Raw genomic sequence first — 72089 nt, 5'->3', positions numbered from 1 at the left:
TGTTGGAGAAGTTTGTAGGAGTGATTTCAGTTTTCAGAAACAGCTCCCATGACTGTGCAGCTAACAGTCATATGGATAACGGTCATGACGAGCCTAGGAAAGACGAAGAGACGTGAAAAGCAATGACTATGTGGTAGCAAAAATGAGGACTCCTCTGGCCACCCTGAAGACCATGTTATTTACCCTAGGGATCCTCATTGTGGAAAGGGAAGCTTATGCATTTTCAGAAGTTATGCCGCTGTGGGGGTCAGGGATGAGGAGATGGCATTTAGTTTAACAAGAAATTATTATTGTAGCATACATCCATGTGCTTAAAATAGTTTAGGCTACTCTACATGAAATATTTAAGTTATATTGTTTACAAAGATATCAATACATAATATAATTCTATTTAATCAAAACAAGTAATAAATTTTTAAACTGATATGCCTAGAAAAATGTCATTGAAAGTACAGTGTGAAAGTGCAATACTCTTTCTCTGACTACTAGCTCTTTGAAGATAGTATTTAATAAATAAATGAACTTTTCTTATTCTTAGTAAGCCCCAGAGAGGCAAAAATTCTCTTTTCTCTCATTTCAACAACACGTGATATGAGAAGGAATGTCTTTTAACTCTCTTCTACTACAAATTTTCTACCATGAAGATAATTCTTTTTTCTTGCTTAAAAAAATTATTCTGTTCGATAAGGTCAGACTTCCATGAAGTAACATAGACATTTTTATAGGAATATTTATACAGCTGAATTACAGAAGTAATCACTTTGTTTCTTGGATTATGATACTCTAGGCATCAAAGGATCATTACATTGATCCCATTACTATCATCCAGCAACAGTTATTTATATTCTAATCTTGCTGAACACTGTATGTATCTAGCCTGGAGAATATTTTGGATACAGTTTTTAGCACCATATGCTTATCTATAGTGATAGCTTACAGTTGGAGAAAGATCTGTTTATCTGGTCTTTTCTTTATTATTGCCTTATTGCCAGTGGACTAATTCCCATTAAGAGGAATATTATCTTAGTATTCTCTTTGGCATATTGCAGAAATATCATGTCCATTGATGACCTCTCTTTGAGTGTTACTTGTACCACCCTTCTAACTATAAGTGAAACTGATTCTGTGAATAGTGAATGCAATACCTATTAGGGGAGCTATGTTTTAGTGAGATTTCTTTACCTTGGGTATATGTCTTCAAATCAGTTGTTATCAGATATGCTTCTCCTGCATTAACATTTAAGTATTGATTATCTGAACATAAATAAAAGTGTCTAGATAATTTTTTATTTGCATTTTTGCTATGGATGATGACTCATACTTCTTAATATGTGCCCTCGTATACCACCAACCCCTTAAAAAATCCCTGGCACATGGTATATGCTCAATAAATAACTTAAATGAGTGTTTCTCAGAGGTATAGTGATTTTTCTCCTGTGGGCCTATAGGGTTCTGTCTTTCTCTTTACCAGCAAGAACATGTAACTGATTCAAGTTCCTCACATTTAATTGTCTTATTTTTACTTTACAGGTGAAAAATGTTTTAAGGATTCCTTAGGCATGTTTTTTCATCACTTTGGATCTCATTTTCCTAATCTGTAATGTAGAGGATTGGATTTTATTTTCAAAGCATCCTCCTATGTGTAATTATCTATGACTCTGTGATTTTCTTTTTAATGTTACTGTATAGCAGAGGTTAGCAAGCTACAGCTAGCTCATGGGCCAAATCCAGCCCTCCTTCTAGTGTGGTCTATGGGTTAAGGCTGGTATTTACATTTGTAATTGATTTGATGATAGGAAACACTAACTTTGAACGTCAATTAAGCAAAATGTTATCCTACTTTTCTCATTAGTAGATCTATATTCCAAAAAAATATGCACAATCATTATTACTATCGACTTTTTGTCAATTAAAAATTTAAGGATGAGCTGGGCCAGTGGCATAGTGGTTAAGTTCACACACTCCACTTCAGCCGCCTGGGGTTTGTAGATTCAGATCCTGGGCATGGACCTACGCACTACTCATAAAGCCATGCTGTGGCAGTGTCTCACATACAAAATGGAGGAAGACTGGCACAGATGTTAGCTCAGGGACAATCATCCTCAAGCAAAAAGAGGAAGATTGGCAATGGGTGTTAGCTCAGAGCCAATCTTCCTCACATACAAAAAAACATTTAAGGATAATTATTTTCTCTTTTCTATTTAAATCCCTACATAATACCCTTCCTTTTGAATCTTGGCCAGCAAAGCCTGAAATATTTGCCCTTTACAGAAAACATTTGCTGACTCCTATATAGGAAGAATCAGTGAAATTTTCAGGAGCAAAATGTGGTCCCTGAAGCATCAGTCTCAGCATCACCTGAGAACTTGTTGGAAATGCAAACTCTTGGGGCTCAGACTTATTGAATCAAAAACTCTGGAGGTGGAGCCCAGTGATCTCTGTTTAACCTGCCCTCCAGTTGATTATACTGCACAGTAAAATTTGCTAACCATTGCCTAGATATGCTCTTAACTATTGAATTTTGAAGCACAATCATGGTGTTTAAATTTTTTAGTGAACTTGGACCAAACTTTTAGAGACCTCTTGACATTTCTGACAAAATACACTCAAGTAGGAGAAGAAAGATACCGAGTAACGTGTTTCTTTCTTTGGAAAGGGTATGAGCAAAGGAAAAATGTAAAAAGAAACATTTAGATAAATAAATTAGAATTCTGTCTTGCATATTAGTTTGTCAATAGTTGTTGTTTGACCTAAATTATGTAAAAATAAACTCAGTCAGTATGTCTTTTTTCTACTTCCTCAGTTGTTCCTACCTCTCATCTTGTAGTGTTCTGGAAGATGAAAGTTCCTGAAAATAACCTCATTTTAATCTCACTTGGAGAGTTATATGAAGTAAAGCTATCTATACAAGTATTTTAAAATTCTCCTTCTGTGGAAATTTTTATACAAGTAATGTCCCCCCCCCCCACGCTCCCCACTGTCTCTTAGGCATTCTAAGTTTCGAAATATTTAGAAGCAGTAAAAAGACCTGTGCTAATGACTACTTTTCTTTAACTCTAACACATACTTTTGACACAGAATATTGTAGTGCTGTATTAAAATGGAAGTTTTGATTTTCTTGTTGCTTCAAGAATGATGTAATGGTCAACTGAAGGAATATGATCAAGACTGCATTAATGGTCAAACCCTCAGCTTAGACTAAACTTCAGACTGTTTTCTTCCTGACTTTAGGCCCCTGACCTAATTTTTCTTATTGAATTTACTTTAGAAAACTTGCAATTGTAAATTCTCTCTCTGTTCCTTTGAAATATGTATAAATATTCTTCCAGTCTCTTGTCAGTTTTAGAACACAAGAAATGTCTTTCTCAAGGACCTGAGAACCATTCCTTTGAAATGTGCATTTCAAAGGGCACAACTCTCCTATTTCTCAGTCTCTGTGGGAGGCTAAAAGCCTAACATCAGTGGGTGCCAATTATCAAGCATGGATGGCCTAATCACAGAGAAAAGCATTTGCAAACTCAGGAATAACTCAGTGTGCTCAAGGTAGCACATTGCTTAACCTCCTCTCCTTAGCATCCTCCAGTGCTTTTCTTCTGCTCACACCAGAGCTTGAAAGTCCTCCCACCTTTTGTTTTCCTGAAATTGAGTTCAGTCTCTCTCCTCTATTGCAATAGTCTTGAATAAAGTCTTCCTTGCCTGTTTAACTTTGTCTAGTGCAATTTTTATTTTGACAAATAAAATGGCAAAAATTGAGATTGTGGGCCTGAAGAATCTGTTTAGGAAACATCTTCCCCAATACGGTTCTGATATCAATCAGAACTAAAGATATTGTTTAGAGAACGTCCCTTTATGGTAGAATGCTGTAAACGCATATGTGTTGCCTATATAATTGCTGTGAGAGGGCAATGGAGACTATGATAACTTTCCTAGAATGATCAGGGAAGACTTCAGATAAATGATATTTGAGGGTAGGGATTATCAGCTATCCATAAAACCTGGCACAGAGATTGACCAAGGATAGACACTTAATATATTTTTATTGAATGAGTGAATGGATAGGTGGATACATAATGAATATCCAAAGACCCTATCTTGAGGAATACTCATATTTGAGAGTATAACATGGAGAAGAAGAAGACAGGGAGTTTTCAAAGAGTTATAATTGAAGTAAGATTAGAATTAGAAAAGGCATTTTCAGGAGGAGTGGTCATACATAATGCTAAATAATATAGAGTATCTTGGAAGATGTGGTGTTTTGGATAAATTGAGCATATAGTTATATAAATTACTATAAAACTCTGCTTAAAAAGGAATTAAAATTCAATGTGAGAGAATAAATGTTAACATTCAGGAAAAAAAAAAATCTGATCTATTGGCAGAATCTTCTGACTGAAATCTAGTTTGTCTTCGCCAGACTAGTTGTCCTCTGTCACTGAGATGTATCTACAAAATGTCTCCTGAAGAAAGCTAGTAGCAGAGGTTCTTGTGGTCATTCTGCATTTCCTTAAACCTTTATGTCATATGGCTGATGCTATTGAGCTTCTTTTACTTTTTTAACTTCCATTAATGATTGTCTCATTGGACTTTTTGTATTCATGCTTTGTAATTAAATGTCTTGGTGGCAATATCTTCCCTTTATCTACACTGGAAATTTAAGTATTATTGTGTTTTTAAAATTTTTTTAACATTTATATTGAGGTATAATTGACATCAAATAAAACGCCCATGTTTAAATGATAAAATTTGATGTTTTGGTTAATTATATAGCCATGAAACCAGCATCAAACTCAAGATAGTGAACATGCCAATCACCCCTAAAGGTCACTTGGAGCCTTTGTACATTCCATCCCTCCCACTCCTTCTTATCTTCTCATCCCCTCAGGCAACCATTGATCTGTTTGCTTTGTTGTTACTGTATATTAGTTTTCATACAGTGAGTACTTTCAAAATCTGATTTCTTTTACTCAACATAGTTATTTTGAGGTTCATCTACATTGTTACGTATATAAATATTTTATTCCTTTTTATTGCTGAATAGTAATCTATTATATGAATATGCCACAATTTGTTTGTCCATTTGTCTTTTGATAAACATCTGGGTGATTTTCAGATATTGACTATTGCAAATAAAAGTACTGTGAACGTTCCTATAAAGTCCTTATGTAAACGTATGCTTTCTTATATTTCTCTTGGGTAAATATCTAGAAATAGAATGGCTGCGTCATATGGTAGATATATGTTTAACTTTTTAAAGAAACTACCAACTGTTTTCCAAAGTGTTTGTAAGGTTTTATATCCCCACCATTAGGTAAGGGAATTGCAGTTCCTCCACATCCTGGACAGCACTCAGTATGGTCCATCTTTAATTTTATACATTCTAATAGGTGTATAGTGATATCATTGTCATTTAAATTTAATAACACCAAATGAATAATAATATTGAGCATTTTTTTATGTTTTTATTTGCTATTATATGTCTTTGGTCCGGCGTCTATTCAAATATCTTACATATTTTTATGTTGGATTTTTTTTATTGAGTATAGTATGTTATTTATATACATTTCCATAAACATCTTTTATAAAATATTTTATTTACAAATATTTTCTCCTAATCTGTGACCTGCTTCACTCTTAAAAGTGAATAGAAGAGCAAAAGTTCTTCATTGTGATGAAGACTAATTTACTTTTTATTTTTTTATTTGTGAGTTGTGTTTTTAACATTGTATCTTTGCCCAAACCAAGGTCACAAAGGTTTTCTTCTAGAAGTTTTACTTAATGTAGGTTTTATACATAGTCCATTTTGAGTTCATGTGTGTGCATGGTGCGAAGTATGTCAAGTATGTAGGTGGATATCTAGTATTGTTTCAGCACCACTTATTGAAAAGACTATCCTTTCTTCCTTAAATTGCTTTAGCAACTTTGTCAAAAATCAGTTGACCACGTATGTGTAAGTTTATTGATCTATTTGTCTATCTTGATGTCAATAACATACTGTCTTGATTACTAAAGCTTTACAATAATTCTTGAAGTCAGATAGCGTAAGTCTTCCAACATTGTTTTTCTTTGTGAAAGTTGTTTTGGCTATTCTAGGTCCTCTACAATTTTCCATGAATTTAATAATCAACTGGCTAATTTCTCCAAAAATATTCTTGGGATTTTGACTGGGATTGGATGGAATCTATAAATTAATTTGGGAAAAATTGATATATTAAACTATTGAATCCTCCAGTCCGTGGACATGGTATAACTTTCCATTTATTTTGGTCTTTTAAAATTTCTCTCAGCAACATAATGTACTTTTCAGTGTATAAGTCTTAACACATCATTTATCATATTTATCCCTATTTCATATTTCTGATGCAATTTTAATGATGTTTTAAAATTTTTATTTCTGATTATTTCTAGCATGTAAAAATACAGTTTGCATATTAATCCTGCATCCTACAAACTTGATAAACTTAATTATTTGTTTTAGTAGCTTTCTTATGTATATCATAGGATTCTCTCAATATTTGATCATATAATCTGCAAATAAAGACAGTTGTACTTTTTCTGCTTCAACCTGAATGACATTTCCTTACCTTATGATCCTGACTAGAATCCTCCAGCAGAGTGGTGAATAGACGTGATGAAAGCAGACATCTCTGTCTGGTTCCTCACCTTAGGGAGAAAGCTTTAGGCTTTCACCACCCAGTATGACGTTAACTGTTGTTTTATTTTAGGAGACTATCACCAGGTAAATACTTTCTATTTGTAATTTTCTGACAGATTTTATCAGAAATGGCTTTTGGATTTTGTTAAATTTTTTTTTCATCTTTGATGAAGATGATCTTATATATTTATTTTTTATTCAGTTAATATGGTGACTATATTGACTGATTTTCAAATGGTAAACCAATCTAAATTTCTGATAAACCTCATTTGGTCATAATGTATTATTGTTTATATATATTGTATATTCTTTATATTCTGAAAGAGTTTATATTAAATTGATAGTTTTCTTCATCAAATGTCTGGTAGAATTTCCTAGTGACAATACCTGGGAATGGGGTTTACTTTACGAGAAAACTCTTAATTACAAACTCTAGAAATTTACCTAGGAATCTTAATTTCATATATTATATTCTGGGCATAAAGAAAAAGAAAGCGTAAAAAATAAAAGATTCTCTTTCTTCTAGGTGCAAAAATATGTTTAAAATATCACATATTGCTCACAACATAAATTTCTTGCTTGGTTTTGGCTTAATTAATGAAACTCAAATTTCAATGGGATTTTCTGTTCTGTTAAAAGGATAGAGTCCCTTCAATTGTAAAATTTACCTGAGGCCATTGACTTTAGTCATTTCTCATAGTACTTTCATTTTTCAGATGTATTTATTATACAATATCCATTCAACTGAGAGAACAGAAGGATAGAGGATAAGAAACATAGTCAAGAGCTAAAACTCTGAACCATTCTTTATCTTTCACACACAACTTTAACACTCAAGGATTTCTCTTTTTACTTAGTCTACATTTTATTTCTCTCCGCCTGTAAGCAAATTAGGTGAAAATGAAAGAATTCATAGGAAATTATGGAAAGTAATACAAAGGCAGGAAAAGTTTCTCATACACTGAAAGGCTCATGTGTGTCAATTTTGTATCTTTCCCTCATATGTAAAATGAGGACAATGAATCCTTCCTACTTGAGATGGACATACATTTATTTGCCTGTTATATTTATATAACAAGTTCTCTGGTACCATGTCCATGTTATACTCCTCTTTTGGGGGCAATTTCTCCCATCATTCTAGCCTCAGGATTTAATTAGGAGTTACATTTTCTTATAATTCTTGTTCTCTGACCATGGTAACATTAAAAGTTTGACTCCTGACCATTGTGGTTCAATCAGTCTTTACCTGGGATTGTTAACACCATCCTCTCTATTTACACCACCTTTATAAAGTTGGTCTGGTGCTTCTATCAACCAAATAATCCTCCCCATTCCCCAACTCTCTGATGTGTTAGAAGACCAATATGAAGCCGATATGCAAAGACATAGACATGAGAATTACTGGGAAAGAATATTGCTGGGAATGAGTCCCCATGAGTCATTCTTAGTGCAAGTCCCACATTTGGCTCTCCTCTTCTGCTTGATCAGTGTGGTTTTGTAGGAGATCCGTTCAAATCCACATTTACACGTTAACACTTAAGCTACTTTGAGTTGGATGTCTATTACACTAAAACAAAACCCATACCTTAGAGATTCCATTTGAAGGGTGTTGGAGAATCACATGAAGGTATGTAATAATTCAAAATACTTTTGAGATATTATTAATATTTTAGTCATGGTAACATGGAAAAAATGTTTGAGTTCTCTGGGCTTTAGTTTTCTCATTTTTCAAGTAAGGAAGCATTAATGATTCCTTTTTCTTTGCAATTGTAAGTTATTTTAACTAATATTTATTTGTGATTTCATTTTTTTAAAAAATAGAATTTATTTTTAGAGCAGTTTTAGATTGACAGCAAAATTAAGCAGAAAATTTTCCCCTGACCCCACACATGAACAGCCTCCTCCATCAACATCTGGCACCAAAATGATATATTTGTTACAATCTATGAACCTACATTGACACATTATCACCCAAAGTCCATAGTTTACATTAGGGGTGACTCGTGTTGGGGTGTGTTCTATAGATTTTGACAAATGTATAGTGACATTTATCCACCATTATAGTATCATACAGAATAGTTCCACTGCCCTAAAAATCCTCTGTGCTCCACTTACTCATCCCTTCCTCTCCACTAATCCCCAGCAACAACTGATCCTTTTACTGTCTCTGTAGTTTTGCCTTTTGCAGATCTGCAATTCCATTTTCAAAATCACTTCTAAGGGAAACATCTACACATTTACTTCTAAGTTACCTGGTTCAGGGATTTGGGGCATAATTTATAAAGAGTAGCAAGATAAAGAAGATGATGGATTAAGTGCTTTAAAGGATGCAGTACCAGCCTACACATTATATATATATACACACACACATATATACAATATACATATATATATTTTAGACAAAATGAGAACGTTCCTTTGTCATAAGAAAGGTGGAGGGTGATTAAAAGCACACATTTCTACCCCTCTGGTCCCTACCCCACATACATACACAGCTGTAAATACACAAGACTGCCTAGGTTCAGGGCAAATTTTGGCAATCATTAATTTTTCAAAATGTTGCAAAGTAAAAACAATATCTCTTTTTCTTCTTGGTAGCAACCCAATAGCCATGACTCTCAAAAACTTCTCTCTGTTTTTCTCTCCACTTTTCCCTTTCCCACACTTGCTTATTTTTCCTAATAATGCCCTAGAGAGGTACTAGATGATCAAAAGTGCTTCACTGCTAGAGAAGGGAAAACACGGACCAGCACTAGGTATTTTAGTAATGCTCTGCCTTTGGCTGCCAAGCTGGAGCTATTGTCATGAAGGCCTGCAGGTTGATTCCACAGAGATCTTCAAAAGCAACCATTACCTTGCACAGTTTCATAGTTCTCTCTGAACTTCTACATTACTGCAAAGTCTATTTTTTCAGTGCCATAATGTATATCAGATTTAGGATACTTGCTGGCAATTTGAGCCCACATTGTTTAAAACAAGATGCCAACTTTATAATTATAATAAGAAATTATGTTATAATTATTATTATTATTTTTGGAGAGGAAGATTGGCCCTGAGCTAACATCTGTACCCATGTTCCTCTATTTTGTATGTGGGACACCACCACAGCATGGTTTGATGAGCAGTGCATAGGCTAGAGCCCGGGATCCGAACCTGTGAACCCTATGCTGCCGAAGCAGAGTGTGCGAACTTAACCACTACGCCACCGGGCTGGCCCCAGGAAATTATATTCTTGGGCATATTAATCATTTGTGTTGGCCTGACAATTGCATATTTTCCCTGTAGGCAATTTACATGAGAAGCCAAGTTACAGGGAATTTTCCTTATGAGCAAAGAATAAGAATAGTTGCAATTAGAGGAGGAGTTTGAATGTTAAGTAGCATTAAAATGAAGGCCTGATGTTTTCATATCCAAAATAAGTTTACTGCTACCAGGTGGGAGCAATACTCACATCAACATACACATGTTCTTAGGAAGCTACTTTCTCCATAAAATTATTTGACAGGCATGCTTAACTTTTATCTCACGTGGCTTTACTTTCACCTCCAAGTATACATGTCTTGATTAACCCTGTCTTCCTATAGATGTGTTGGTATAGACAGATAATAGGCAAAGTGTTTGGAACATAAGTCTTAATGTCACACTGCCTGAAGTCAGATGGTCTGGGGTCTGGTTGAGTCTTATTCTTGTTAGTCGTGTAACCTTGAGCAAGTTACTTAACTTGTCCAAGTTTTGGTTTCCCTGTCGATAAAATGGAGGTAGTAATATTTAGTTTTCCAATTTTTAGTCTAGTGCCTGGCACATATCACTCACTCAAGCAATGTAAATAGCAATATTCACATTGAATCAGATTTTAATCACTTATTTCTCACTGGAGATAATTTTTCTTCCTTCAATGTGACTGTATATCTTTTTTGTGTGTGTGTGTGTGAGGAAGATCAGTCCTGAGCTAACATCTGTGCTAATCTTCCTCTTTTTGCTGAGGAAGACCGGCTCTGAGCTAACATCTATTGCCAATCCTCCTCCTTTTTTCCCCCAAAGCTCCGGTAGATCATTGTATGCCCTAGTTGCACATCCTTCTAGTTGCTGTATGTGGGACGCGGCCTCAGCATGGCCGGACAAGCGGTGCGTCGGTGCGCGCCTGGGATCCGAACCAAGGCCGCCAGTAGCGTAGCGCGCACACTTAACCACTAAGCCACGGGGCCGGTTTGACTATAAATCTTTTATTTGACAAAGATGAGTGATTTATACACTTTATACTTCAGTGAAAAAAGGGATATTGCCAACAGCGTTGAACATATGGGTTAAAAGTTTTGTCAAATCAGGTTAGGGATGATATGATGCTACATGTGCACTAAGAATGTAAGGGAGCTGGTTGTGAGACAGGATAACAGACCAGATGAACCGGCAGAAGACAGCAGCCAGGAAAAGAAAATAACTGAGATGATTACAAGTCCACCATACCAGCTGCCTTTTCTCAAAATCAGCTTTTGCTGAATTTACATCTGACTTTTTTTTAGCCTTAAAATAAATTCTTCTTTTTTTCTTGAGCTGTATTGAGTAGTTTACATTTTCTTGTAAATAACAATTTAGATCAGATTGGAGAAAAACTTTTGATGACATTTCTCAATGTGTATGCATGCATGTGTGTGTGTGTGTATATGTGTGTGTCTTGGCAGACAGCCTACACATATCACATGTTGCATTCAATTGCCGCCCATAGTAATCAGATCAATCAACAGCAGGCATCATATACTCAAGAGCTGACAGACACCAGTTCAAAGGCTAAGTCACATAATCTTTCAAAGTTTGGATGCAAATTTTTGAGACAATGGCATTCAGTTATTAAAAAACAGACTTGGGGGGGCCTGCCAGGTGGCGTAGTGTTTAAGCTTATGTGCTCCACTTCGGTGGCCAAGGGGTTTGCAAGTTCGGATCCCAGGCACAGACCTACACACTGCTCATCAAGCCATGCTGTGGTGGCATCCCATATACAAAATGGAGGAAGTGGCATAGATGTTAGCTTAGGGATAACCTTCCTCAAGCAAAAAGGGGAAGATGGGCAACAGATGTTAACTCAGGGCCAATCTTCCTCACCAAAAAAAATAAAAATAAAAACCAGTCTTGGGAAAGAATATTGATTATTATTGCTTTGACTTGTGGTTAATGTATTAGGTGATAAGAAAATCCTAAATTTACACCCATTTTCTCATCTCTTTCAGGACTGTTTCATGTCTATATCCTGGTTTTTAAATAGATTTCTTTTCCACATTCATGCTTGAGACTTCATATCATTGGGCAAAATCATACCTAAAAAAAAAAAGAAAAAACCTCAGAGATTTCTGATACTGGTAATGTGGCAGAGAAAGAGAGAATTCGGATCCCTTATTGCTATGAAACGCCAAAAGTTTTAGACAAAATGCAGTTTTAAAATTGTTAATTATCTAGTTGTGTTCATTAGAATGAGATAGCTTTACATACCAGACAAAAGAAGAAACCAAAATCTAAAGTGATAAAGGTAAGAGGTGAGGCAGCCCAGTGTGGGGTGGAGGTAGGGAAAATTCAACAAACCCAGCAAAAGTCTTGAGGTTTTATACCTAAGCTGTGAGAGACATAGTCATACTTCTGTGCAAGGCAGAGAATTGTAAAAAATCCTGTTTATGATAGTGACATGAAACATTATAGCAGTCTTCCCCATATAGCATAGCCTTGCACTAGGAATGTATAGAAAATTAAGAATGCATGGATATGCCATTTGGGGACCTTGATAAATGAGTCATTAAACTGGTCAGGAAAGAGGAGCCCAGACTTCAGGTGGAGCAGCAATGATAGCAACAGAAGCATAGGGGAGAAGAGACCCCTGCTATAAGAAGATGAAAAACACACTAAAATAGCCATGAAAATCAGTCACAAATAGACCACAGAGTTGTAAGTAAACTCGCATGGTGGTGAAGATTGACCAGCCACTTCAAAGGAGAACATATTGGCCATCAAGCAGAACACAGAAGCCACAGCAGGATCCTGCAGCGGACAGGAGAGGCCTGTGGGCTGCAAGTTAGAAAGTAGAATTTCTCTGGCTCAGAGACAAATTGTTCAAAACCTTTCACCCACATGGTTTTATCAAATTTCCGCAGATAACTACGGAAGCTGAGTAGGTAGTCTAAAAACAAGGGTAATAGAGATTTCTAAATGAAAACCAGAGATTCAGAGATCAAAAACTTAAAACCACTACCCAGTAAACTGCCAGGAAATCATTAACAAACTTAACATCCTTGAAAACTACTGAGCTTTGGATAAGAGCATACAGGTTCTCTTTCATTTGTTTGAGGTCTGTTGGTGAAGTTTTTCAGCTATAGTCCTGCTCAGTAAGCCACAGATTCAATGATCTTCTAAGACTCAGTAAACTGAACTTTGAGCCGCATAGGTGAACTATAAATATGGATATGTCTCTCTTCCTACTCTAGAGAGCTTCATATATATAATCTCATTGTTTCTTGCTTTAAGAAACCTCACCAGCCATGGAAACTTATTTCCAACGTGTTCCTTCTTTTTGGCACACATTTCTGCAAATAAGACCAAGATATTTGTTGGAATTTTTCCTTGAAACCTGTAGAAGGGCATTGTTGAAGTTCTGTCCACATTACTATGTATGATCCAAGTAATTATAGAGCAAGTAAAGTAGTGCTGATAACGAATCCAGGACTAATTCAGCAAGACATGACTGAATTTGTGACTAAAAACATTAGGACTGAAAGAGTTCAGAAGGAGTGATTGCTAGATTATGGGCAGAACAATAATCATTTATCTTTTAATACCTTTAACTCTAATCTGAAATACACACCTAAATTGAAATCATTGTTTTATTTTTATTGGTAATGTCTCTTCCTAATACATATTTTTGTTAAATGTTTCCTTTTGTATTGGGAAAAAGCTGAAGTGATCTGTACCTTTCTCTAATTGATTTTTTTTTTCCTTTGAACTGTTACTCACCTCACTGAAAGACTAACTGGAAAAGAGTCTAACTGGAGAATTCCATTTTCCTGAAAACTGTGTAACCAAAATCCAATTTTATATTCCTGCTCTTTATTCCAACTTCCACCACAACAAAAACATACATTTGTATGGATGAAAGAATAATTGTCACTGCAACAATGCATCTCTAATCTATTGTTATCACCACCCCTGGGGTTGGGGGGGGTCTCTTTTTCATATGATGACATGGATGAGATGACCAATAGCACAATTCTGATGGGGTAAGTGCCTGCTTAGATGATGTGCTCTAGGGCTTTGACATTCGAAAGTGTGCTCCACAGATCAAGAGCATTTATAGCACAAGAGAACGTGTAAGAAATGTCCCACACCTACTGAACTAGAACCTGCATTTTATCAAGAATCCAGGGGATTCACATGCACATTACAGTTCAAGAGACACTGTTAGCAACACATCAGAGCTGTATCCATATGCTAATGACTCTCCATATTCTTCCCTCCCTCCCTCATCCTCTCTTTCTTTTCCCTCTCTTTCCTCTCTCAAGCATTTATTCTCATCTCTCAACTAATCTAAATTTTCTCTGTGGGAGTTTCTGTTTTTTTCTGTGTGTTAGATGGCAACATTGTTGGGGGATGTGAATGTCCCTAAAGTGTACATGTGTCATGAGATAAAAGGAAAAACCTCTGCTCTAAACTCCCACATGGCTCACTATATCATACTATTGGATTGTTCTTTAAGAAAGTACAGAGAGTTCAACCCAAGGCTGACTGGAAGTGGGGAGGAGAGGACAGATATATATCAATGATCAATGGTCTGACAATAGGTCAGAACCTCAGGGACAAGTTCTCCTTATCTGCGGTCAGACCTAAGAGGTAGGAGTTTAGCTAGGTTCAAAGTGAGGAGAACTGAGCGAAACCATGAGGAGAGTCAAGAACAAGAAGAACCATGAATAGGCAGCCCAGATAGACACCTTATCTAAGCCACCATCTTTTCCCTCATAGACCACTGCAGTATTCTCCAAAATTACCTCCCTCCCTGACTGCTCACACTCCCAAACAGTTCTCCCACCCGGAACCAGAGTGAATTCACAAACTCTTAAATGGCTTCCATCAAACATATAATGAAATCCACCACTTCACCAGGGCCTAAAAAGCCGGATGAGACGGAGCCCTGCTACCCGCTGACCTCCCCGCTACCGCTTGCCTCATTGCTCACTAAGCGTCAGCTCGCTCGCCCGCTTTTTCTTCCTCACACACACTATACTCTCAGGAATATTTAACTGTGTCTCTCTGCACCAGGCATCCTTTGCTGGCCACCCCCTTCTCAGGATGGTGGAAGTCATCCTGGATCACTTATTAGGATGCCTCTCTTGAAAGTCACTCTCTCTCCTAGTACTCTACTGAATTTTATGAAGAGCAATACATATCTGAAAATTAAGCTCCAAGCGTGGCTGTGACCATGCTCATCTTGCTGACTGCTTTATTCTAGAGTCTTGAGTTGGGCCAACACGTAGTAAGAACTCAGTAATTTTTAAGGTTATTGCTGAGTGCCTTCTTTGTCAACAGTACAACCCAATAAGTTTGATATTAAAATCACCATTTTATAGATAAGGAAACTGGACCTCAAAAAGATTACTTAGATAGTAAAAGCAAGCCTGAGGTTCAACTCCAGGTTTTTCTAATGTCAAAGAATAGGCTCATTCTATATCCCAAAATCAGTCAGTCTAGTCAAAGGGTACCAGATGGAGGTGATTTGTCAAGAGTATGAACACTCTGAACTAGGGAACTGTATTAAATGAACTTTGGAAATACTTTATAAATCTTGCTTATTCATTTCTGAGAGTCTATGGACCACTTTCAAAGGGACATGAGCATGATGTTAACAGTTTTCTGTATTCTTTAGTTTGGTTTCACCTCCTAAAATAAATTATTACTGGTGTGACCTTATATTAGAAGCTATTTTCTCAGATGTATTATGAATTGTGTTAATTTTTTAACAAAATAGAGGTTTGCAGTATGGCTTTTGCATGGTGGAGAAGTGAAGAAAAATTGGGCTTTACCTGTGACATCAATGAGGGACGTACTTCTATGGACTGTGGAAAATATAGATAAATATTCTCAGATTTAATTATTTAACTTTTTGAGTTTTTTATTCCTACTCTTTTTTCTTTATAAGTACAGTATGTATGTCTATATATATATACACATATACATATACTCACACACAAATATATATATAATAAATGTATATATAAATATATATATTTTTTCCTTCATAGGTCATCTCCTGACTGAAAACATTAAAGTCAGATCAAGTACCCATCATGCATTATTTAATCTTTACATCATCTATGCAAGGTGACTAATTTTATTCCCAGTGCCCCTAAGAAAGCTGAGACTCGGGATGGAAACACATTTTGCCCAAGGCCTGCATGGCCAGAAAGTAGTAAAGTCATATTTATACAAGTCAGTCTGTCCACACTGCTACTCTGCCTTAATAGAAGGCTTACATATACTCATCCAGGGGCATTCAGGTTCTCCTGGGATATGTGGAGAGAAAAATATGCTTCATTCTGCATTCCAAGCATCACTTAATTAGACCAATGGAAGAGATGAGCATGATTGTACAAATGGAAGAAATTATATAGAGGAGTTCATGCCTGACAAAAGCAGAGAACGTGACTAAATTGGTGGTATCACACCTGGGTAAGCATCAGAAAGATTTGAGGGTGTATTTAAAAGTGCAAGTTTCTGTACCACACCCCTGAATAATAGTCTTCTTCTATTAGGAGTTCCCAGGAGTGTGTATGTTATTAATCATCCCAACTGATTTTTAAAATTGTGAAGTTCAGAGAACCACTGATACAACTAACCCTCTGCTGCTTCTGAGCGTGAATTCACCATTTACTTTTCGAGTCAGTCAGTTACGTGCCATTTACTAAAGCTTCAATAGCTTTAGTGTTATGCTATAAACAGAGATATAAAGAAATTAGAGAAACTCATTATTGCCTTTCAGAAATGTGTTCATTCACAAATGCATTGATTCCGGTGTAGTGGATAAGAATATGGGTTCAAGAGTCAGACCACTTTGGGGTCTAATGTCAGCAACGGTAATTACTAGTACAGTGACTTTAAATAAGTTGTTAAATGAATGCCTCTAAGCCTCATCTACCTCACTGTGCAATGATGCCAGTAAAAATAGTATCTATTTCATAAGGTTGGTGTGTTTAATTGAGAAAATAAATGTAAAGTGTTCAGGTAGTAATTGATATTTAGTAAAAGTTCGATAAATATTCACTATTGTTTCAGGCATCTAGTAAGAACTAAGCCTTTTGCTAAATATAAAAAATAAAAATAGAAAGTGGAGTTGTAAAGAATACCTATGTGTGCAGTCTATATACTCTTTCAGGACATTTCTGTCATCACTCTCTTTTATACAAGCCATCTTTAGAGGGGTAAATCATAATTACTCTATTAAGCTTAGGAAGACAGAGCATTTGTTCCCCCAATCATCTTCCATACCCCAAAAAGGGAAAGAAACGGATAATAACTCTTTATGAATTGGTCTCTGATCCCTTAGGATTAGGAACTGAGTTATGTATTCTGATATTCACTTTCTCAGAAGTGCCACTTTCTAAATTTTTCTAGATAGATAAACGATGGATACTACAATTACTACTGTAACTTTCTTTCAATCTCCACTCAGTAAGTGTGTGTTAAATGTCTATTCTGTTCTAGGCTTCATTGTAAAACTGTCAACATCCCTGCCCTCATGCGGTTTACATTCTAGTGAGATGTGGCAGTAATAATAATAACAATAGTAGTTAAGAGTAGTAATAATTATACCAAACTATATGAATAAATAATAAAACAAACAAGCCAGTAATGAGCCAAGCTAATTTCAAATAAAGACAATTGAGGAATGCCAAAAAAAATTTGAATGAAGCAAGGGTCACTATTATTATTAGAATAGTCACCAGGAAAGGTTCAAAATCTTCTCTGATAAGGTGACATGTGAGTGGCAGAGACCAGAATAACAAGAAAAAAACAACTGTGATTCTGGGTAAAAGAGTGTGGGACTGCAACTTGAAAGAACTGATGTGATTGAAATGCTTGATAATGAGGCCTAAATATTGCATATCACACACCAACACGAGCACGCACACAGCCAAAATCCTTCTGAAGAAAAGGTTAGATTACAGTTGGGTGAGGTTAAAGTAACATGTGTTTAGTGAGGAAATGAGTCTTCAACTGAGTAAAATTTGAATTGATGATCCACACAGAAGTGGATCATATGCAAAACATGTGAAATGAATGCTTAATGACTATTGTGAATTTATAATCCATAACTTAAAATTCCCTCCGAGGTAAGAAGAGGGGACAAATAAAATCACAATAGATAATCAATACTCTATTTTCAAGATTAAAATGTAATACTTCAATTACCACATTAATTTCCTTAGTTTGAGATAATTCACCGATATATAATACCAAAAAGTAATAAGCGTATTCTGATAGTTACAGAATGCCATCTTTCCTCAAACCACAAACTTAAGTGATCGTCTAACTAACAAAGATATCAGGAGGATGCATCAGTAACAACAAGAAATATATTTTCATTAAATAAGAATTGCTGAGCCAGCCCTGATGGGCTAGTGGTTGGGGTTTGGCACTCTCTGGTTCAGTGGCCCAGGTTTGGTTCCCGGGTATGGAACCACACCACTCATCTGTCAGTAGCCATGCTGTGGTGGCGGCTCACAGAGAACTAGATGGACTTACATCAAGAATATACAACTATTTACCAGGGCTTTGGGGAGGGAAAAAAAGAGAGAGGAAGATTGGTAACAGATATTAGCTCAGGGTGAATCTTTCCCAGCAAAAAAAATCACTAAAAAAAAAAAAGAAGAATTGCTTAAGCAACTACTAAGCAACGGTTACTGGAGATATTTTCAGATTAATATTTCTAAATCATTGTATACAAAGGTAGAACTGTAATGGGTCTTCCCTACTTTGCTATGGTTTTCTTTTATATTATGTCTCTCACCATTTATTAATCTGTACATTTCACTGCCTCACCCTCCCTTCCTCTTTCCTACTACACATCCTTCACTTACACCCAAAATATACAGCCCTGAGCTCATGGACACTTTTGAAAGTGTGGGAGACAGACATCTTCCTACACACTGGAAGACATAATTATTGGAACAGAATAACTTAGATAAATGCAGCCCTTGTGCTAAGATTTTATTATTATTATTAGTAGTAGTAGTGGTCTGTTGTTAGTGCTGTTGAGTCAGTTCAGACTCCTAGCACCCTTGTGTACAGCAGAGCAGAGCCCTGCCCAGTCTTTTTGTGCCATTGTCTCACCTTTAGGCGCTGTTATCAGACAATGCTCCGCTGCTATTCATAGGATTTTCATGGCCAATTTTTTGGGAAGTTGGTGGCCAGGTCCTTCTTCCTAGTCTGTGGAGTCTGGAACCTCCACTGAAACCTGTCCACCATGGGTGACCCTGCTGGTATTTGAAATCCCCACGGCATAGCTTTCAGCATCACAGCAACATGCAGCTGCCACAGTATGACAGCCCACAGAGGGGTGATGTGGTTCCCTGACTGGGAGTGGTGGCAGTAGAATTGATCAGGCAGGTAAGTTTCACACTGCAATAACTGTGTGATATGGCTGTAGGCAAATTGTTCAAGATCAATTCTTTCATGTGTAAATTTTTTTAAAAAGATGATTCACAGGTAATAGGACAGGACAAAAGTACACTTGGTAAACTCTAAATTCGTCACAAAATCCAGACAAAGCACACAAGCCAACAAACATTGAACAACAGTTTCCCACCAGATCATACATTCTGGCAATAATCTTTAAAGTTAGTTTAAAATTCAAGATTTATATCATTGCCTTTAACATCATTTATGGCTTAATATAGAGCAAGAGCAACTAGTCTGACCAGCATTCTGCATGGGAACTTGTATTTGATTCATCCTCAGTGAGAAGACATAATATGCAATAGTCTCCTCTAGTCCTTAGAATGCTGAGGAAGACTCAGGCTGAATTAGAAAAGGTATTTGTTAGAATTAAAGGAAAGATCAGTTTCCACTATTCTCCAAGATTGCTCCATATTCTCCTAAAAACAGAATTGCCCAGGAGTGGTTTCTCTTCAAAGTTTCTGCTTTCAGAAGTGTCCCTGAGCTGTAAAAATAAAGGGTGAGAACAAAGGAATTGTAATATTTCTTTCACCCTGGAAGCCACATGTTTCCATCATTATATAAGTTCCCTTGGAACTCTGAGACAACCATTCCAGGTGTTTTGGGTATGTGATAATAATAATGGTTAAGAATGTGAGCTCTGATAATAGACGATGTTCAATTTCGGTTTCACCACTTACCAGCTTGCTGGTTGACTTTGGGTAAATTACTTAAATCTCTATGTGTCAGTTTCCTTATATGTGAAAACGAGGCTAAATATTATGCCTACTTCCTAGGGCTTTCTTAAGGTTTAAAGACATTAGTATATGTAAGTTATGCAGAATAATGCCTTGCACATAATAAACGTCTAATAGGTGTTTTTAAGGTGAGCAGGATCAGGCATGACAGAGAGGCTAAACCTCTTGGACTCATGGTTTCTAAATATATGAAACATCAATAATTATTGAAGCCTGCATAAGAGCATTTTTGTAGTGGAAAGAAGTAGAAATTGTAGCAGAAGATCCAGCTGCTGACATCTATGTAATCTTTTATCTTCTTAGTAATTTAATCCTCATTTTCCTCATCTGTAAAAAGTTTTATGATTCTCACCAATTTGAAAATTTCCAAAAGTGTCAATCAATCTTTCAGTGATATATAAAATTAGTTCCGTAATGGATTCTTAATCTTTAATCTTAAAGCTTTGCAGCCATTAGTGAAGAGGGGGGTTGAAATAAGACATGGTGTCTGGTGGTGAAGAGAAAAGAATGGGAATGGCATCATGGTTTTGCAATGCAAAGAGACTGTAATGTTGTTTTAGGTTCTAAAAAACCTAAAGCTGAGACCCAGTACCAGACCAACAACCAAGACTTCATGCAGAAAAGTGGTAGAAAGTGTCAATTTTTTATTGGAAATTGTTGCAAGAGAATAGCGTTGCATTTGGTATTTTCTTTTGACCATCCCTCTTCCTAGCATCATACCCTTTCTGGCATTCTCAACAACTATGCCTTGGCCTGAAAAAGCTCCTTTGGTAGGCATATTTCAGCCCAATATCCCTAAAGTCTGGCAGCCCTCTCTTCACCAAGAACTTAGAACTCCAAGAGTCCTACTTGTATCTCTGATTATTAGCTATGATCGTCTAACTTTAGAAGAAGAAAGTTAAAGCATTTTTTTCACCTAAACATCCAAAATCCTGACTCTAGTAAGTAGAAACATGAGGGCTTACTCATCTTACCATTTGGTTCATATACTTCAGGTCAATTCTCTACTCTTTTAAAAAATATTCCTCTCTATCTTCACTTCTTTTCCTTAATCACTACTTTCAATCTCATTCTTATCTCTTTTAATACATTTTTTCACTGCCTGTCCCCCTTAAAAAAAGTTATTATTAGTATAAATCTATAATCTGGATCTTTCCCAAATTAAGCCCTAGGATATCCATTTTAAGCAATAAATCAATAAATTAACTTCTCTCCTATGCATCCAGTTTGGTATTACTTACGTGGGTTCCTTGGAAAAATTGAGATGATAGTCACTTGAATCTTTATCTTTGTTCTGTGTGATTCAGATGTCACTAGCCCCAGCTTCCCCTTTAAGCAAAGAGGGAAAAGACTATGTGATTTATAAGAGTTTTGTTGATGTTCCAACTTGATAGGAGTGGCTAGTTTTAAACACATGAAATAGATACAGCTGCAGGGAAGAAAAATGAGCCATTTTGTCCTAGGTCATCTTCTCACCCATATCATCACTATGATAATGCCTGGCTTTTTAAATTTATAATGTATTTTTCATACATGTTATTTTGCTCTGCTTACATAAAATTGTCTTATTAAATCTCCATCAGTTTAAAGGGTTCTTTTTGATGTTTTTAAAAGGGGATATTGATAAAATAGATTTTCCAAGATTTGGCTGTAAATACATAGGCACCTTTTGGATAAGGAATGAAGTAAAGAAGTAACAAGAAGATTAGATTACTGCTTTTAAAACTTAGATTATAGAATACCCTTACAATTTGCTTTTTCTCAGTGACAGAGGGAGTTAGGACATAAACCATTAAGTTGTAAGGATATGTCTTTTTGGATTCTCATACCCAGTCAAATTGTCTAAATTTATGTGTCAATTACTTCTAAATCATATTTCACATATATTATCTATTTGATTCTTCCCATGAACCTCTAAGTATGGCTGGTTCTACCAATGCAGTTTTCAAGGAGAGAATCTTGAGGCTCAACTAGTGAATATTTATCCCAAATATACAGCTAGTAAACAGAATAGTCAGATCTCAGCATTAGTTTTCTGTGTCTAAATCCAGTGTTCATTCAAATTTTAACACACTGCTTCCTGCTGTAAATGAGATAATCCTATGACAGAGTAATTACATGGTATACAAAGAATTATATTTATTATTCTTATAGCATAACTATGATAATTTTTAATGTAACAGTACTAGAACTGTGTGTTTTCTGTGCATCAAAAAATTAAATTCCAGGTACAGTGTCCGGTTCAGGCCACAGGTACAGAGAATAACTTCACATGTTGAACACCTGTTACTCAGTTATGAGAGTGAAGAAGGTGAAGGTTGTGAGTATGGACTCTGACATATTACCTTAGAGTCCATCTCAGCTATAGCAATCACCATTTGTATGATTTGAGGCAATTACATAATGCCTCTGTGCCAGTTTTCTCAACTGAAAAATAAGAATTTTCTATGTCATAGAATTTGTCATGAAGATTAAACTACTTAATCCATATAAAGTACTTAGAACACTGTCTGACACATAATAAATGCTCAAAAAAACATACTACTGAAAATGTTGATGATGCTGATTATGTGTTTTCAATTAAAGATGACTTTAACCTCATTATTTGCTTGTATAACTGAAAATGAATTCACATTTGGCTCATTAAGGTCATAACAGAACTAAGTCCTCTCTTATGCTTGTTGCTATTGCACAATACTTACATGAATATGTGCTTAATCTTGAAAAGTGGCATTAATCAGAATAGTAATCACCCTGAGAAGGCTATAAAAACAAGAGTTCATCTTTCTTTTATCAAAGAATAACACAACTCGCATTTTGAGCTCTGCCTCAACCTCACTCAAGTAATTATATCAGGAATGAAGATACTTTGTATTTTCCTGACCTTTGTCTTCGCTGTGTCTTGTGGTCCATCAGGTAATATTTATTAACATGGAAAAGGAGGGGAGGGCAAATATTTTATTTTTTTTTTTAAGGCTTTACTCCGGAAAAATAAAACAAATAAATTATTGTCAGGAGACTCCATCTGAACTCATAATGCAATTCACTCTTAATTATTTTGCATGGAAGAAGAAATGAGTAGAATTGATAGGTGAAAAGATAATGGAAAAAAATTCCAAGGTGTAGAATTAACCTGTTTATTTTGTTGTTTTGTTTGATGAGATTATAATTCCTTATATGCTCCTACTGCCTTCTCTTTTTAAATGCAATTTAAGGAACTGCTATTGTGAGTGTTGTCAAAATTAAGCTTTCTACAATTGGCCTAGTATTTATAGGGGAGTGGGGAAGGGGGCATTGGAGGTGGATGGCTATTTAGAACACAAAACATATAGATTATTTTTTCCATATCCCTCTCTTTTTACTCTTGAGGAAGCATGCACAGATTAGATATTTAAGGATATTCTATGTACAAAAAAATAGCTAATGGCAAAGGAAATTTTGTTGGATAAATATTTATATTGTACCAATTTACAAGACATGAAATCTAAACTCTTCAATAGAGTTGCCTGGGCATAATTTCAGAAACAAAGTGGTTTAACTATATACTTTAAACAATTTTATGTAGCTAGCTAGCTAGCTGTTTACACAAGGGGATTAAACCTGGAATCACGATCATAGCTACTTTTTCCTAGTTTCACAGAAAACAACAAAAGAAATTGCAGAGAGAAAAAGAGAATGTTACCTTGTTCGTGGTGCTTGCAAGACTTCATGCAACATCTGGGAATACATCTATAATTACTGCAATATCGAGCCCTGCTGTGTTGTACGGGAATACCAAAAGCCAACCTCTAGACACAACAGTACTACGACTTCTACAGATGTAACTTATAATTCTACTACACTACATAACTCTAAATTGTAACAATGTTATTAATAAAAATGAGCTTTCTACTTTCTATGAATCTATTTTCATGTGTGTGTCTTTCTGGATTACACAACTATATCATGAACCAGTGAGTTCAATGTTGAGTTAGTACAAGAGAAATAAAGAAGAGTGGTAGCCTTTTCATTAAATTGGCAGAAGTTCTCCTCCATCGTATGACAAACAACCTCCATCCTTAACACTTCCCTTTACCTCTGGCCTATTTATTTGCCCTATGCAGTAGCCCAGTTATTTTCATATGATCTTTTAGGTATCAACCCTCAACCATGGTTTATGCTACATTTATGCAGTTTCAGCAAAAATGTGCTTGGGTCTTGGACACAGTTGCGTACATCTTAATCACATGCAAGGACAGTATTGATAATATAATTGTGAGAAAGAGCAATCAAGCAAAACTTAGTGAGTAAAATATGATGAGACTAAAAGCAAGTTAAAAACACTTTAAAAGTATAAATTTTTCTTATTATAAAATAATAAGAAAATTTGGAAGAACACAGAAATGTCTGAAGATAAAAATAAAAGTCATTTCTAATTCTACTATTCAGAGCTAACTATTTATCATAATAAATTCTGAACACAGGCAGGCAATCCAAGGGTCTTCTCTCCTGGTCCTTCAGAATTTTATTTAATTCCTTCATATTATAATTCAGTATTTAATGCTCTGTCCTCATCCCTGTCTTCAATGAACTCATTGTGTTTCCAGTTTTCCACATTAATTATATAACAATATTGAACTAATGTTAATAGAAACTTTCTTACAAATTATAAAGCTTTCCATCAGTAAATACTTGATATTCAGAATTTAAAGTCCTCACAGCACATATTTTTTTACCTACAGCTATAGCACAGATCTAAACAATATACAAATTTAACTCAGAATTCTGATTTAGAGGGAATGAAAGAAGTTCAGTGAATTTGGGGTTTAAGAGAGAGGGATAATTGCCAGTTTTCTGACATAGAGAAATTGCTGAACAACGAAATCATGGACCAGAAAATATATTAAGAGGTATAGATTTGGAAAGGAACATTTATGATAAGAGGTATAGATTTGAAAAGGAACATTTATGACATGTTGAGTTTAGATTTTTCTGCTGTATGTGCTTCAAACATAGATTTGAGGAACGTTTATCTGAAGCAATGAGATAAAATCATCCAGGGGAACACTACAGATTGAGAACAAAAAAAAGTCTAAAATCCCATGGAACAACATTTAAAGTAGGTTAAGGAAAATTGAACTCCACTAAGGAGAGTAAGAAGTATAAGCTAGCCAATGAGAACTCACTCCCAGTCTTCATGTCTTTCCAGATGAGGTCCTAGATACAAAAGAAAAGAACCTACCCCTTCCCACCACGCTCTGTGTTAATTTTCACCCATAGAAGCAATGAGCATAATAAAATGGTTTTTGTTTAAGCCATTAAGTTTCAGCACAGCGACCAGAAGTTTGTGTAACTTCCAAACTATAAAAGTTTAAGAAAAGAAATAGAAAAAGAAACAATACATAATGTATCATAGGCAGGACTTCTGAAATGATGGAGTAAAGACCTCCAAAAATCTGGTCCTTCATAAAAGCAACAAAACACTGGCAAGACCTTGTCAAATCAACCTTGTAAGAGCTCTGAAAATTAACCACAGAATTGCAAAAATCCAAGGAGCATTTATCTAAGAAAACACATTGACTCTAAGTAAGAACAGCTAGTTTTGTCGCGTTTCAACTGCTCTATTACCATTCAACTCGCCCGAGCTCCACAGTAGCCTTGAACCAGCAGCCTCCCAGTCATGGTAGCTGTGAATATATAGAAAATATCTACAAGTCAATAATAAAAAGACATATAACCCAATTATAAAATGGACAAAGGAGTAGAATAGACATTTCTCCAAAGAAGATGTGCAAATGTTCAATAAGCAGATGGAAAGAATGTTTAACCTCAATAGCCATCAAGGAAATGCAAATCAATACAATAATGAGTTACCACTTCCCGCCCACTTAGAGGGCTATAATCAAAACAACAGACATTAACAAATGTTGGTGAGGATATGAAGAAATTGGAACTCTCATATACTGCTGGTGGCAATGTAAATTGGTGCAAACATTTTAGAAGAGTCTGACAGTTCCTGAAAAAGACCAGCATGGAGTTTTCATTTGACTTTGCAATCCCACTCTCAAGAGAAATGCAAGAGAAATGAAACCATATATCAATACAAAAAGTTGTACACAAATGTTCATAGCAGCATTATTCAAAATAACCAAAAGGTAGAAACAGCCCAAATGTCCATAAACTGATGGATGGGTAAACTTCATGTGGCCTATCATGTTGCCTTTATTTGGCAATAAAATGGAATGAAGTACTAATTCATGCTACAACATGGATAAATCTTGAAAATATTATGCTAAGTGAAAGTAGAGAGTCAAAAATTGTCACATATTGTGTAATTCCATTTATATAAACTATCCAGACTAGGCAAATATATACATACAGGAAGTAGATTAGTGGTTGCCTAGGACTTAGGGGGAGGAGGAGCTTGCGAGGGTGACAGCTAAAGAGTGCCAGGTTTCTTTTGGATATTGAAATATTGTAAAATTCATTGTGGTGATGGTTATGCTACTAAACACCATTGAATTGCACACATTGAATGAGTAAATTGTTTGGCACATGAACTAAATCTCAGTAATATTGTTATGAAAAGAAGAATATAGGTAAACTTCCTGTCAGAAACTATGCAAGCCAAAAGACAATGTATTAACATCTTTAAATAGTGAAAAAAATTCTGTCAACCTACAATTCTACTCAGCGAAAAAAAAGTATCAAAAATGGAAGTGAAGTAAAGACACTTTCAAGCAAATAAAACTTGAAAGAACACATTTCTGGCAGACATTTCTTGAGGAAATATACAAAATTCTTCCAGCAGAAGGAAAAGTATACAAGACAGAAATTTGGAGCTACACAAAGGAATAAATTGAGTTGGAATTTGTATATTTCTGGGTAAATATAAAATATCCTTTCCTCAGTTTTTAATTTCTAGAAAAGATAATTTACCGCTTAAAGCAAAAGTAATAATATATTGTGCAGTTTATAGCATTGCAGAAAGAAATGAATGGCAATAACCCAAATCATGGGAAGGGGAAAACAGAAGAATAGGATTGGAAGCCTTTTGCATTATATGTGAAAGTTAAAGACCTATATTATAAACCCTAGAGAAAAGATAACAAAATATATAGCCAATGGGGTAGATAAAATGTAATTATTAAAAAATACACAAATAGGAAAGGAAAGAAAAGAGAACAAAGGCAGGGAGAACAAATAGAAAACAGATAACAAGCTAGCAGGTTTAAACACAACCATATTATATATATTATAATTTCATTAAATGTAAATATTGTGAACATGCAATTAAATGGTAGAGACTATAAGATAGGATATTGTATTAGTTATATATTTCTGCGTGATAAATTACTCCAATAAGTAACAGCTTAAAAACCTTTATTATCTCATGGATTCTATGGGCAGGTTTCCAGAAATAGCTGAGCTGGATGCTTCTGTCTCAAGGTCTCTGATGAGGTTGCACTGAAGCAGGTGACCTAAGCTGTAGACATCTCAGTACTCAGCTGGAGTTGAAGGATCCGCTTCTAAACTCACTCATGTGGTTGTTGGCAGGCTTCATTCTTGACAGCTATTGGACTTAGGGCTTCAGAGAGAGACAGAGACAGAGACAGAGACACAGTGATACACACAGAAAGAGACAGAGAAAGATACAGAGACAAAGAGAGAGCCCAAGACTATAACCATAGTCTTTTAAATGGTTATATTAAAAAATAAGAGATGTCTCAAACCAATGACTTAGGCTTCCACTTTAAGAATCTAGAAAAAGAAGGGTAAATTAAGACTAATTTAATAAAATATGCACTTCAATGAAATCCTCATTTTTACTTAGCAGAAGGAAGGACATAATAAAGGACATAATAAAATAAGATCAGCAATTAATTAAATATAAAATGGACAAACAGAAAGAAATCAATAAAAACAAAAACTGATTCTTTAAAAAGGTAAAAAATTGTTTTGCCAAAATCTCTAGCTAGATTGATAAAGATAGAGAGAGACAGAAGACACAAATGACCAATATCCAGAACGAAATAGGAGAAATCACTACAGATGCAACAGATATTAAAGGAACAATCAGAGAAGGTAATAAACAACATTATATCAATACTTTGATAACTTTTTGAAAAGGAAAAATTCCTCGAATAATGGAAACTACCAAGAGTCACTTAAGAAAAAATTTACAACTTGAAAAATTCTATATCTATTTTTAAAAGTAATATATATTTACGAATCTTCCCACATAGAAAATACCAGGTACAGATGGCTTCACCATTGAATTGTTCCAAATAGTTAATAATGAAAGCATACCCTTTATACATAAATACTTCTGTACAATACAATAGGAGAAAATATTTCCCAAATGATATGAGGAAGCCAGCATTATCCCATACCAAAACTCAAATAGAGGGGCTGGCCCTGTGGCTTAGCGGTTAAGTGCATGCTGTCCGCTACTGGTGGCCCAGGTTCAGATCCTGGGCACGCACCGACTCACCGCTTCTCCAGCCATGCTGAGGTGGCGTCCCACATACAGCAACTAGAAGGATGTGCAACTATGATGTACAACTATCTACTGGGGCTTTGGGGAGAAAAAGGGAAACAAAGGAGGAGGATTGGCAATAGATGTTATCTCAGAGCCAGTCTTCCTCAGAAAAAAGAGGAGGATTGGCATGCATGTTAGCTCAGGGCTGATCTTCCTCACAAAAAAAAAAAAGAAAACCTCAAATAGAAATTACAAGGAAACTACGGACTGGTATTCGTCATGAATATAGATGTAGAAATCCTAACAAAATATTATCAAATAAAATGAAAATTTAGTTTCACACTCAGAAATCAATTAGCATAATTCCCCATACTGCAAGAGGAAAAAGCAAAAACATGATTATATCAATAGATGCAAACAAATCTTCGAAATAAATGTAATACCCATCATGATAAAAACCCTTGGCACCCAGAAATAGAAGGGAACTTTCTCAAACTGAAAAAGATATCTATGAAACACCTACAGCAAACATCATTCTTACGGTCAGAGACTGAGAATGCATTTTCCCAAAGATCAGGAACAAGGTAAGGATGTTCACTTTCATCACTTCAATCCAACATTGTAAGAGAATCCTAGAAAATGCAATAAAAAAATTAAATAAAGTTATATAGATTACAAATGAAAAAAGAACCCAGTCTTGATTTGAAGAACATGATTGTCTACACAGTAAATCTAAGGAATCTAAAAATGAAGACAAGAGAAGTAATAATTGAATTTAGCAAGGTTGTTGATACAAGATCAATATAAAAATCAATTATATTTCTGTAAACTAGCAATAAATACTTGGAAAATGGAATTTAAAAAATACTATATGATCCAGCTATTCCAGCACTGGGTATTTATCCAAAGAACGTGAAAACACCAATGCGTAAATATACATGCACCCCTGTGTTCATTGCAGCCTTATTCACAATTGCCAAGACTTGGAAGCAACCTAAGTGCCCATCAAGTGATGAATGGGTAAAGAAGATGTGGTATATATACACAATGGAATACTACTCAGCCATAAGAAATGATGAAATCCAGCCATTTGTGACAACATGGATGGACATTGAGGGTATTATGCAAAGTGCAATAAGTCAGAGGGAGAAGGTCAAATACCATATGATCTCACTCATTAAGTAGTAGATAATCTCAACAACAAACAAACACATAGAGACAAAGATTGGATTGGTAGTTACCAGAGGGGAAGAGGGGGAGGGAGGAGGGCAAAAGGGATAGTTATGCACATGTGTGTGGTGATGGATTGCAATTAGTATTTGGGTGGTAAACATGAAAACATGATGTAATCCATGCAGAAATAGAAGTGTAATGTCGTACACCTGAAATTTATACAACGTTATAAACCAATGTTACCGCAATAAAAACAAAAACAAATAAATAAATAAATAAAAAATACTATATATGAAAGTATCCAAAATAATGACAAAATTAAGGAGAGAAATAGAGATAGAGCTATATGCAATACCTCCTTATACACTGAAAACTACATTGCTGAGAGGAATTAAAGAACTAAATAATGGAGAGATATACTTTGTTCATGTACTAGAAATGTTAAAACATCAAATATCACCAAATTGATCTACAAATTCAACAAAATCCCAACCAAAATTCCAGCTGGCTTTTTGCGTTTGTTTTATTGAGGTAACATTGGTTTATAACATTATGTAAGTTTCTGGTATACAACATTATAATTCTATATCTGTATATACTACAGCATGCTCACCACCAAAAGTCTAGTTTCCATCTGTCCCACACAATTGACCCCTGTTACCCATTTCACCCACCCCGAACCCTCTTCCTCTCTGGTAACCACCAATCTGTTGTCTGTATCTATGAGTTTGTTTTTGTTTTGTTTTGTTAGTTTTATATTTCACATATGAGTGAAACCATACAGTATTTGTCTTTCTCCATCTGACTTATTTCACTTAGCATAATACCTTCAAGTCCATCCATGTTGTTGCAAATGGCAAGATTTCATCTTTTTTATGGCTGAGTAGTATTTCATTGTTTATATATACCACATCTTTATCCATTCATGCATTGCTAAACACATAGGTTGTTTCCATATTTTATCCAACTGGCTTTTTAAATATATTTGACAATCTTACTTATGGAAATTCACAAGACCTAAAAGAGCAACGATAAATTGAAGAATTTAGAACTAAATTGTAAAACTTACACTACCTGATTTCACATTTTACTATAAAGTTACAGTAATTAAGAGAATTTGCTATTGACATAAAGGAGAGAAATATAGATCAACAAAACAGAATATAAAGTCCAGAAACAGACTCTAATATATGTAGTCAATTGATTTTTTACAAAGATCCCAAGGAAATTCATTTGGATTATACTTTCATTTTTGGAGTTCTTACTCTGTAATGAAAATATTTCTACATATTGGACATTCACTGTTGAACAAGACAAATACAGTTCTTTTCTCCCCGAGTTTTTAATTTTGTTTAAATAAAACCACACACTAATTCAACAAATCATGTGACAAGAGCTAAAATTTCTAGTATAGGAAATTTTGCCCCAGAAAAAAGGCAGTTTCTTCTTCAAGACTTCGAGAGTCCTAATCCCTTCTGTTCACATTAAAGAAGCCCATTCAACCCACATTCACAGACCTTGCCGTGAGAATTCCGTTGAAGAGAGGTCTTTGGGGGAAAAAGATATGAGCAACATCCAAGAAAATCCCCACAAGTTATCCAGTTCTTCATCCTAAAACCAATGATTTTACAACAATATGTGAAACAAGCAGCATGAGTAGCTAAGACTATGATGACAAACAGAATGCTAGGCCCCGAGAAAACAGATAGTTCAAGGAAAACAGAATTTAATATAAATGAACGAAACTCTCAAATATATTTGCAGAGGGATTTAAGAAACTTTTACATCTATAAAGCAAGAATACTGCTCTATGACAAAAGAACAATCAGAGAACATATAAGGGCACTTATATTCCAAATATGTTTGCTAAAAAAAAAAATAGAAAAACTGAAAATAAAAGAGAAATGTGTATTTAACATTGCAAAATAACAACGTAAATAGATAAAAAAGTATGAGAGTAAAGATAAAAGTATAGAGGAACATTCCAACATTTGACTAAAAGAAATCCCCAAAGGACAGAAAATAACTATACAAACAAACAAATAAGGAGGAAAAGACTTTATCAGAGAAAAAAGTATAAAAAGAGAAGAAAATTTCCCGGATTTGAAGAAAGATACAAGCTCACCAATGCCAGACATAACTTATAAAAAAGAAAGTCACACCAGGAAGTGTGTGAATCACAAAATTTGGGGTATGAATTATAAAGAGAATGTCCTAAAAGTGTCTAGAGAGAGAAAAATAAAACTACTTAAAAGGAGCTATCCTAGCATTAGATTTCTCATCAGCAAGACTGGATGCTAGAAGTTAGTGGAGTAACAACTTCAAATAATTTCGAGCCTAGATTTTACATCCAAACAATCAAACACAAGGGCAGAATAAAAATATTTTCCAGCAAGGAAATTGCCATATTTTTCATCTTTTCTGAAAAAATTTCTGGATGGAGAAAAACAAGAAAAAAAAGGCATGAGTCTAGATACCAGTAGATTCAACACAGGAGGACAAGGTCAGACACTCTCAGAATGAAACAGGCATAGGAATCGCCTACGATACTAAGATAAACTTGAGGATAAATAATGACCATTGTTTATATTTTTTGCCCATACCTACAAGAAAACTACAAAAAAAAAAATACTTTTCAAAAATGTCATAATCAAAAATGAAACAACTGGGGCTGGCCCAGTGGCGCAGCAGTTAAGTGCGCTCGCTCCACTTCGGCAGCCCAGGATTTGCAGGTTCGGATCCCGGGCGGGCACAGACGCACCACTTGTCAAGCCATGCTGTGGCAGCGTCCCATATAAAGTGGAGCAAGATGGGCACAGATGTTAGCCCAGGTCCAGTCTTCCTTGGCAAAAAGAGGAGGATTGGCAGATGTTAGCTCAGGGCTGATCTTCCTCACACATGAAAAAAGAAACAACTAAAACTAAAAGACCTGAAAACATTTGAGAAAAAAATGAAAATAAGGGAAAAGTAAGTAATAATAAAAGAAAAAATAATAGTAAAATAATAACAATAATCCACTGGACTTTAAGACCAAGAACATTTGTCTTTGATTAGCATGTGTTGTCATATTAGACACATAAAAAAGGTAACAAAATCCATACTGCTTATTGTATTACAGTAGTTAAATATAAAGCTTGAGTGTCTCAATCCTGGTTATACACAGAGGGCAAATATTATCCTAGACAAGATAAAAGGAAATGTGTAACAACAAGTGAATGAGAGGTGCAAAGTGAGGAGAAATGTTGGAGTGAATAACAAAGGGGCTAATATCTTCATTTTAAATATAGAAGAGTTAATATTGTGACTAAAGTTGGTGGGGAAAAGATACAGGTATTTAAATGTTTGAAGATAACCTACAGAAATTTTCAAAAATTAGTATAACTTTCAAATATTTGAGGAGAAGGACAGCAAAGGAGAGAGTATAAGTGATCTAAATCCACATTTTTCTTAGTGGAAAACAAAAGATATACTTTGTGGTTGCCAAGCAAGGACAAAGTATAAGCTATATCCTAATTCTCATGTTAATAATAACCAGAAGACCTGAAAAGGGAGAGATTGAGGTGGGAAATTATTTCTATTCATTACAAAGATTTTTTCAACGTTTATTGTGTGCATATATTACCTCAATAAAAATTTTTAAAATAAATGGAGACTAATTGGGCTTTTCTAGGGAAAAAGACAGCTCGATAAAAATTTTTAAAATAAATGGAGACTAATTGGGCTTTTCTAGGAAAAGAGAGCTCGATAAAAATTTTTAAAATAAATGGAGACTAACTGGGCTTTTCTAGGAAAAGAGAGCTCGATAAAAATTTTTAAAATAAATGGAGACTAACTGGGCTTTTCTAGGAAAAAAGAGAGCTCCGTGAATATTCAAGTTGCATCTGAAAAAAAGTAATAAAAATTAGTGACAAAACTGAGGCTTAATATTTGGCTTTTGGTAAATGAATAATTTGGGGAAATTAATGAGATAACTGGATATAAGTGAAGATTTTGGTTATATATCTATGGACATATTGATGAATTAACCCATCAGATTAGTGACTAGAATATATTTTGAGAAGTAGTCAGTTTAACTGACAGGGTAATGTTCAGTTGTTTTACAGCTAAAATGGTAAATACATATTTCTCTTAAACCCACTCCATGTATACCCCCAGTGTTGATGTTTAATTGATCACCAATCATATAAAGATGTCATGTTTACAGCTATCATCCACATAGAGATTCCTTCCTCAAGACCAATTAACTTCAAGAGTTTTCAATTTGGGTAATTCTGCCTACAGCCCTAGTCAGCGGAGCAGAGACAAGGACACAAAACTAAAACAATTTCCGGATGAAGAGAATTTTTGTTCCATTAGAAAACTATAAATAGTAAAGGTCTCTTGGCTTTTTGGAAAGTGCTCTGGTCTCTAGATTTTGTTACCAATTTTTTCAGCAGCTTCTTTCTACAGAATGAAGATTTTTTACTATCTCCTCCATTTTCTGTGTTACGTGACCTTCATTCTACAAGGTAAAACAGATGCTTCCTGTGTGTTTGTATGTAACATATAGGTTCTAGCTAAAAATAGAAACACTAGGTGATGAATTGGAAAACTCAGATTCTTAACACAATCTTGTCAGTTAAAGAAGTCTGTTGATTATGTTGAATCTTGGTTTCCTCATTTAGTCTAGTGTTATACTAATGTAACTTACTTACCTCATTTTGAAAATTAATATGCAGATAAAATGAGATGATTAAGGTGAGATCTTATGTTCTTTTTGGGCCTTGATTTTTTTTTAGATATTTAAATTGTTAAGAAAATAATAATCTATTAAATTTACTTATAAGATTCAAAAGTGAAGGCTTCATAATAAATTGAACCCCAGAGAAGATGAATGGACTGAGAACGATAGTATATATCTCTTGGGATACCAATAACAGAATCTATAAGATGATCCAAGATATAGGCTCATAATATGCTGGGCAATGAAGTACAACAGAAATAAAAGAATAGTAAAAAAAAAAATAAAGAAATAGTACCTCAAAAATCTTTGTCAAATTAGTTAACGCATTAGTAAAGGAATATAGCAATGACTTTATGCATCAATTAAAAATAATCAAAATATGTACTGTAATGAAGCCCTTGGTGGTGATTATATGATATTCTTGACAGATGTAACCACTGAGGCAATTCAGGCCCTCTAATAATAGATATGTAAATTTACACCCAAAAGTATTCTAGTTTGGCCCTAGAAAGTTGGAAATTCAAGAGGTACAACAGGTATCAGAAATAGAACTGAATTCAAATTTAGAAGATCTAGATTTTATTACTAGCTCCCTACTTAATAGCTTGTGAACCTTGCCACTCAAGAGAATTTAAGTGATTTGTCAACATTCTTAATAAAAAACAAAGACAATACAAGCAGAATCAATAACAACTCCAATTTTAGAAAATAAAGATCCAATATAACATTTTGTGCCTGTTAATTATACATACCTCGAAAGACTGCAGTTAGGATTTAGTGAAATAATGTATTGGAAAGTAACCCTACTGGGCCGGCCCTATGGCTTAGCGGTTAAGTGCGCGCGCTCCGTTTCTGGCGGCCTGGGTTCGGATCCCGGGCACGCACCGACGCACCGCTTGTCCAGCCATGCTGAGGGGCGTCCCACATACAGCAACTAGAAGGATGTGCAACTAAGACATACAACTATCTACTTGGGCTTTGGGGAGAAAAAGGGAAAAAAAGGAGGAGGATTGGCAATAAATGTTAGCTCAGGGCCGGTATTCCTCACAAAAAAAAAGGAAAAGAAAGTAGCCCTACAAACTGAAAATTAGTGTACCAATTTAGGTACTATTATTATTATTATAGTTGTTGCTGTTGTTACAGTTATTATTAATAATGAAAAGGGCCTGAGGAAGTGAAGACCTCAAATGTGATTAGGGAAGGTGTTGAGGGACATGGTGCTAGTGTGTCAATCAATAATCATCTAATATTGAGTACCCAGTGATCTACTGAGCACAATGCTGACACTGAGGAAACAGAGAAGTGAAAGATAGTAATTCTCTAAGCATACTACAAGCTAGTTGAATAAACTCAGATAAATCAATGCATTTGCTTGATTTAGAAAGTTTATATAAGTACACTTTAAATAGAAAGAATGATGGAATTAAGGCAACCTTGGAGGTTTGAAAAAAATGTCCTCAATTCTCTGATGAAGAGCTTTGAAATTGCAGTAAGACACTTGTATTTAGACCTTGGAAAGTGAGAGAAAGAAAGAGAAGACAAAAAGTAAATATGGGTGTCTAGTACAGGCCGAACACCATTCCATAACTTTCCATGGAGATACCTAATCTGACCTTTCAGGTAACATTATGAGATGACTATAATTGCCTCTTTTCATGGAAGAGGAAAATGACATCAAAGAAGACAGTTTTTCAAGGTCACACCTATACTACTATGTGTGCTAAATGGAATACAGATCCAGGCTTTCAGATTCCAGTATATTTGTTCTTTCTACTTCATCTTGCGTCCTATAGAAGGCACTGAGGTTAAAGAAAAGGCTGAATAGATAATTTGGTCAAAAGCAGTGAGGTCACATGGGAAGATAGCTGCATTTCAGATGTATAGGGTCTATACCATCATGCCCTACATTTTCTGAGCATTGCAAAAAACTTTAAATAAGGCTATGAAACCACTTGGTCTATGAATATGACTACAAGCTTTCCCTTACCTTTTGATCATTCAAACAGTTACTAAGTTATAATGCCTACTAGCATGGATAGAATGCTCTATATTTGGTTTGATAGATCAAAAAAACAAGAAGGGCAATACAAGATGCCAAAGTAGGTGAGTGGATGGCTTTGAAGGAGTTCACAGAATAGTACATATCAGTTGCACAACGTTGTGGTTTGGCTATTAGTAAAACCTTAAAGTCACAAAAGAAGCAAGGAAAAGTGTTCAGTCTAAGTGGATACTTTGTGAAGATGTAAAATCAGTGTTTAGTTCAGAGTGATACCATGCCAGAGAAACCAGTTGTAGAAAATTGATAGCAACCGATACCAATGATAGTTAAAACATGAAGGAATGGGCAAAATTTTAGGGGAAGTACAAGCATGAAATAATCCATAGAGATAGTAAAAACAGCATACTATAGTGGTTTATAGAGTGAGCTTGCCATCAAATAGATTAGGGTTTATATTAAGGACCTGGGAATCCTTTGTATTTGTGGAGGAAGCTTTAGTTCTCCTAACTGTACAATGGATGGTAATATCATTAATTTAATAAAGTTTTGCAAAGATTAAAAGAGATAATGTAAGCAAAGTGTTTATCACATTGGATATCGTCCTGCAATATTATAAAAAATGGAAGAAGAGGAATAGAAGTAGAAAGGACAAAAGAAGAGAAGAGGAAGTAGGAGAGGAGAAGGAATACAAGGTAGTGTCCAGATGTAGCCAGTTCTTAAGATGTAGGTCATGGATCTCAAATGGCAGAAACGTGGTAGCCTTGGAGACTTGATTATATATTGCGTGGCGAATGGGAGGCTGAGTCTAAAATAGAGCAGAGACATTCATCTGTGTTGAAATGTTAGCAAGAAGACAATATCAGTCCGGGTATTCTATGTTTTATTATTATTGTTATTTTGTGTGTGTGTGTGTGTGAAGAAGATCAGCCCTGAGCTAACATCCATCACCAATCCTCCTCTTTTTGCTGAGGAAGATTGGCCCTGGGCTGACATCCGTGCCCATCTTCCTCTACCTTATATGGGACGCCGCCACAGCATGGCTCGACAAGTGAAGCTGTGCATCGGTGAGTGCCTGGGATCCGAACCCAAGAATCCCAAGCCACTGCAGTGGAGTGCATGCACTTAACCGCTATGCCACAGGGCGGGCACCACCTTTTATTATTTTTAAAATTAAGATGAGTCAGTCACCAAGGCAACTTGGTTACCTGAGAAATAAGATAAAACGTTGGAAGAAAAGTGGAGCCCATAAAAATAAATAGTCTCAGGCCCAGCCCTGTGGCTGAGTGGTTCAAGTTCCTCATGCTCTACTTCTGCGGCCTGGGTTCACAGGTTCAGATCCCAGGTACGGACCTACTCCACTCACCAGCCATGCCGTGGTGGTGTCCCACATGTAAAGTAGAGGAAGATTGGCACAGATGCTAGTTCACGGCTAATCTTCCTCAAGCAAGAAAAAAAAAAAAAAGAGGAAGATTGGCAATGAATGTTAGCTCAGGGATAATCTTCCTCAGCAAAAAAAAAAAAAGCCTCTTCAAATTGGCTCGGATTTTATTGATCAACTAAATAACTTCCCAAGCAATCCAGAGAGATGTCCTAAAACAAATGAACGCCATGCTAGTGCTACCCTTATGGCAATGATTAGTTTGTATTAGCTAAAGTAATTTACAAATTAGTCTTAATTCCTTTCTATATTTTTATCTACCTGACAGAAAGAATTACACCTTCCTCAATTTGTAGACCCTTTAAACATTTTTGAATAAGCTAAGGAAAAATAAATCACAAATATTAATATTTTAGAACTCTTATGACTTCTACATGGTAGTACTATTAATTGATATAAGTCTGCTCAATAGTAGAGATACAGGTCCCAGCCATAAGATAAAAGATAAGTATAACCCTTACCAAACTGATAATGTTTCAGGAACAGAAAGAAAACAAGGATTTAATTCTAAGATCTGAATAAGATGTGGGTAAAAGATGGGGAACAAAAAGTGACATTAAATTCCCAGTTATCATCCACTTTTGAGTTAAGACATACCAAAGTCAAGGGAATTCACAGAGAATTCCAAATAGAGAGGATAGAATTCTTTTATTTAAATTTGTCTAAGGAAATATTTTTCCTACATTCAGGTTGCAGCCTGGAAAATCATTTATTAAGGATATATAGAGTACTTTATGAAGTATTTATTATAATGATTCTTTACATGTACAAACACATGCATTTTAATAGAGTTCCATTTTATTTGTCATTCACCTAACACTCAATTTCCAATTTTCATATCTTCATGTTCCTCTGTTGTCATAAAATAATTAAGTCTCCTAGAGACAGCCAGATGTATAGTAAGCAGTGTCTAATTTGAGGCAATATCCAGAAACCCATTGAATGCTTTTCATGTGTCAGTTTTCAACCTTTTCAATGTAGAGGCCATGGATTAAATATTTAAAGTGTGAATTCTGGATTTGAAACAATTTAAGACTGATTCCTGGGTTAAGCAAGCATTAGTTTTGCATCCTTGGGAAAATTATTTGGTTACTCAAAGCTTCAGGTTTTTTAATCTGAACATCATCTACTTCAAAGTTTTATGAGTTAAACGAGATAATGTATACAAAATATTTAAAACAATACTGGACACAGGTTTTGAATGACTGAAAACTATTTTCATTATTTTTAGTTTTTGGACCTAAACATGCCATGTTCTCTTTCATTCACAACAATAAGCAAACCATTATCTGTTCACATATTGGACCCAATATATTTCTTTATCATGATACTTAATTAATCTATCTTTTTCTTTCATGCCTGTGTGTTTATCTCCTTGCTTCAATGTTTTTTTTTATCCTCAGAATAAAGCCCACTGCCTGGTCTAAAAATTGCACTCAATAATGATTTAATTTTAACTAGTCTTTTGTTCACCACTAATTAATAATAGTTCTTAATCTCTGAGAAACTATCATATTCCAGGCACTGTTATAAACATATTTAAATATTAACTTCTCATGTCTCACCAAGACTGTGTGAATTAGATGCCATTGTCTCCATTTCACAAATGAGGCAACTAAGGCACATAGAACTTGAGTAGCTTTCTCAAAGTTACATAGTTAGCAAAAGAAAAAATTAAAATTCAAGCTCAAAGACCATGGCTATATACTCATCATCACTCTGCAGTTAGAAAAACTATCAATCTATACCACACAAAGATTTTGAAAAATAAGAATAGTGATTTGTTTGCTCTACCATATGTTAAAACACTATAAAATTATAGTAGTCTGTTTCACATAGCAACCTGATATTAAAACGTACTATAAAATTATGCTTTTTTCATATAACCTCCTCACCGAGGGGGATGGGGGAAAGAAAGAAAAAGAAAAAGTCCCAAATCTACTTCAAGGCATTGCAGTTCACAGATCAATTAAAAATTACAAAACAATCTGGCTGAGATCAACCTTTGATGCAGCTCTTCTCCCTAGAAGCACCTGCCCGTTCTTCAAGAGGCAGGAGAGAAGGTGAAAAGCAGATATCTGATAGCCTTATGTACCTACCAGGACAAAATAAACAAATAAATAAAATAAAGCAAAATTAAAAACACAATGAGCGTGTTAAGCAGTAATTTATGCATAATTGGAGATATTTAATAGAGATGAAAGATAAATCAGAAGAAAATATCTGTAATGAAACAAGGGGAAATTAAAGATTGGAAAATAGAAAAAAAGTGGGGAAGGGAGGGAGAGAGAGAAGGATGAAGGAAAGAGAAAAGAAGGAAGGAAGGGAGGAAGGAAGGAAAGAAAGGAAGAAAAGAAGGAAGAAAAAACATAGTAAACTGCTAAAAAATACAGAGACAAGGTAAAAGTTGAAGAAAACTGATCGCTTTCAAAAAATCAAATAAATTGGCGGCTGACTTCTCAACAATGACGACAAAGAAGGACATCATAAGAGAATGCAATGATATCTTCAGTGAAAGAAAATAACTGTAATCTAGAATTCTGCAGGAAATGAAAATAGCCTTTAGGGATGAAAGTTACATAAAGATATTTTCAGTCAAACAGAAACAAAGAATTCGACATCAGCACTCCTATATTAATGGAAATTCTTAAAAGCGTTGTTTGGATAGAAAGAAAATTATCTTCTCATGTGGTAGCTCAGAGACACAGAAAAAAAAGTGCAATGACTTTTGATAAGACTTTGGTAAGTTGAAACCTCTAGCATAAACAGTAAAAGAATAATAAAAGATAATATAACTACACAATAGTAAATGAGGGTGATGGAATAATAAAAAACAACCAATACAGACAAAAGAAGATAGGAAAGAGAGATAGAAGAAGAAAAGTAACAGATGTATTTCACCCAACATATATTACTATTGTAAATATAAACATAAAATTAAAAAAGTTAGAGTGAATCTTTTGAATGAAGTGAATACAGCTTTGAATGTAGTGACTATTTATAAGAGAAATATCTAACATATGAGAAAATAGAAGTTGTAAAATCTAAAGAATAGGAAAAAATATAATATAAACACCTAATAAAAAGCATGGTAAAGTAGCTATATTAATAATATATGAAGTAGACATTAAGAAAAAAGGCATTACTAGAGACAAAGAATGATTATTCAGAATGACAAAAGATCCAATTCAACAGCATAATATTGCAATCATAAATTTAATGCAACTAATAGTTTAGTCTCAAAATGTGTAAAAAAAAAAGACACACAAAAGAAGTAGAGAATGCCATAATAGTTTTGTTGATAACATACCTTGCTCAGTTACACAAAAAATAGAAAAACAACACAAAGTAAGAACATAGAAGATTTAAACATGAAGATTAACAAATCTTGATCTAATTCAAAGAAGAAATATCAATGGGTATTAGAAAATATTTTTACCTGAGATTTTTCAAATGAGATAAATCCAAGCTCATGGATTACAGCTACAGTAGTGTTTATGTACCATTATATCCATACATGAGAAAAATTAAAGCTAAAAATGTAACTAAAAATTTAACTCAAGTTAGAAAAAGAAAATCAAATTAAGCCCAAAGTAAGAAGGATATAATAACACACAAGCAGATATTAATAAACTAGAATACAGACACTACAAGTGGAATTGCTGGATCGTATGGTAGATCCATTTTTAATTGTTTGAGAAACTGCTATATTATTCTCCACAGTGGTTGGACTAAAAAAATTCAAACCTGTGAAAAGAAAAAAAAGAGAGAGAAAAAAATGGTGGTTATCAGGGGATGGGGGGGGGTTAGAGGATAAGATTGATGGTGTTTAAGGGTACAAACTCATAACAGTACTAGAATGGGCTTAGAGATTTAATGTACAGTATATGGAATATAGTAATGTTGTACTATAAGTATGTAATGTGATAAATAGTGTTACATTGGCAACCATATTACAATATACAAATGTATCAAAGTAACTTGCTGTAATTTACACAATGTTACATGTCCAATTTTTCCAATTAAAAAAACATATTCAAAAAGGTTAAATTTTGTTTTTTACTAAGAAAATTAATAAAGCTTTTAAAATAAATAAGATATGAGAATATACAGCATGGTAACTATAGTTAATAATGCTGTATTGCATATTTGAATGTTGCCAAGAGAGTAGATCTTAAAAGTTCTCATTGAAAAAATAAAGCTTTAACAAAGCTGAAAAGAAAAAAGGCAAAATCAACTTTGTCAGAGATATTAGTACATTGCTACAGATATTAAAATGATCATGTAAGGATGTTACGAACAACTTTATGACAATATATTCAAAAATTGATATGTAATGGATAATTCCTCAAAAATGCAACATAATAAGTCTGACCCCCCCAAAAAACAAGAAAATCTAAATGCTCTGAATCCATTAAGGGAATAGAATCCATAATAATTAAGCTTCCTATAAAGAAAACACCTCACACAGGTGACTTTACTGTTGAATTCTATTGAATATTTAAAGAAGAAACAGAACCAATGATACACAAATTCTTCAAGAAAATATAAAATGAAGGGATACTTCTAACTCATTTTGTGAGATAAAGATTACCTGGTGGTAAAATTGATAAGGACATTACAAGAAAGAAAATTAAAGGTCAACCTCACTCATGAACATGGATGCAAAAATCTTAAAAAAAAATAAAAAAAACTAGAATCAAATCAATATCAGAAAAGTTTGCTTGAATTCCTGGATTGCAAGGTTAATATAGCATTCTAAAATCAATGTCACCACATGAACAGATTAATGGAGAAAATTGATATTATCAAGTCATTTGGTAAGGACAATTATTAGGTAAAATTCCTTATTTTTTAAAAAGTCTTGGCAAATAAACAGAATTAAGTTCATGCATCTAATGAAGTTTATCTGCAAAAAATTCCTACGATAAACTTCCTACCAAATGGCAACATAATAAAAATTTATCCTCTGAGATCAGAAACAAAACGAGTGCCTTGTATTATTAATTTCAAATAACATTGCGATAGAGTCCTAGCCAGTGCATTAAGAAAATAATGTTATAAATTTTATAAAGATTTGAATAGAAGAGAAAGACTGTCAGTATTCCATTTCCATGGTGGTGTATGTAGAAAAAGCCAAGGGATCCTCAGATAAATTAAAAGAATTAATGAGTGAGTCTAGCAAGATTGCTGGATTAAAAAATCAGTATAAAAATCAATTAGATTTCTATATATTAGTAACTAGAAGAAAATGATATTATAAATTCAATACCATTTAGAATAGCATTAAAAGTATCAAGTGCAAAGGAATAACTCTAAAGAAAGATTTATAAGACCTATATACAGACAGCTAAAAAAACGTATATTATTGAGAAAACAAAAGGAAGACCTTAATTCAAGGAAGGATATGTCATATAATTAATTAGAAGATTCATTTTTGTAAAACTGTCACTATTTCCCAAATTAATCCATAGAGTTAATGTAATCCTATCACATCCCAAAAGTATTTTTCTATTTGTTTTGTTTTGTGAAAACTGACACTGTGATTCTGAAATTGGTATGGAAATGTAAAGCATTAAATAATAATCAAGATATTAATGTCAAAAGAAGACTGAGGTGCGAGGAATTGATCAACGAGACAGTGTTGTATTGGTGAAAAAAATATATCAATGGAGCAGAATAGAGAATCCAGAAACAGACTCATACACATGCAAACATTTGAATAATGATAAAGATGATACTGCAAACAACAGGGAAAATAAACTTTTCAATAAATAGGGCTGATTTCATTGCATATCCAAATGAGGAAAAAATGAAATTTGACCGCTATCTCTTGACTGCTAGCCAAACTCAATTGCAAGTAGACTGCAGATGTAAGCATGAAAGGCAAAACAATAAATCATACAAGTTAATAGAGGATAATTTATTAATAATCTAGGCACATGCGGAGTAATATTTCTTAATAGTAAAAACAAGAATATTGACTGCATTAAAATTAGGAAATTTTTATAAATCAAAAACATCATTGAGTAAAAAGGCAAGCTGTATATTGTGAAAAAATATTTGCAATATATTTAGCATACAAATGGTACATAATTAGAATGTACAACGAATTTATACAAATAATATAATAAAAGACCAACCACTAGAAAAATGGACAAAGCCTAATCATTTTCTCTAAACTGGATATCTACTAGGTCAATAAACGTATGAATAGATGTTGTATTTCCTCAGTAATCAGAAAAATGAAAATTTATTGTGAGATATGAGATGAGATGTATGAGATATCATTGTAGTCTTATCAGAATTACTAAATTAAAAATGCAAAACATTGGTTAGGTTTTGAAATGTCTGCAATTATTATATCATGCTGCTGGTAGGTTAAAGTAGCAGAGATGATTCGGAACCATGTTTATCTCCTAAAGTTGGAGCTATGAAGACACAATACCCTTGTATTCCACCCTTAGGGATATGCTCAACAGAAATGCATGAGCATGTGCCCTAAGAGTCAAGTGCAAGAGTATTCCAAAACTAGAAACAATCTAAATATTCATCAGTAATTAATGATAGGGTGTAATATGTATATATGACAAAATACTATATCATAATGAATATGGAAGAATTACAGTTACACAAAACAGTGAAAGAATTCAGACATGAAAATATTTATACTGTACAGTTGCATTCACATAAAGTTTTAAAACAAAATAGTATGTCAAGATAATAGTTTATTTTGAAAATGATAGAGTAGAACAGGATATGATTGAGAGAGGACACATATTTGATGTTGGTAATGTACTATTTCTTGACCCAAGTTGTGTTACACAAGGGCTTAATTTTCAATAATACTCTTAGTTGGGAATTTAAGTTTGGACACTCTTCTGCAAATTTTGCTTTACTTTTTTATTTATATATAAAGAAATAAAATATAATAAATCATACTCTTTTTCTATTATTTATTTTGATTAGCTGTTTGTTTTTCTTTAAAAAAATCAATGCATATACCCACAAAATTAAATAGATAGCTCAAAACATGTTTAGAGTTTGTGAGAATTGATAATATAGAACATTAATTAAGAATATAATGAAGATCATTTCAAAGCATGGAGAGGATTTTTCAAAAAATGGTATGAGAATTATTTATTAATTTAAGAGAAATGAAGTTAACTACATATCTGGCAATTACCATTTATTTAAAGAAAAAAATATTATAATAAAATATAAAATAAAAATATTTTATGTAAGAATACCTTATAGTGAAGGTGAAATAATACATTAAAAACATAACTTTTTTATATATTTCTGCATGTTAAAATTACAAGATTTTTTTACATTTTTGAAAATCAATATGCATTATCTTATAATAAACCTTTTATTGTCTAAAAACCACTATTAACAAAATGTAAACAACTATGGAAAATAATTTATGGCAAATATGGCAGTTAAAAGTTGTTATCATTAATATAAAAAGAGCTCTTGGTATAACATGTATGTCAGAGAAGAAATCTCAAGAGAAATTTAAAAATACTTTGGTCTAAATGAAAATGAAAATGCAACTTATCAAAATTTTTGGGATGCAGTGAAAGCAGTGTTTAGATGGAAATTTATAACACAGAATGAATGTATTAGAAAAGAATAAAGATCTAAAATCAACAATATAAGTTTCCACCTTAGGAAATGAGAAAAAGAAGGGCAAATTAAACCCAAATTAAGCAGAAGAAAAGAAATGATAAGAATTAGAGCAGAAATCAATAAAATTGAAAATAGGAAATCAATAGAGAAAATCAACACAACCAAAAGCTGGTTCATTGAAAAGATCAATAAAATTAATAAGCCTCTAGGCAGACTGACTAAGCAAAAATTATAGTGGACACAAATGACTAATATCAGAAACGAAATAGGGGACATCACTACAGATCCAATGGAAATTAGAAGGATAATAAGGGAATACTGTGAACAAGTATATGTCAAAAATTTGATTGCCTAGGTGAAATGGACCTATCCTTGAAAGACACAACATGAAAAAACTCACATAGGAGGAAATGGATGATGATAATAGGCCTATTTTAAAGAAATTCAATCAATAATTAATAACCTTCTAAAACAGAAAACACCAGGCCCAAATGTATTCACTGGTAATTCTACCAAACAATTAGGGAAGAAAGTATGTGAACTCTCCACAATCTTTTCAGAGAATAGAAGCAGAGGGAATACTTCCTAACTTGTTCAATGAGGCCAGCATTACACTAACATCAAAATCAGACAAAGACACTACAAGAAAATAAAACCACAGACTGATGTCTCTCATGAACATAGATGTAAAATTCCTCCAAAAACATCAGTAAATCAAAACCACAATGTATAAACAGAGTTATATACCATGGCCAAGCACAATTTTTCCCAGGTATTCAAGGCTGGTTCAACATTCAAAATTTAATTGACGTAATCAAGCAAATCAACAAACTAAAAAAGAAAATCACATATGATCATATCATTAGATGGAAAAAGCTTTTGTGAAAATCCAACATCCATTCATGATAAAAATTCTCAGTATACTAGGAATACGGAGGACCTTTCTCAACTTGATAAAGACTGTCTACAAGCAACCTACAGCTAACAACATACTTAATGGTGAAAAACTCAAAACTTTCATACTAAGATCAGCTACAAGGCAAAGTTGTTCCCTATCAGCACTCCTTTTCAACATCACACTGGAAGTTCTTGCTAATGTAATAAGACAAGAAAAGGAAATAAAATGTATATAGATTGGGAAGGGAGACATGTAATTGTCATTGTTCATAGACGACATGATTATCTATGTAGAAAATCTGAAAGAATTGACAAACAAAACTCCTGGAACTTAAGTGATTATACTAAGATGGTGGGATACAATGCTAATATAAAAAAGTCAGTTGCTCTCCTATATGCCAACAATAATCAAATTGAATAAGAAATTTTAAAAAATGCCACCTACATTAGCATCCCCAAAATGAAATACTTAGATATAAATCTAACAAAATATGTATAAGATCTATATGAGGAAAACTACAAAACTATGATGGATGAAATAAAAAAACTAAATAAATGAAGATAAATTTCATGTTCATGGATAGGAAAACTCAGTATTGTCTAGACGTCAGTTCTTTCTAACTTACTCCATAGATTCAAAACAATCCCCATCAAAATCTCAGGAAGTTATTTTGCAGATATCCACAAACTAATTCTAAAGTCTATATGGAGAGGCAAAAGACCTAGAATAGCTAACACAATATTGAAGGAGAAGAACAAAGTTGGAAAAAAGACACCACCTGATTCAAGATTTACTATAAAACTACAGTAACTAAGATAGTGGGGGTGTTGGTGAAAGGATAGACAAATAGATCAGTGTAATAGGATAGAGAGCTCAGAAATAGACCCCCATGTGTATAGTCAACTGGTCTTTGACAAAGGAGAAAAGGAAATATAATGGAGCAAAGATAGTCTCTTCAACAAATGATGTTGGAACAACTGACATCGGCAGGCAAAAAAACTGAATCTGGACACAGACCTCACCCCTTTCACAAAAATTGACTCAAAATGGATCATAGACCTAAATGTAAAATGCAAAACTATAAAACTCCTATAAAATAACATAAGAGAGAAACTAAATTTCCTGCGTATGGCGATGACTTTCTAGATACAATGCCAAAGTCAAGATCTATGAGAGAATGAATTGATAAGCTGGACTTCATTAAAATTAAAAACTTATGCTCTGTGAAAGACGACGACAAGATAATGAGATCAAAGGCCACGTACTGGAAGAATATGTTCAATATACACATCTGATAAAGGATCATTATCCAAAAAATACAAAGAACTTTTAAAACAACAATAAGAAAACAAAACACCAGATTAAAAAATTAGCCAAAAATCTTGACACCTCACCAAGGAAGATATACATATGGACAATCAACATATGAAAGGATCTTCCACATCATATGTCATCAGGGAAATGCAAATTAAGACAACAATCAGATATCACTTCACATGTATTAGAACATCAAAAATCCAGAATACTGACAACACCGAATTCTGGTAAGGGTATAGAGCAACAGGAACTCGCATACACAGCTGGTGGTATTACAAAATGGTATAGTCACTTTGGAAGACAGTTTGGCAGTTTCTTACAAAACTAAACATACTGTTGCCTTATGATCCAGTGATTGTGCTCCTTGGCATTTATCCAAAAAAGTTGAAAACTTAAGTCCAGACGAAAACCTGCTCATGAATGTTTATAGCATCTTTAGTCATAATTTCCAAAACTTGGAAGCATACACGATGTCCTTCAGTAGGTGAATGAATAAACTGTGGGACATTCAGACCATGGAATATTATTCAGTGCTAAACAGAAACAAGCCATCAATCCAAAGAAAAGACATGTGGGAACTTTAAATGCACATTTCTAAGTGAAAGAAGGCAATCTGAAAAGGCTACATACTGTATGATTCCAACTATGACAAGAAAAGTTAAAACTATGAAGACAATAAAAAAGTCAATGGTTGCCAAAAAGGCAGAGGGAGAGATGAATAGGCAGACCCAGAAGATTTTTAGGGCAGTGAAAATACTCTGCACGATATTATAATGATATATTTGCCCATTGTATATATTTATCATCATATACTTGCCCAAACCTACAGAATGTACAACACCAAGAGTGAACTCTAATGTAAACTATGATCTTTGGGTGATTATTGTGTGTCAGTGTAGGTTAATCTTTGGTAAAAATTGTTCCATTCTAGTGAATGATGTTGATAATGGGGAAGGCTATGCATGTATAAGATCTATATGAGCAAAACTACAAAACTATGATGGATGAAATCAAAGAACTAAATAAATGAAGATACATTTCATTTTGAAACCTCTGTACCATCCTCTCAATTTTATTGTAATCCTAAAACTGCTCTAAAAAAATCAAGTTTTTAAAAAATAAAAAGAGCTCTTATGAATTCATTAACAACAAAAAAATGCCAATAACATAATAAGCAAAGTATATGAATAATTAAATAAAGAAAAAGAAAGAAAAATTGTTCACAACAAATTACCAAAAGCAAAAAATTAAAATTGCAACAGATGCTGTTTTATTTTGGGGCAAAATTTACATACATTGTTGGTGGCAGTATATAAGTTAAGAACCCTAGAATCTTAACTCTTTGATAAGTATGCTAAATACATATCATGTAAACATTAAAATATGCGATACAAATTTCCTTATCATAATCCTAAAATATTAAAATTTTAAATATGACTTAGTTGAAAGGTTGAATAAATTGTCATGTATAAACTGCAAGGGAATATTATATAGTTCTAAAAAATCTTGACTCTTCTTGAGGAGAGTAATATATGGAAAAAAATTAATCATATATTAATTAAAAGCAAGTTTAAATTTCATATATATATAGGGATACGTAATATTTTTGGTGTCTATTTATTTTTGGTATTTTCCAAATTTGTACAATGTACACATAGCACTTTTTGTAATAAGAAATAATATGCTCTTAAATAAGAGATCAGTAATTTCAGTTACTCTTCTTTTACCACAGCTACATGTACCTTGGTGGATCCTGATCGGTGCTCTAAATATTTCGGTCACTGCAGGAGATACTGTCTTAAAGAGGAAAAGCAAATTGACATATGTTTCTCACCTAGTAAGATTTGCTGCATTGAGAGGTTGTTTGAAGATTAATCTTGAAAACGAAGAGGTACCTCTGACCAAAGAAGTCATGTGTGCACCAGCACAGAGAGGTGTAAGAATATAATTGGAACCTTTGTAATAAATAAACACGTAAGCCAACGTTGATATGTTCCTTTGTAGACATTAATTATGTATTTGATGGAATGAGGTAGGACCTTTCTTATTTTCTCTAAGCTAGAAGTTTTGATAGAGGCATATCTGGTGCTAATTTCCCATCATATGGATACCATGTTTGCTTCAATTTAGGACCACTTTTGATCTGTTGTGGTTCACCTACACTTACACAATTGAACATTTCCCACCTTAACCGTAACCTCACTAGAAATCTGATTCATGAAAATTAATAACCATAGGCTTACCAGTTGTCTAAATATCATTATGTTATTGACATTAAGAGACAGGAAACCTAAGTACAAGGTGAATGCATAAGCTACAGTAGGGCATGGAGATACTCATTGGGCCTTCCTTTCTTCTCTCAACGTTCTGCTTATTCAAAAAAACATATTAATCAAATACTATCTAATAGTAATACTATTAAATTGGATTTAAATATAATCTGAACTTTGGCTAAAGAGTTTAGACTCGTAAAACATTAGCTCATCATTTTCTTACTTAGTTCTAGATGGAATAGAAAATGCATAAAGATCTGTTATTTCAGCCTCAATATAAGTACTAGACAGCACAAATCATCTCTGTAACATTAAAAGTTGGGGAAGAAACATGGAGACTAGAATTTGTTTTCCAGCTAAAAACAAAGGGTAAACTAACCCTTTATCAATATTCTACCACGTTCCAAAAGGTATTTGTTAATGATCACGTACTTTAAAACTAATTTAACTACTGGCCCAAGAGTACTGTTGTTGTTGTTGTTTTCCTTTAATTGGAGATCCAGTGAACCTAGTGGGAATGTCTACCTTAAATAGCTTGTACCAGGACATGCATCACATATCCACTAGGGATTTAAGTGATGGGTATCTCAAAAAAAACCAAACCAAACCAAAACAAAAACATGTTTAATTCAAGTAGAATGCACAAATTAGAGGCAAGGAAGATAGCTAAAGTCTATACTTCCGTAGGATCAAGAATCAGACATGAGGATCAAATTCAAGGATTTGAGAAGGAAAGAAAGAAATGTATAGAAACCTCCAGGGTTGAGGAACAAGTTGAAAAGTCAAATGCAATAAAAAGTAAGGCAAAATAATTCAAGATTTACATTAAAACTTTGAGGAAAGGGATTTTGGAGGATGGTGGCAGGAACATAGATGTTTAAAATAGAGCTACTAGATAGTAAAACCAAAACTCATGGAAAAATTTACAACAAACTAGGTGATAAGATATCCCCACATACCTTATTATATAAATAGGTGGAGAAAAAAACACCAACAGCTTAAAGGCCTTTGTGAAATCTATGTTTGTGTAGGAGAAATCAGATGGAAGAAATGTGGCCTTTTGATGGATCTGAGAATAGAAGAGCCCCGTACTGCAACCAGCATTCATTGGGAAGGATAGAATGCCAATTTGATTACAGCAGCTGTAGCTGGGAAGGATTTTCCAATCCAACAGTAAGTGAAATGATCACTGGAAATAGGGGAAATCTACTCCTATGAACTCTTGAAACTGATCAGACAGGGCTCATTTCCAAGAAAGCCACCAATGTTAAGAAAAAACCGCTGGAGTAGGGAAAAAAATTGACCAGGTCTGGGAAAATGAGGGAAGGGAAACTCAGTTTTTGCCCATGCCTATAGTCAGTGACAGATCCAGGTCTAGAATCTCCATTTCTCAATATCCCAATTCAGTATGTTAATTAGGGACAAAGAATGTTGTACAAAATACTGTCCTAGGGCTCTAGCTGAGGTATTGGCATTATCATGTACTTGCTCATTATATTATATTCCACTGTGCTCTGGCTCCTATAGATTCTTCTCTCTTGGATCCACAGCCAGATTTCAAGTAAATTATGATGGTTTAGAAGGTATTATATCCTTTTCCTTTTTCTCTTCTCAAACCTATAACAGGTTTGTAACCATAGTAGGTATTAATCAATAAATGTTGGAAAATAATGAAACATTTATCTTAGACATTCAAACTTATTCCTTGTCTTCCTTAAGAAGACAACATTTTATTTGAAATTTTATGGTTTTGAATTTCATTGCAATGCTGAACTGGAAAACTCTGAGATTTCTAGAAGGCATTTCTGGGTTTAATCCTAAATGATTTACTATTGACTCATGTAATCTTGGACAAGTTACTAAACTAGCTCTTAGTTTGCTCATCTATAAATAATAATGATAATATATTATCATTAAATAAATATAAATAAAGCTATGATCCATATTATTCAGTCCTCCAAATGGGAATTTCAATTTTTATTCATATGTCTCCCAACTATTTAAGGTGGTCCTTATACACAGTTCATAGCAACACATTAAAATCTCCTTTCTTCTCTTAATTTCTATCATTCTGACACTTCTAGAAGTCTTCCTCTTCATAGTAGTGAGAGTGGGTATGGTGAGAAATAATCAAATTCTTGATGCATTTTGAAGGTAGAGCTAAAAGAATTGCTGGAGACAGAAAGTGAGGATGTGATTGCATCCTTGCTAGCCAGGGATGATCTAAGGTTTTTTGTTCAAGTAATTGCAAAAATAGAGTTGCCATTAAATGAGCTGGGAAAACTGTGGGAGGTGCAAGTTTGGCGAAAGTGTGCATGTCAGAAGCTCAGTTTGGGCATGTTAGGTTAGATATTTAATTGGAAAGTTCAAATAGGCAGTGGAATATTTGTCTAAAGTTCAAGAGAAAGGGTTCTGGCTGGAGATAAAAACTTAAAATCATCAACTTCTAGATGTCATTTAAAGCCATGAGATTGAACGAGATCTCCTTAGGAACGAATTTGGATAAAATTTCTAGGATTAATCTTTATATTCCTGGGGATGCCAAAATTCACAGATTTATGAGATGAGAAACCAGTATAACAGACTAACAAGAAGTGACCAGAAAGTTAGGAGACAATAGGTAATGTGGTATCCCGAAACCCCACTTACAAGCATGTATCAACCATTGCTAATAAACCAACTAAAATAAAAACAAAGAAATGGCTAATAATTTAGTATGTGAAAATCTTTGAAGACCATTACTAGAACAATTTCAGAAGAGTAGAAAAACCAAAAGCCTGGTTCAAGAGAGAATGAGAGGATGGAAATTTAAGAGAAAATATGGAAAATTATTTCAACAAATTTGGCAATTAATGGAACAAAGGAAATGATGTGGTAGCTAGAGATCAAAATGGGGTCAAGAAAGATTTTTCTGTTTGAGTATTTATAACTGGAAAATTGAAAACATTTTTTAAACAATAAAAAAGATCTAGTGGAGATCAACAAAATGAAAAGGCAACCTGTGGAATGAGAGAAAATATTTGCAGACCATCTATATGATAAGGAGTTAATATCCAAAATATATAAGTAACTTATACAACTCAATAGCAAAAACCAAGCAACTAATTAAAAAAAGAGCAGAGACACAGGATAGATATTTTACAAAAGAAGACATACAAATGACCAATAGGCACATGAAAAGATGCTTAACATCACTAATCACCAGGAAAATCAATCAAAACCACGATGAGATATCACCTGTTGGAATGGATATTATCAAAAAGACAAGAGATAATTGCTGATGAGGATGTAAAGAAAAGAGAACCCTTGTGCACTAAGGATGAGAATGGAAATTTGTACAGAAACTATGGAAAACACTATGGAGGTTCCTCAAAAAATTAAAAATAGAACTACCATAGGATCCAGCAATCCCACTTCTGGGTATTTACCCAAAGGAAATGAAAACAGGATTTCAAAGAGATATCTGTACTCTCATGTTCACTGCAGCATTATTCACAATAGCCAAGATATGGAAACAACACATGTGTCCATCTATGGATGAATGAATAAAGAACACTTGTTACATATATATATTATATATATATATATTATATATAATATAATATATATATATATATATATATTCTTTTTTTTTCTTTTTTATCAGATCCTGTGCTGGGGTCTGAAGATCCAGTGTGGGTCTTATGGCCTAGCAGGGAGTGAAGGCATCAACCACTTACATGTAGCAGGAGTGTGAGGGCTAGGAACTGAGAAACTGGGGAGCATGATGGTTGGAGCAAGTTGGTGCATGATGTCTCTACCTGAGCAGGCGTAGGGTGGGGACAAAGAGGGTCTCTGGGAGAAAGAGAGGCCTGAAAGATGAGGAGTTAGCGCAATATTACAGCTGCGCAGGAGAAAGCACCAGGGAGAGGGGAAGGCACATTCAGTGCTGCAGAGGTGAGGAAGTGCACAAGAACCTGAAAACTACAGCAATGCTCGGGTAAAATGAACAGCTTGAGGTAGCTTGGGGGCTGGACCGGGAAGACTTGGGAACCACAAGAAGGGAGCTACGTGTTCCCTAAAGGGCAATAGGAAATGTGAAAGATTGCCCACAATATATACACACAATGGAATATTAGTCAGCCATCAGAGGGAAGGAAATCCTGCCATTTGCAGCAACATGGATGGACGTTGAGAGCATTATGCTAAGGGAAATAAGTTAGACAGAGAAAGACAAATACTGTGTGTCTCACTTAAATGTGGAATCTAAAAAAGCTGAAGTGATAGTGTAGGGGGAAGAGGGAGAATCTCCCTCTGCCCTTTCCCTTAAGGTTCTTATGGCTGGCCAAATAATCAACAAGACAGGTTAGCAGGAGAAAATATTATTCTAGCTCACTAGAAATGAGCTCATCCCCCTCTCTTCTCAAAACAGAGAGGGAGATACCTTTACAAATGGAGATTTCCCTTATAAATGTAAATGATTGTCTGGCAACTCCTCGCAGGGTCATCCAGAGAATGTGGCCAGAGAGACAGAACTTCTGATAAGAGGGGCTTGTTGGTACCTTTCCTATTGTAACATTTACCCTACGTTATCTTTATAGCCATCATGATAGATCTGTTCCAGGAAGGAGCCACCATGTCAAATTCTTTAGGCAGTTAGTGGGGGTGGTCAAATGTCCCTAGAGAAAACAACCAAGGTAAAGAGACAGATTTCAGGGTGGCCAAATCTTGATCTCCCACAATAGCAACAGAGTAGAATGGTGGTTGCCAAGGGATAGGGGGTGGGGAAAATGGGAGAGATGTTGGTCAAGGGTACAAACTTCCAGTTATGAGATGAATAAGTTCTGAGGATCTAATGTACAATGGTGACTGTAGTTAACAATACTGTATTATATACTTGAAAGTTGCTAAGACAGTAGGTCTTAAATTTCTCACTGCCAAAAAAAAAAAAAAGGAATTATGTGAGGTGATGGAGGTCTTAACTATTGTGGTAATCATTTCACACTATGTATGTGTATCAAATCGTCACATTTTATATCTTACACACACAATGTTATTTTTCAAATATATCTCAATAAAGCTGGGGAAAAAAGTCAAGTTTGTGGTGAGATGGAAGCAATCTCGGCCGAATATGTTCATGCTACTATTAAGCCTAGAAATCTAGATGTGCAGTGCTATGCTTCACGACTTTTATCCCCTTGGTGTCTCGTCAGTTCTTCCATGGACTAAAAGAAGGTTTCTTCCACGCTCCAATATCACTGTTCTACCTGTACATTCTATACAGTGCTGTGCAATAGAAACACGATGTGAAACACACATGCAAGCCACATATGTAACTTTAAATTTTCTAGTAGCTACATTGGAAAAAATAAAAGAAAACCCCAGTGAAATTAACTTTAGCCCAATATATCTAAAATATTTTCTTAAGATATAATCAATATAAAACATATTGAGATATTTTACATTATTTTTTTGTATTAGAACTTCAAAATCTAGTGTATGTCTTACACTCATAGCACATTTGAGTTGGGACTAGCCACGTTGCAAGTGCTCCAAACCTTCATTGTGGCAAGCGGCTATTGTATGGGCAGTGAAGTTCTCAGTTTCCTCCCTTACTGATTTCTACTGAACTTTCTGGGTTGCTTTCTTCATTCATTCACTCAACATATTTGTTGAACACTAATTCTGTTTTAGTGACGGCTCCTTTTGATTTTTCTCAATGGCATCTTCATAGTGGTGTAATAAAAAGAAGACACAAATGACTTTGAAATCATAGAGACTTTGGTTTGACACAAGAGTTGTGCTAAATTGGATAAGTTACTTCGTCTCCAAGAACTTCAGTTGTGCTAGCTGTAAAAATACGAAGAACTATAATCTCTGCAGAGTTCTGTAAGGAGTGGAAATGTAAATGGGGTAACGTACTAAAAAGCCCTCTGCAGATTGTCTGACATGTAGCAGCTGCTCAAAAGTATGAGTTTCCTTCCCTCTACACTTTGCTTTAAACCTGAATCTGTATCCCCTTTTCGAATGGACTCAAAACAAAAAAAACCTTCCAGTTTTATAACATTATATTTATCTTACTTAGATTGAAAAATTCTCTTATAACTAAAACGTTACAAGTCCTTGCCCTACATTCTCATTGTACGAATCTAACCACATTCCTTTAATGTCATGCAACATGGCTCTTACTCTCAGCTTATACTGGTAATATTTTCTCAAATTATTTAGAAATTTTTTTTTTATAAATTCAACTGCGTTTTACATGTCATTATTTTCACATTATATTTGGTTCATTTGACACTTCCAAGGTTTTCTTTATTACTTAAAGATATCTTATTGGTTTGTGTGAATTATATCTTCCTGTATTTTGACATTTTGACATTTTTTTTCTATCAACACTATAAATTTTTCCTCATAATCCAGCACTCTATCTATGGATTTCCCCAAGTTTTAGTCCTTGATTCTCTGTGCTTTCTTTAGTTCAGCTTGTAAAAATCCCCAATGCTCTCCATGATCTTTTTGTAGCTTCCTTCTGGAAAATTCTATTTGGAAATTCTGCTTTCAGTACAAACTCAAAATGTATAAAATAATTTTGGAGAATATAGTAGAACATGCAGAAGTGTTTTATTATTTATCTAGTACCTCATAACAAATCATTCCAACCTTAGTGGCTTAAAAATAAATAATTACCAATTATTTTTCATGGTTTCTGTAGATCAGGAATTTAAAAGTTGCTTGGCTGAGAGAATCCAGCTCAGGGACTCTCTGAGACTACAGTGTATATGTGCTTGAGCTGCAGTCATCTGAAGGTTTGAGTAGGTCTGGAGAATGCACAAGTTGACTCACGCGTTGGCAAGTTGGTACTAGCTATTGGAAGGGGATCCCAATTTCCTGGATCCTGGAAAATAATTCTCACAGACTGCCTGTTTATGTAAATCATTTGATTTGAAATGATTTTGCAAGACAAAATCCATATGTCCATGTAAAGTATAATTATGTAACAATAAGATTTATAGTAAGAAGAAGAGGTATGTGATATATCTGTTTACTGTCCAATCAGTGCATGTGAAGATTATTCATCATGTTCAGGCAACATCTCTGCATGTTCTTTATTGTCAGATGCCTGTTCCTTATGAATTTCCTGTCTCTCACACACATAAAAATGGCAGGAATGCTGTTATTAATCATAATGCCATGGTTCTTGAGAATCTATTTTTATTGAAATAATATATCTTTTCCTAATGCTGCATCACCTATTTTGTAGCTATTGAATGCTGGTTTCCAATCACTCTCCCAAATGTTATTCTGAGTTTTTGGTGATTACCACAAGTGCAGGTCACATCCAGAATATGAAGGAAAATGTGAATGGTAATTTGTTTTCTGGTTATCCTAAATTTATGGTGAGGAATTTTATAGCATATAGGTTGTACAATACATCTTCTAACCATTTCTTGAACGCCTTAAGCCTCAATCACTGCATTCCTAAAATGTGATCTATTTCAATGTTGACCATTCCTCTGCCTTCCATACATCACTGTCACACCACTGGAGGGTAGAAGATGAGCCTGTGGTTGAAACAAGAAGAATGGCCTCATTGAGCAAGGAATGTTATCTCTCTTTCAGCAGAGCTTAAGACCAACCAGAGAGAGTACAGTATCACCGCATCCATCAGAAGCAAGAGAAGACATTGACTGATCCAAAGGGCCCATTAGCATTTCAAAATGAGGAGTGACAATCTGGAAAATTCTCAGAAGATAGGTTACTCATCCTCAGCACCACCTAATAACTGATACCCCTGTGGAGGAAGGTGGAGAGTAGAGTAACCACCCTAAGTACCTAAGTAAGATAGAGGAGAAGGATGGGGTGGCGGTGCACAATGTAAAGAAAATCTGCCACCATTCCTGTTGCCATTGGGTACTGGACAGGAGATGACACTGCTATGTAAATACAAGAAGGAAAGGAGCTCCTATCCCATAAGCCCAAACACAAAGCTCAGTTCCAAGGACAGCAGTGAACCATTGGTAGCTCTAAGCTCTGAATTTCTTCAATGTCCCATCTGAATGAGAATTGCCCAATACTAGAGTGTCAATGTGGGCTACCATTCTGGCATCCCAATCTCTTCTTATCTCGCAAAAGAAATACCATGCCAACCAGCGGTATCAACTCACCCTCCAGGCTTCCTGCTCAATCAGGGCCTCACTATGGAGTCCCTAGGATGACCTTTAGGCATGAAACCCAGAGCTCCCTAAGACATCTGGCCAACACTAGGCATTGTGGGGGAGGCTGGAGAGTCAAGAGACTGCCTGAAGGAAAGAAACAGCACCAGGGCCTACTCAGGGTTACTCTGGGCTTGGGGCGCCTCACTCAGATGGCTCTGAATGGTCCAAGGAACACAGAAAAATTCTAGGAAGGTACTCCAAAGTACAGAGGTGGTAAGAGAGTGCCCTGTATAGCAGGGTCCAGGACAAGGCCTTTTCTTGACAGAATATCACTGTGGTACTACATTCTCATGCAATGAAATGTGACAGAAGAAACTTCTGCCATGTTTATACCTATCTTCACCATATCTGGGTATTTCAATTCCCAATTAGTAATTTCCCCTATTCTTTCTTTACATTCTCTATAATTACCACTTGCAGGGGAGCATCTGAGATCTGAACGTAAGGACAGCAAGGAGTACCTTTTTAAGACCTACTCTTTTATTTTTTCACACCACTTTTGAGCTGCTTAGAAGGTAAGCATGTATGTAGAAAGACTGGAAACATCAAAGTGGCCAAGAGGTAGTCAAAATATTCCCTGGTTATGTGGTAAACATGTTGGGGATATAGAGATATTCATTGAAATTTAGGAAAGGCCTCAATTTACTGTGATATGCCCAAGTTCACAAACTACTGAAGATATTACAGATGATTTTCTCTCTCTCTACACACGTTCATTTTTCTTTTTTAATGACTACATAATTCATCATGGCATGAAGCCATCATAAGTTTGCCGTTTTTTCCACGGATTGCCTTGTTTTTTTTTTTTGCTTTTTTGCACGGGAAGATTTGCCTGTCACTAACATCTCTTGTCAACCTTCCTCCTTTTTTCTCTCCCACAAAGCCCCGGTACCTAGTTGCGTATAGCTGTAAGTTCTTCTAGTTCTTCTATATGAGCCACTGCCACAGCATGGCTACTGACAGACTAGTGGTGTAGTTCCACACCCAGGAACTGAACCTAGGCTGCAGAAGCGGAGCACGTGGAACTTGAATCACTAGGCCATCCGGGCTGGCTCCATACATTTATTTTTAACCACTCCCCTAGTTATGCTCATTTCAATTCTTCAGTTTCTCATTATGTTGCACTGTACATCTGTGTGTCTAAATTTCACTCAGTTTTATGCACATTATCTGCAGAAGAAATGTGAAGTTTTGAAATTCCTGGGTCATAGTATATGTGAATTTTTAATGTTTGTACACAGCCAGGCCGTCCTGCCCTTTTTCCCACAATGGGCCCACAACTCATAATTGCACATTAAAGAGCAAAAAAATGCAACATGTGGGGCTGGCGCAGCGGTTAAGTGCGCGTGCTCCGCTTCAGCAGCCCGGGGTTCGCAGGTTCAGATCCCAGGAGCACACAGATGCACTGCTTGTCAAGCTATGCTGTGGCGGCGTCACATGTAAAGTAGAGGAAGATAGGCACAGATGTTAGCCCAGGGTCAATTTTTCTCTGCAAAAAGAGGAGGATTGGCAACGGATGTTAGCTCAGGGCTGATCTTCCTCATAAGAAAAAAAAAAATGCAACGTGTGATTATGAAAAAATTCATAATCGTATTAATTAAATTTCCCTAATTCCCAGGGAGTTAAATATTTTAGATAAGTTTATTGGACTTTTGTATTTATTTTCTGTGACTTGTTTTTTCATAACCAACTCCTAATTTCCTTCAGGACTGTTTGTATTTTTTCAAATAATTGTACACTTGTTCCTTATTGTATATTTATATCAACCTTTTGGCTATTATATGTTGAAAATATTTCATTCAAAGTTGGCTTGTTTTTCATTCATTAAAAAAATTATAAATTTGTGTATAATTAAATAATATTATGTTTTGTATAATTCCTAAAGCTTTCTTGGTTAGAAAGGTCCTCCCTGTGACAAGATTATGTTTCCATATATTTTTTTGGTATATTTTATATACACATATATGTATATATACACATACACAAACACACACACAGACACACGTATTTTTCACATTTGACCATTTTTACTTTGAAGTATATAATTTAATTCATTTGGAATTAATTTAGCTTATATTAGAAGATATGGGTTTTTACACATTTTTTTCTGATATTTTGTTAATCCCAACATCATTTGTGAATATACCATGCTTTCTATATTGATTTGAGATGCTATACTCATGAAAAATTAAATTTATTAATACATATGCTGCTTGTTGATCAATTTACCTATATTTTTAAGAAATATCGTCTTATTTTATTGCTATAACTTTGTAGTATATTATACCTGAGAAGGTACATCCTCCTTTGTGCTGTTTTTCAGGATACTTCATATTTAGACGATGCCCTTGATCCTATCTGCTCTACTTCAGAAATCAATGTTACAACTCGGATATCACACAGAGTCTCACTTTCTTGAGTTCTTAAAGAAGTTTCTTCTTTTGAAGAACAAAAAGACTTTGTTATGGTACTTTTATTTAGTACATTAGACAGATTGGTAATTAAATAATTAGATGAATGCAGTGCTTTACCTTAAAAATACCAGCTTAAGTGATGTGTGATAGATTACTTAAAATATTCAATGAACTCAACAAATTTTTTCTAGAAATTACAAAACTATTTTTTGAACACCATATTGGCAGGATTAGCTACCGTAATAATTTCATAGTAATAACGTTACATTGAATTTTCAGGTGTATTATAAGTTTTTATCTATGTCTTAGGTCATGAGCAATGAAAGAAATCAGAACAAAAGAATGTTTTCACTGGGGATATTGCAAGATAATTTAATCATATTCCTACGCAGTGGAGAAGGTAGTCAAGAGAAGGAACTCTGGTGTCCAACATCCTGGATTCAGTTCCCCCCGCTACCATTCATCAACTGTGCCAAACTGGGCACGTTACTTGATCTCCTCATGTCTCAGTTTCCACATATACAGGTTGGAAATACTGTAATAATTTTACCTACCTCAGATGTTGTAAGAATTAAATGAGTTATATATATAAATATATATATATATAATGAGTTCAAAACAGTGCCTACATGGTAAATGATCAACAAATGTTAGCTCTTATGATCACTTATTATCTTATTATCACTTGTTAGTCAGTAATAAAGGATGTGAAGCCCAGATAGATAAACTGACCAAAATGTTTCTTAGCAACTCAGTAGCATCCGGGAAAGAATTCAGGTACCATAACTCCTAGACAACACTTCCCAGATACATAAGAGGCTATGGTCCATGAAAGGAACCTACAGTAGGGAGAGATGTCGAAAAGGACAGGGGTTTTGTTATTTTCGTGTTAGTTTCTCCTTTTATCTGTTTCTTTAATCTCTGGAGCAGTGTAGGCAGCCTTTGCAATAATCAGTGTGCTGAGAATGAGAAATACATCCTAAAAACATTAGGCTTGGATGAGCCCTGAAGCTTTAATAGCACTCTTTGGACAGGGGGTAACATCGAATCTGAAACTACCCACCTTTGCTTTGAATAATTACCAAGGCATTGAACCCACCCAAAGAGTAAAGATAGCCCAGAGGACCCAAACCCACTTTTGCAAATTTGTTGCAGACAGAGACTGGTCCTAGGAATTCAACAGTTTGCTATATAACAACCACTGAATAATCTTGCAGTGTTCTAGGTTTCTTGTTTCAGCAATTAAACATAATAAGGTTTATTACATTTCTTATCTTTAATAGAGAAACTTCCCTTGCCCTCTAAGAACAGAGAAATCTAATGCCTTTAAATTGGGCATTTCATTATTACTTCTCTTTAATGCACCATGGTAACTACCATTTCCAATAATCCTGTTACTTCCAACCTTAAAAAAAGGACACACAAAGAAAAGTAAAATTGACTCAGAACTTTTGTTAAACATCTCCTTTATATAACCATAACTAAAATATCTCCTTGAAGACACCATCCAAATAATTTATTCTCCTATTAAAATGACTTACTATTTATTGATGGTGTCATCATTTGGCATCTTGCAAAAACAGCATTACACACATTATTATTTGGCTATGTATGTGTGTGTGAGTGTATGTATTCATTATGAAATTCTCTTATACCTATTGTGTCTCTAAGATCTCTATTGCATATGAGAGACAGCAAAGAATTATTTACGTCAGTAACGATGAAGAGGATTTTAATAATGACGATAGATCACAGGGGAAAATGTGGTCTAGTGGCACAGTAATAAATTAGGAGACAAGAATTTCTGCTACTTTTTTTAAAAATTTTTTGTTTATTGCAGTAACATTGGTTTATAACATTGTAAAAATTTCAGGTGTACATCATTATACTTCTATTTCTGTGTAGATTACATCATGTTCACCACCCAAATACTAATTACAACCCATCACCACACACACGTGCCGAATTATCTCTTTCGCCCTCCTCCCTCCCCCCTTCCTATCTGGTAACCACCAATCCAATCTCTGTCTCTATGTGTTTGTTTATTGTTGTTATTATCTACTACTTAATGAAGGAAATCATACGGTATTTGACCTCCTTCTGACTTATTTCACTTTGCATAATACCCTCAATGTCCATCCATGTTGTCACAAACGGCTGGATTTCATTGTTTCTTACGGCTAAGTAGTATTCCATTGTGTATATATACCACATCTTCTTTATCCATTTGTCCCTTGATGGGCACTTAGGTTGCTTCCAAGTCTTGGCTATTGTGAATAACGTTGCAATGAACACAGGGGTGCAAGTATCTTTACGCATTGGTGTTTTCAAGTTCTTTGGATAAATACCCAGCAGTGGAATAGCTGGATCATATGATAGTTCTAACCTTGATTTTTTGAGGAATCTCCATACTGGCTGCACCAGTTTGCACTGCCACCAGCAGTGTATGAAAGTTCCCTTCTCTCCACATCCTCTCCAACACATGTTGTTTCCTGTCTTGTTAATTATAGCCATTCTGACGGGTGTGAGGTGATATCTCATTGTAGTTTTGATTTGCATTTCCCTGATAGTTAATGATTTTGAACTACTTTTTAAATTTAGTACGTAGTTTATTTAATTTGCACAGCTTTTTAAGAAACAGAAAAAGAAAAGCAAAGATTAAACTCTCATATTTATACTCCTCAGAGCTTCTGTAGGAAATTCCCAGTGATATGAAATTTTTTAGACAACTAGTTATTAAAAATCATAATAATCTGCTAGAGATGTCATAAGCCCTTTATATTCCCAAGATAAAAGAAAAGCAATGTCCAGCACTTTTGCCCCAGGCACTGCAAAACAAGATTGTTAGCCTTTGATAAACATGAATAACTAAATTCATATCACTGCAGGGAGAGAAATATAAAAAGAGACCCTCTCTACCTTCCTCTTACTGAAAGACTCCACAGCTGCTGATTTGACTGACTTTCTTCAATCATGAAGATTCCTGTCTTTCTCTTTGCTTTATTTTTCTTTTTGGCCCCATTGTCACCAGGTAAAATGGAAATGTTAATTGAGTGGGTGAAATATCTTTCTAGAGAGAGAAGTCTTGGTTGATGTCAACTGGAGATAAAGGAGTGACTGAATTGCCAAAAGAGTGGTTTGTGATAGTCCCATGAATGAATCACAAAGAAAAGCCTTGTGATTTTACTGAAAAGTAAGGCTCCTGGTGAGTCATATCATTGTGGGAGACAATTTAAGGACTTGATCAAATGCTTTGTTCTCAGTATGGGCTGGCTGTCCAGAAAGACAAGTTAGATAGGATATTAAAGTATAATCATCTGGATCCTTGAGAAATAATGGGCACGGTGTGTAGTACGGTAGCAGTGGATTTTCCACTAATTTATACTGAATAATAGATTTGACTATACTATGTCGCATAGTTTACTTTGAGAATTCACGTTTTAAAAAATTTGGTGTTTTCAACTGATTTAGAGTGTAATAACATTTTAATGGCTCTATTACCTCAGGTCCAGTTACATAGCAATTAATATTAAGATTATGAAGTAAGCATGGCCTTTGGAATTACTGATACCTGGGTTCAGACCTTGTTTCTGCCACCTATTGACTATATAAATTTAACAAGTTATTGGGGCTGGCCCCATGGCGTGGTGGTTAATTTTGGCGCATTCTACTTCGGCAGCCAATGTTCGCGGGTTCGGATCCTGGACGCAGTCCTACACCACTCATCAGCCATGCTGTAGTGGTGACCCACATATAAAGTAGAGGAAGATGGGCACAGATGTTAGCTCAGGGCTAATCTTCCTCAGATGTTAGTTCAGAGCCGGGGCTAATCTTCCTCAGCAAATAAATAAATAAATAAATTCTATAAAAAGAAAATAGTTTATTTAAACTACTTCAGCATCAATTTCCATATTTGTGAATTAAGTGTAGTAATGAAGTCTACCTCATAGTATTATCATGAGGATTAATGATACATAAATATGCAAAGTACCCAGTATAGACTATGGTATTTACTAAGTTCTTCTTAAATATTATAATTACTTTCACGTTGTATTGAAACATCTTGGAAAGGAAGTAACCTCTTGGTGTCTCATTTTGGAGGAAGAAACTCTTCTTTGACAACTATTGTAGGAATAATGGAAGCAATATTTGCCCTGTTGGATTTCATGTACTTGGGTTGTGTACCCTCATTTATAAACCGTTGTACTCATCTTAGGTTGGATTATCAGCTAAGGTGTCTTGATGGAGATCATTGAAAGAGCTGTTTTGACACTTTTCACGCTACTTGAGATAAGAAAAGTATTTTTCTTGTGTATGTAAGAACACTGTAAAAACATACACCCCAAGAATATAATTCTACTCACCTTAAAAACAGACAAGAAAAACAAACAAATAAATAAAAATTTCTAGACACTTCTGATTTAAGAGTGGCCCAGAACTTCAATAGTTTGCTCTTTGAAACTCCAACTCCATCCCTTAGCAGTACAGATGAAACCAAGTGCTCTAACAATAAGTTCAGCTTTGAGTAAATTTTAAAATTCAAACACAAAAGTATTTTGGATAAAAGATTCAAATGTTTGGATTCTTTTATAATAAAATAAATTTTCTTCAAATGAAAACTATGAGGATTATTATTATATTACATCTTTCTAGAGTCAGGACAAATTGAATTAAAGACAGGTTTTGTTTTTACTAACCCTAGAGAAGAGTTTCCTTACAATAGAGAAAACTAGTTTATAGGACAACACATTTGTATCAAAAAATAGTACCTCCAGGTATATTATCACTATTTACATGTGTCCCTTGTGGCACTTGATTTTGAAAAAAAAAAATATGTGAAAACCTTCATGACATTTTCAGTATCTTCAGAAACCTAAGAGAATTTTGTGTGTGTGTGGTTTCATCTAAAGGTTGAAATTTCTTCAATTCCTTCTTGAGCATAAATATGAATATTTATATGATGCAATAGCTGTTATCTAGAGAGAAGCTATTTGTTGTTTTTGTTACTAGTCGAAAAATGCTAATTTAGAATTCCCACTTAAATAATGCTTTTCTTTTTCTCATACTGGTGCTTGACAGCTGTCATCTTCTATTATTTGTAAATTCCAATTAAGTCAACATACATGCTTCACACCCCTCATGTAAGACAGAATAATTTAAGGATGGATTTTTAAGCTGGTGAGATAATGTCTTTTCCTCCTGGCATCAAGGCAATAAATGACATATCTCTAGATAATACAAATGAGGAAACATCATTAATTTATCCAGAGGAACAGTGATACCACGTGACCTAAAATATATGGGAAAAAATCAATATAATATGGGCTTAACTTTTTTCCTATGAGGCCCAGTTACCCAAAGCAACAGAGAGATTTTATGGTAATATAACTTCATTGAAATCAGAGGGCATCAATATATTGGGTTATCAGTGCCATCAACTCCATCACCATTGGGTCCTATATGGTAAGATTCTAGGGAAAGAGAGAAAACCACTGCTTACATACCTTCTCTGCTGGTGCCTGATAATTCACTATTACGTTTAATGCTTTTGCTTTGGGAGTCACCCTTCTAAAATTTAAAAATGCAAATGTTTCTTGAAGAGGTGAGGCACTAAGTCTTCTACTCATGATATGGATGAGTTCCTTAGTTGGTACACGTTGTGATAATGTGGGCTTGAGTACTTTATAGAGGGGAGGACTCTGAGAAAAGTAGACATGAGGAGATGCTGACCAAGTTCACCGTTCTTCACGGTGTGTCTAAGGCTGGTCCTGAAAGCATCACTAGTACTCCCAGCAACCCCTTCTTCCCTGAGTAGCCTCAGATCTTGGTGTGTGTTCAAAGAATCCCTCTTATCCTAGCATCTGCTGGGATTCTCTTTAATTTTCCTGTAAAAGAGATTCCTAAAGATAAAAGCAAGATAGCAATTTAAACCACATGAACTGATTTTCCCATTTTTGAATCCTAAAGCCAAAAATATTTGGGTGTTTAATTTCTTTTGAATTAGAGGAAACAACAGTCTTGTGGGTAGGTAATCATAGGAATATATGATATCTGTTCCAAAGCTACTCTGGATCTAACAATATCTATTTAGAAATTTTCATGGAAAACTAAGCTTTAGCCTCTAGTGGGCCCAGCTAAAAGTTGGAGAGAAAACTGACAATGAAGCAGGAAATATCACAAAACTGTCATCATCAGAAAAATAGTAAAAGAAATGACTTCTTAAATCCCTACTCCAGGGGGGAAAGCTTAGCATATGCAGATGCTATAATAATTTTCATGTCAACAACTGATTTACACCAAGTTCAGGGCCCTGAGACACATATAATGGCTCAATGGTTTATATGCTTTTTTTTCCCTTTTAACAGTGAAATGTGCCATGAAAGACACCTATAGTTGCTTTGTCAAGAGAGGCAACTGTAGACATGAGTGCCATGATTTTGAAAAACCAGTTGGTTTCTGCACAAAACTAAATGCCAACTGTTGTATGCAGAAGTCTGAAATAAAAATCAACATCTCTGAAAAATAAAGCACAGTGAGTATAAGGATTAGTAATAAATAAAACTGAATTACAAACCACTCCTGCACAATATGTGTTGATTTCTTAGTTACATGGTATCATTTGACGAATGAGGGTCTCTCCTAAAGAACCACAATAGTGGGAGATAGCCAATATCTAGGGTGGTTCTGTGGAAACATTTCATCATTTCGGACATCAATTCTCTATTAATTGACAGAAGAATGCTAAAGGACACACGAAAAAAACATTATTATCAGGAGTCTTCAATTCAAAGGGATCCAAACTGGTAGGACCATTTCTCCAAATGAGGGAGTAGTTGAGAGAGACCAAAGAAATGGAACAAATAGAATCTTCATCAGGTCACGGACCCAGGGACCTGATTTACTGCAAGCAGGAAGCCGTAGCATCAGTCCAGCCCTTCAGTTTTATGTATTTGTTCTCTTAGGGAATTTTTTGAAAAGGCCATATCTGACGCTAAGGCGTAGGTGTATGACAATGGAAACAGGCAACAGGAAGGTCGGATGAAAGCTGGAAGGACCCCATAGCTACCACCTAGAGAACAAGGGACAAAGAGTCCAGTGTGATCGCTGCAAAAGATAATTCTTGACTCACTAAAAACATTACTAACTTTATTAATAGTCATACCTTTATATTTTATACTAACGTGATTTCTGAAACACTTTGAGATACAGAAATGTTTTTGATTGTCACATAATTTCTATGAGATAATGTAATGTCCATGAAACATATAAGGTAACAGGTAGAGACATATATTTAAAGGCACCATGGTTCTAATGCTGCTTAGCAAACACTGTGTAAATGTTCTTAAATTAACCTGATTTGTTAAATAATGCTTGAGAGTTTGTGGCCATACAGCTAGTTAAGCATTTATACATAGCTAGAAATTAAGCTCTGTTATACAATGAACATCATAAATTCAAACATAGTTTTGAATATTTCTCTTACTTTGAAATCATTAGAGGCAGCTGGGGAAAGAGGGTAAGGCAAATATAGAGTTGAAAGAAGAGGCCATATCTGATACTAAGGAGCTGACCACCAGAATGAAAACAGGCAATTGGAGTGGTCTGTTGTCCTATATGTTCATGTTTGGCTACTAACACTGTTGAGAAGCCTATCAACAAACTTTTAATTAGATTGATCTGGTAGCCAAGTAATGAAGGTTTAAATATTTATTTCTTTTCCCTTATCTCATCTTTTCTTGCACACGAAACGTCCCAGGTTGACTCTAGCAACTGAAACTTTTATAAGGGGATAGATAAGGAAACTTTCTAACTCCTTAAGCTTGTATAATTAGCTTTCAAACCAATTTTCTTAAATTGAGTTTATAATCCGTGTAATGAAAAACTCACTCTCTTACAGCCTAGACCATTAATTCCAAATTTTTCATAAATGAAGACCACTTTTACACAGAATTTCATAGTTCTTCCATAGGAGAGTAATTTCAATTTGGGGATCTAAAAAGTTTGAGGACTACAGTATGACCAGAAAATAATCTACATGTGCACACAAACACACACACACACACATATACCTGTAGATATGTATGTGCAAAGATAGATAGATATGTAGGTAGGCAGGCAGGTAGGTAGGGAGTTTAGATAGATTAGATAGATAGATGTTAGATAGATAGATAGATAGATAGATGATAGATATAGGTGATAGATATAGATAGATAGATAGATAGATATAGATGATAGATATAGATAGATAGATAGATAGATAGATAGATAAATAGATAGAGTACACTAGACTTATTATACATTGAATCTACAGACAATGTTTGTGTGCATTTGTATTCACCAACCACTTCCAATCAGCTTCCTACTGGATCCTGGCAAAAAGTTGGGTAACATTGGCATAGACAATTTTATAAAATGTCCATAAACTGAATACCTCTCAATACCACAGTCATTGGGGCACATAACAGAGTTGGAAAAAAATGTTACTTGTCTAATCTGCATTATTAAATAATCCATATCCACTAAAGTCCATCAACACTAACAGTTTTCTCCAAGAGGTCAGCCAAGCTTGCTCTATCCCAGCTCTGAAGTCAGAACTTAAGCACATTACTGTAAGGCTGGAAAAAGGCACAGCCACCACAGGAATCCATCGCTTAAGTGGTGAACTGGCCATCTTGCTGTGGAGCCAGAAACCTGTTGTCATGTACATTCTCAGCATCTTTTATGAACAAAATTAAGCCATGAGTGAGCCTTTGCTATCCAAGCACATATCTGTTGATGATTTAAGTATTGATACTTGCATTTCATTTCCAAAATGGTGGAAAGTAGTGATTAAGAAGCTAGAGGTTTCTCTAGGAGTAAGAAATTTAGGTGAATCAGGAAGATGGAGAAGAGTATATCGTAATGATATAGTCTTCATGTTTTGAAGTTAGACTGCCCAGGTTGAATTCCAGATTCCCTATGTTCTTAGCTATGTGATTTGAATAAAAATCATTATCAGCTTTCTAAGTCTCAATGTCTTTATCTATAAAATAAGAATAATAAAAGCACTCACGGAATAAGCTTGATATGCGAGTTAAATGAGATAATCCAAGTAAAACTCATTCGCAGTGTTTGGTGTATAATAAACATGTAACCATAATACTAAAAATAATAATCATCATTATTATTTTATCATATCAATAATACTATAATTGTTTAATATTCTAACCCTGCTCTTTCATAAATGATGTACATGTGTATAGAGATCACATTGTAATCATCAGAAACCTAGCTAGCTGTAAAAAGATGAAAGAGAATAAAATATCCTCAAATGTGGGTGGATTCAAGAAATCTCAAGAAAGAATTCCTAAGGCAAAGAGACAGCCCTGGGATAATTCAGTGTTTCAGTTTCTGCTTTGTGTCTTGTCTACGCCCTGGGTAAGGAGGGAAGTTAGGACTAGTACAAACTGTTCATATAACCCAGAAGCATTAGAAAACTTGACATGCTAATAAAAACTTTATGGGTTCTATAGCTAGGCCAGGATAATTTAGTGTTACAGCTCAAAGACACACAACTTAAAGTTTTGCTACAAGGTGCCAGGTATTTCCCAAGTCATAATTTACCTGTCTCTTCTTGGAGAATGAAGAAAGAGCAGCAAGCCAAAAAAGATAAACTACTGTAATAGCTGTGTTCATATTTTCAAATCTCTAATTCAAAATGCCTTTGCAAAGCTGAAGCTTTAGGTAAATATACTAATAATGATGAAAAACATTAAAAAGTTTAAAAAATAACTCCCTTATTATTCCCAAACATAATAGAACTCTGTAGGCCTGATGTGTCACAATATAAGAAACAGTTCCAAAGTTCCCAGGAGTACCTGCTCAGTCCACTTTTTCTAAATAATCTCCTCAGCAATCATATCTACAACCACAACTTCAACTACACAAAATAAACCCAAATCTATATTTCTAAACTTCACTTCTGTCTTTAGCTCAAGATGCAAGTGTGTCTATCGGATACCTCTTATGAAAATTCTGTAGATTCCTTAGACTCAACACCATCAGCATAATTTCCTCTTCTCTCTTTCCTCATCCCCCATAAACTGACTCCTCCTATATGGCTTATGATTACTGTTAGCTTTCATTTCACCTAAAGGACAGGCCCACTTCCTTATCTTCTCTCTCTGTAAGTACATTTATTCTGGTTCAAAAATGCTTCTTGATAATGCTCTTTCAATTCTTGCCAACACAGACTTGGTTTCCTTGCCGTTAGCCCTACCCGCCCCATGCCCATAACACAGGCCTACAGCAAAGTTTTGTCTTTCAGGACAGTCCCTACTCAAGTTACCCGAAGGGTCAGTAGAAATCAAATCAGTCACGATGTGCCAGGCACTAGAAGTATAATGCTGAATGGAAGGGAATATAGATTCAATGAGGGCTATAACCATGAGTCATATACTTATTAGTATGACATGGGCTAAAATAGCAGAAATCTAGGTTCTAAACTTGCCTTCCAGTAAGGGGTTCTGGAAAGACTACATTAAGAAAATGACATTTAAACTAGGATCTGAGGAATGAGAAAAAGATAGGTAGGATGTTACTATATAGTTGGGAAGTGAGGTAGGTTGGGGAGAGTAATTGTGAACGTTTCTGGAAAATATAGCAGGTAAATGTGTAGAGTCCCGAGGCAGAAAAGAGCAAAGATATAAGTCATAGAGAAAACGCAATATGGTTGGAGAAGAAAGGAAGAGAAATAAACAGCTGAAGCAGAAAGTTCTGAAAGGAGCTGAAGGTGGAAGTTTGGGTGAGCCAAGATCATGAATGAGCATGCTAAGTGTAGGAGAATTTACTCTAGGGAAAACAATGGGAAGCTAAACAAAAAGGATCTCTGAGACTACTGTGCGGAAAATGGAAAATCAAGAGTGTGCACTTCTAGATAAATCAAGAGGCTGTTGGAGCAATACAGATGACAGATGATGCTGACTTAGAGAAGATTCCTGCAATGGAGATGAGGAGAACTGGATGATTGTTAGCTGTACATGGGCAGTAGAATCTACAGGAGTTGGAGATTGATGTTATAAGGAAATTAAGAGAAAATAATCCAGAAGTACTCACAGATAGTGCGATAGTTCCTCCTGCTCTCCACCAGATAAAAGCCTAGCTTGCTCACATCAGGTTTCTACTGTTGCTCAGGGATCTATTTAGGATTCTAGAAAGCTATGTAGGTATAAGACTGGAGGTTGACTGTCAAACTCATTTTTATGTGGAAAGTTCATATAAAGTGACGTTATTATGAGGTCATGAATACTAATCTTAATCCTAATCCCAAGGAATGATCCCTAATCACAGCCTCAGCCTACTTCTCTCACATAATTCCTGCCAGAGCTATAGTTCAGGTTTGGGCTTTCCTTTTGGCTATTTCTAAAATCACCTAACATGAGCCTTGGTAATTAACAATCATTCTCACCTGTCTCCTAAAATTGCTGCTGAATT

The 72089-nt window shown here is 34.8% G+C and overlaps 2 protein-coding genes across 2 annotated transcripts; both read left to right on the top strand.

Annotated features, from left to right (window-relative positions):
* Positions 1-22793: 22793 nt before the first annotated feature.
* DEFB113 (defensin beta 113) lies at positions 22794-23953 on the top strand. The gene is made up of 2 exons (XM_087437830.1): positions 22794-23007; positions 23724-23953. Exons 1-2 carry the CDS (start codon positions 22950-22952, stop codon positions 23951-23953), a joined length of 288 nt encoding a protein of 95 aa, XP_087293956.1. The 5' UTR covers positions 22794-22949.
* A 10222-nt stretch (positions 23954-34175) lies between these two features.
* On the top strand, positions 34176-49607 carry DEFB114 (defensin beta 114). Its single transcript, XM_087437882.1, has 2 exons — positions 34176-34233; positions 49465-49607. The coding sequence occupies exons 1-2, from the start codon at positions 34176-34178 to the stop codon at positions 49605-49607; spliced, it is 201 nt and encodes a 66-aa protein (XP_087294008.1).
* Positions 49608-72089: the final 22482 nt, after the last annotated feature.

The sequence above is a fragment of the Ceratotherium simum genome, chromosome 13 (assembly GCF_057802395.1).
Source record: "Ceratotherium simum simum isolate JZ-2026a chromosome 13, ASM5780239v1, whole genome shotgun sequence".
NCBI classification, from domain to species: Eukaryota; Metazoa; Chordata; class Mammalia; order Perissodactyla; family Rhinocerotidae; genus Ceratotherium; species Ceratotherium simum.
Note: the sequence above shows the minus strand (reverse complement) of the source record. Positions and strands in the feature narration are given on the sequence as shown.

Excerpts from the sequence above, each read along its gene's own strand:
- DEFB114 (XM_087437882.1), top strand. The coding sequence starts at position 34,176 with ATGAAGATTTTTTACTATCTCCTCCATTTTCTGTGTTACGTGACCTTC. Across the intron at positions 34,234-49,464 it reads CGTGACCTTCATTCTACAAG|CTACATGTACCTTGGTGGAT; the intron begins GTAAAACAGATG and ends CTTTTACCACAG.
- DEFB113 (XM_087437830.1), top strand. The coding sequence starts at position 22,950 with ATGAAGATACTTTGTATTTTCCTGACCTTTGTCTTCGCTGTGTCTTGT. Across the intron at positions 23,008-23,723 it reads TGTGTCTTGTGGTCCATCAG|TTTCACAGAAAACAACAAAA; the intron begins GTAATATTTATT and ends ACTTTTTCCTAG.